This window comes from Mya arenaria, chromosome 7 (assembly GCF_026914265.1).
Source record: "Mya arenaria isolate MELC-2E11 chromosome 7, ASM2691426v1".
Taxonomy (NCBI): Eukaryota; Metazoa; Mollusca; class Bivalvia; order Myida; family Myidae; genus Mya; species Mya arenaria.
In genome coordinates, this window is record NC_069128.1 from 71,235,500 (window position 1) to 71,307,588 (window position 72,089).

At 34.9% G+C, this 72,089-nt stretch overlaps 1 protein-coding gene across 16 annotated transcripts; it reads left to right on the forward strand.

Annotated features, from left to right (window-relative positions):
- The first annotated feature begins 6,671 nt into the window (after positions 1 to 6,671).
- LOC128241902 (uncharacterized) lies at positions 6,672 to 57,639 on the forward strand. Of its 16 annotated transcripts, XM_052959033.1 has the most exons (24): positions 6,672 to 6,827; positions 33,980 to 34,122; positions 34,453 to 34,546; positions 34,943 to 35,047; positions 35,556 to 35,738; positions 35,822 to 36,040; positions 36,259 to 36,366; positions 37,049 to 37,192; positions 37,714 to 37,830; positions 38,243 to 38,341; positions 39,319 to 39,423; positions 39,804 to 39,917; positions 42,443 to 42,514; positions 45,409 to 45,525; positions 45,941 to 46,039; positions 47,292 to 47,396; positions 47,806 to 47,919; positions 48,734 to 48,805; positions 49,112 to 49,228; positions 49,645 to 49,743; positions 51,909 to 51,971; positions 52,873 to 54,923; positions 55,182 to 55,630; positions 56,086 to 57,639. In XM_052959033.1, the coding sequence occupies exons 2-24, from the start codon at positions 33,994 to 33,996 to the stop codon at positions 56,102 to 56,104; spliced, it is 4,794 nt and encodes a 1,597-aa protein (XP_052814993.1). In that variant the 5' UTR covers positions 6,672 to 6,827; positions 33,980 to 33,993; the 3' UTR covers positions 56,105 to 57,639. The 16 variants fall into 16 exon arrangements, 8 of the variants coding, with proteins under 8 accessions (XP_052814993.1, XP_052814985.1, XP_052814988.1 ...); XM_052959025.1 differs by having other exon boundaries at positions 33,980 to 34,546; XM_052959028.1 differs by having other exon boundaries at positions 33,980 to 34,546; positions 48,734 to 48,796.
- The last annotated feature ends 14,450 nt before the right edge of the window (positions 57,640 to 72,089 follow it).

A 72,089-nucleotide genomic window follows, 5' to 3' on the forward strand; every position in this document is an offset into this window, starting at 1 on the left:
AACAATATCTATTTTGGTTCACTGTATTATCTTTCTACTTTCACGGCATTACCATATCAGTTACGTAGTCATCTGGAAAGATCTTGTTCTTGCAAAAATACATTATCATTTACAACGTAATCACACAATGAGCTTACTCGTGAATTAATGTCTCTAACTATAAAAAAGAGCAGTTTTGTTCGCCATATTTCTCTTATATAGCGATGATATTATCTTGTATCAAATAAAATATATTGCTTTCAAAGTAAATGTTTCTACTAGATGCAGTGTGACTATCTATGAAAGACAGACATACATATAAATCACTAGTTTGCTTTATAAAGCTCTTTTCAATTCTAATCCATAAATGAGAATCATTATGGGACAAAATCAATATACATAAGTGACAAAGTTCTCTCTTATATAGATTTATCACTTTTCGTTATCAAGCCTTGAATGTTCAAAAGTGCAAATCTAAAGTTGTAAAAAATGCACATTCATATGATCACCCTTTTTATTGGTCAATCAAAACACTTCTGAGTTCTCGCTGCGGGCCTCGTGTTTATTGGTCGAATCTTCGTTGGTGTCATAGGCGCGCATGCACTTATAGAGCGAGGCTTCTTCTGGCTGGCTGAAGGCTTCGTCCTTGTTGTCGACCTACCCCGTGACTTAGGAATGTTTACAATATCATCTGATTGCGGGGAGGTAAATACACTATTGTCAATATCGCTATAATGTCGAACACTCGGGGTGCATGGTATCTAAACAGTACAAGGGTCTGGCTACGATAACGATTACAATACATGCTCGTTGCTGTATGAATAAATAAATTAGATCGTAGTAAGATATCTATGCGCGGTGATTCACCAGGGTCCGATCAAGGCGTTACTTTCTTGCGAAACCCCGCCTACAGAGGTCACGAAAGTTCGACCGGCTAATGCAAAATGAACCAAAATTTTATCGTACAGAAAGTCAAATGGGAATGTAAATCACGGTGGAGAACCCACGTGACTTATTCGGTAAAGTGCACGGCAACAAATGTCAACAAGACTCGATTCAGGTAAGGTTTTTAAAGATAACTTTCTTAATATTTGGAGAATTTTTGTGAAATAAAGACCATAAACCCCGCATTTAAGAGCTCGATCCACGGTAATAAAGAACTTTCTCTAATATCCTAAAGTTTTCTTGAAAATCTTGACCAACTGATTTCTCAGAGTTGAAATCTAAGGCAAAGTACACGGCTTTTGACAAATCTATCGCTTTACTTCATGTTAGCCGTAAATAATGCATACACAAATCTTATTTTAAGGAAATTTTATGTATTTTAAAGTTTTCAGCGTGTATTGTTGAACTTCTTATAGTTATTTCAAAGGCGAAAATGAACTAAAACCAAATTGATAAAGTACACGGACATTTTAGGTTTGATAAAGTACACGGTCATTTTAGGTTTGATAAAGTACACGGTCGTTTACAACCTTCAGTGTATATACTCATTATTTCACTGACTAGTGATAAAACGAATTATTATGAATTTATTTATTATTCCTATTCTTCAAATTCATTATTGAACATTGCTCCATGTTTGAAAAGACGCATTGTAATGGAGTTGCAATGGAAGAATGAACGCGTTTTAATTTTTACACCGACGGAGTCGCCTAAATGATGGGCTCATTTTCATGAATCATGGAAACATGTATTATCACACTAAAATTCAGTCCCGTATTTTAACAATATATTCGCAATTGACATATAAAGGGTTTGAAGTTTTTGTAAAGGCTGTTCCACTTCTTTTTCGTATCGTATATGTAAAACGTGTTTGAATTATGGTAAACAGTAACACATAACTGCTTAATAACTCTTCATTGTGTCAATTTTGAGAAAGAAAAGTGTTCTTGTACTTTTAATGTCTTCGATTGCTAGCTGATTTGATAGGCTTATGATTTTGTGACATTTGTTTCATTTCAGAATATGAAGACTCCGACTTTATGCAAAAAATGCGGAATGGCATTTCAAAATAAAAAAAAAACATCTAGTAGACCACGATAGAAGGCGTTCTGGTCAATTGCCATCGTTTTTGCGGGAAAGTGTTTTCACAGATACGGGTTAGTTTTTAGCTTTATTTTTTTTCGCAGAGAAATAAATATATACTAACAGTTGTACTTTTATTATGACTCCCCTCGTGTAGAGGTTAAGATTTGCCGTCGTCTGAATGTGTTTTCAACGTTTTTTAGGGGTTGCGTTTTTCACATAATAATGTGGTCCGTGTTTCAGCGGACAGGGTCGTTTAGTTTTATGATGCTGATTACACGATCAAACACTCATTGCGTGGCAGTAATATAGTGTTTTTTATAAATTATATTCAAGTACTGACATTGCCAGCATTTCTCGCTAACTTGTTACAGTACATGTCTTTTTTATAGGTGCAGCAATCATGGCGAGACAAATTGCACGTTTGCAAATATTGTGGCAAAACTGCTCTTGTTAGACTTGAAGATACACGAAAGACGCGAAAGCGGCCAATTAAAGCTAACCTCTGATGTGTGTGGGTTCAAATTGGGTGACACGACCAATCTCAGTGACAAGATTTCTACTAGACACAGGGAAATGACACGTCACAAATGTCTACAGTGTCGCTCAGCATTCAAGTTCAAATGTGGACTCAGCAGGCACGTAAAGGACACAATCAGGACACATTGAAAGATCACAATGGTCTAGTTAGAGGTGCATTCCAGTATGTTGCCGAGATAAAATAACATTTTGATGAGTTTAACATTTTATTAAGATAAATAGCAAAACGCACTGTTACCAAATGGTGCTCTTTCAAAATGTTCGTTTGTCTTACAGTACTGAAAGAATTGCTGTGTAAAATTAGTATGAAAACGGTTTGAGCATAAAACATTTTTACAAGGTTTAGAGATGCATTGTTGTCATTTTCCCATTGATGTCCTACAAACACTTAACTGCATGTATCTTATATAATTCAGAAAGCTTTGAAACACAATTATTTTGTAATCACATTTCAGCCTTCAGTCTAGAACATTCTAATGTTCCATGCTCAGCTCTTATCTAGATGTTCAAGTCTTAGTCCTAGCCTGTAAGTTGGCAATAAAGTGTGCTCTCATTCCTCCTTGCTGTTTCCCATCTAACTCCGAGCCCCCATCTTTACAATGAGTTCCTGTCTGTATTGTTCGAAGACCGCAGTTTTACTGATGTAGATCAGATAATATTTTTTCAGACTGAACCAAATAAAAGATTCAGCGTTACCTGAAAGGTATGAACAATATACTTTAAATGTGGAAATATATATATCAGCTAATTGTGATGTGCCTATTTTATTGTTTTATATCACATCGAAATAGGAACATTCGTGAAATTTATAATCACCACAAACGGGCCGCTAACTACAGAGATGTTTTATTCGCCGTCAGTCCAGATAATAATTTATAAGTAAAACTGTCTGATATTTGAAGAAGTGTATGTATGATTCTGTATTGATCTGCATATTTAAAAGTAATCGAACTTATAATGGCAGACTTTCTCTTTAATTATCCCATAGACTATCTTTCAACTCCTCATTAAATATGATTGCTAAATATTTAGTTATTTAGGTGTGCGTTATAATGCAAAATTTATTGATACAACTTAAATAAAAACTAAACACTATACATTCTGACGAATAGAAAATACTTATATAACTATTAGTTTGTAAACCGCACTCTACTTTCAAACATAAACTAAAATGACCGTGTACTTTATCATCCTAAAATGTCCGTGTACTTTATCAATTTGGTTTTAATTCATTTTTACCTTTGAAATAACTAGAATACACGCTGAAAACTTTAAAATACATAAAATTTCCTTTAAATAAGATTTGTGTATGAATTATTTACGGCTAACATGAAGTAAAGCGATAGATTTGTCAAAAGCCGTGTACTTTGCCTTAGATTTCAACTCTGAGAAATCAGTTGGTCAAGATTTTCAAGAAAACTTTAGGATATTAGAGAAAGTTCTTTATCACCGTGGATCGAGCTCTTAAATGCGGGGTTTATGGTCTTTATTTCACAAAATTTTTCCAAATATTAAGAAAGTTATCTTTAAAAACCTTACCTGAATCGAGACTTGTTGACATTTGTTGCCGTGCACTTTACCAAATAAGTCACGTGGGTTCTCCACCGTGTAAATTACAAAATAACAATAGCAGTAATTAGTTAACTTACTCGAATAATTTCATGGAATTATGACATTACCTGATCTCTTCGAGCCTCGTTCTGCGAATGGAATGTAAAGTATGCATACATAATGAGAAAGGCCTATGTGATGAAAAATGATTGCAAAATTGCTGATGTAACTAACTAGTATACATTTGTGATTTACCCCCCCCCCCCCCCCATTTATATAAATACCAAACTATATCCGCTTTTAGAAAGTCACTTAAAGTCCTAAAGGTAATAGACCAATGTGAGATAAAAAGAACAACGAATATCTATTTCGATCTTACAGAAAGACGTACATGGAGCTTTGTAGTTATTTGTGGCATACAGATAAGCGGTATTGGTTTCCCAATACGTACATGACTGTATTCTTAAATAATGACATCGTTACCTGTTTCTTTAAATATAAACCAATAATAATTGCATTACAATAGATCATGTCATGTTTTACATGGGCGTAGGTGCATAATTTATCGAGACTGCATTAAAACAACAACAAAGGACACTCGGGGTGCCTGATATCTGAACAGTACAAGGGGCTGGCTGCGATAACGATTACGTTACATGCTTGTTGCTATATGAATAAATAAAGTAGATCGTAGTTAGATCTCCATGCGCGGTGATTCACCAGGGTCCGATCAAGGCGTTGCTTTTTTGCGAAACCCCACCTACGGAGGTCACTAAAGTTCGACCGGCTATTGCAAAAAGAACCCAAATTGTATCGTACAGAAAGTCAATGGGAATGTAACTAACTAGCATTCATTTGTAATTTACCCCCACCCAATTTATTAGAATACCAAACTATATCTCCTAGTTAAACGTCACTCGAAAAACTAGAGTAATAGACCAATGTTAGATAAAAAAAATCAACAAATAGCTATTTCGATTCATCAGAAAGACGAACATGTAGTTTCGTAGTTGTTCGTTGGCATAAAGATAAGCGATTTTGGTTTCCCAATACTTACATGAATTCTTAAATTGTCACATTGTTAACTGTTTCTTTAAATATAAACCAATAATACGCGCATTACAATGGATCATGTCATGCTTTACATGGGCGTAGGTGCACAATTCATCGAGACTGATGGCATATGATTTGCTGCATTAAAACAACAACAATGGATACTCGGGCGTGCCTGCATGGTGTCTGAACAGTACAAGGGTCTGGCTGCGATAACGATTACAATACATCATCGTTGCTATATATATATGAATAAAGGAAGAAACTCGTAGTAAGTTCTCTATGCGCGGTGATTCACCAGGGTTCCGATTAAGGCGTTGCTTTCTTGCGAAGCCCCGCCTACAGAGGTCACGAAAGTTCGACCAATGACGTCATATAGACATTTAATCGATTTTTTTCAGAAGACGATTTAATTCTCGATATCTCACCCGGAAGGGCTCAGCATTTCTAGTCTCAAGGACATACCGTCGAAGGTTCGGCTTTCTTAAATTATCCAAATGTCGTAGATTGAATTCACTTTAAAAATCATAAAATAACTAAAATCAGTCAAATCGTTCATTGAAATGTTGTCAGTGACATAGCGTTTTATGGAATATAAACATACACAAAGTTCTAATTTTTGGTATACAAATTTTATTGCATTATCTGCACACGTATTCAATTTAATACGAGCTGTACACTAAATAAACAAAATAATACGTTAATAGGTCAATCTTTGTTATTACAAAGTATAAACTTAATGTATTTCTATCAGAATACGAAAAAAAACAGTAAAATATTGAATATTTTTTTTGTGTTTTTTTTTCTAAACAACCCAGTATGAAATTGATCTTTAAACATTTCGCCAGGTTTATCACGTTCTTTCATCTCTTTCATTCTTATACAGTATTGCGTTACAGCTATCATGTTTTGTTGATGTTTTCGAACCTTATACGCAATTGAATCATATCGTCAACATATTTATTTATGATGGCTTTAGTTAAAGCGGTGTCGTGTTTTAAATCCGCTCATTTTGATCTTTTTAATTAAGGGAACAATACAACTATAATATAACTGCCTTATATAATGAGCTGATGGCGGCAGTGTTTTTATGTGACCAGTCGACCCACACGTTCTAAATATTGCTCTAGATTTGAAATTAAATTGTTGCATTTTGGCGGAGGTAACGCCATCCTCATTAAATGCAACACTACCTGGTACATGGTTTGTTTGTTGCAATATCTTATCTTTGAAAATAGATATAAGAAACTATTCAGTAACAAAATGTTCAAATCTATCAATGTTCTCTAGCACTGGTTTCTACAAGCGGTATACGAACATGCTCTAGTGTCAAGTACTCCCGCTACATGCTACGCACATGCGTTCTATGCTCTGAAGTAATTTTAAGTACATAAAACACTTGGAAATTCCGTTCAGAATCCCACATTTTTACAAAAATAAAAGATTGTAATAGGAATCCAATGAACACGCCGATACTATTTTTACTGCTTGCATTAAAACTTGGTAAATTGCGCATTCGATGAAGAGCCGCGCGATGTGATGTTGCGTCTGTAAGGCGCGTTTTAGACAAGCGAGTGAGGCGCTTTACACCTCAACAATTTTATTTTAATGAGAAATACGGAACTAAATATTGTTGCAGTTGATCAGAAGGAAACGCTGGTTTGGGACCTCAAAAGGTACGTTTATGGTTATTTTCAAATAAAATGGGACAGGTGGGGGATGAGAAGTTGGTTTTAACTTTCCGTTAAAAGTTACATTTATTTCCATATACGGTTACACCTGGACAAGAATTGATGTCATTTTATGCACACTCATAGAAACAAACATAAATGTTATCTAGTGCTCGAGTTGTCTCATTGTGAGACTTCCCAAATATTGCATTAACTATTTTATGAATTCTGTTTTATTCTAGATGCATTTTCTCTACAAATTCGACATTAAGAGCTTTTTGAGGGTAGGGCTGCACCAAGTCCGTTAGTCGTTTGCGACTTAGATATGCTTAGGTGTATAGTATATCTTTGAGGCATCCCACTTACGATGACATCATGTTCAATCCATTTATAGAATGTTCAGTAAATCTGCACAGTAACACACTATATTGGCTATAGAAATATCGAAAAACTATATATTCGCATGAAATCCCAAACTCGAAATTGGCCTCTATGAGATATCCCAGAATTGCATGTGTGCATAATGAATCTTCTCCGCGAGGTAACCCGAAAATGCATATGAATCTCTGCATTGCATATGTACAGAAGACGAATTCCACATGTTCATGATTTGTCCGTTGTATGCAAATTTGCGAAATGAATATTTCAAACAGCTGGATTTTGTCTATTCCCACGCAAGCAATTTTCTGCAACATTATGTCAGAAGTGTCAAAAAATATTAGTGTACTGATTGCGAAATATATACACAACGCTTTTATAACAAGAACAACATTTCTTAAATATAATGAAAACTCGTTATAGTGTCATTCACCTGTGCCTTATTATTATATATGCATCTTATTCTTATACCGGATGTTTATGAATGCAACATTGATGTACAAGCATATTGTTTCTTTGCATTTTTAGACGTTTGTTTAAGCAAGAATATTGTTGATATCACATTGCTTTAACATATGTCTTGTTCATAACTGTATATCCATGTTGTTAAAAGTATATGCATGAATAACTGTATTATGGGCCGGAGGCCTTAGATTACAATACACTTTATATTATGTTATGTTATGTAGAAATCAAAAACTCATTCGCGAGCCATGCCGAAACTACATGTGTATAGAATTAAACGCATTTGCAAAGAAAACCAAAATAACGTATGTGCGGAAATAAACACTTTCACAGAAGACAGGTTTACAGAAATTACTTTCAAACAGAAATAAATGCATTTGCAAAGTTAACCGTAATTACAGATGCACAGAAGTAGACACATTCGCGAGGTATTCCAAAATTACATATGTACAGATGTATTGAAATAAACATACTACCCGCAGTGCATGTGTACAGGAATTAACGTCTCGGCGAGGTGTCCCTAAATTGCATGTGCACATAAATAAACGTATCAGCAAAGTTTCCATGAATTGCATGTTTACAGAAATTAACTGAACAATACTGTAAAACAATTTACTTTCAATGGATTTAGTTTCGCTCATTTTGATTTTTTCAATCAAAGCAACAATCAAATTTTAATATCACTAGTTCAATAAAAGACTGATTTTAACGTTCACGCGTAAACACTGCCTTATATAATGAACTGTTTCTTGGGAGGTAGAAACTAATTAAGAAAATGAGTGATGGTTGATATCGTGAGCTCCCATGGTAAACACTCCGTTTATTTTACAAAGACAGCACTATGAAACGTAGAGTGTAATCTAATAAATGGTGTATCGTTGCACAGGCTTAATCGGTATAACGACGCCTCCTAGCATCGGCGTAATCGGCATTACATCGCCTCATAGCATTGCTTAATCGGTATAACGTCGCCTTATAGCACCGGTTTAATCGGTATAACGTCGCCTTAAAGTACCGGTCAAATCGGTATAACGTCGCCTTATAGAACCGATTTAATCGGTATAACGTCGCCTTATAGTACCGGTTTAATCGGTATAATGTCGCCTTATAGCACCAGCTTAATCGTTATAACGTCGCCTTATAGCACCGGTTTAATCGGTATAACGTCGCCTTATTGTACCGGTTTAATCGGTATAAATTCACCTTATTGAACAGGTTTAATCGGTATAACGTCGCCTCATTGCACAAGCTTAATCGGTATAACGTCGCCTCCTAGCATCGTCTTAATCGGTATTACGTCGCCTCCTAGCATCGTCTTAATCGATATAACGACGCCTCCTAGCATCACCTTAATCGGTATAACGTCGCCTGATAGCACCGGTTTTATAAGTATGACGTTCCCTCTTAGCACAAGCTTAATCGATATTATTCGCCTCCTAGCACCGGCCTATATCCTGATGCTCTCCTTGTTTCTCCAGCCTCCATTCAATGCCGTCCGAACGAATCCTTACGAAAAGAGGACCCTATACTCAATAGACAATGCACCCGCATGTGTAAAATTGTACTATAACATGTATGTCAATGTGCGATTCGTCATCTAAATGATGATGTGCATAAGTGTATGCTTACAAAATTGACCCGAGCGGAATATTTTGATTCATGCCAAAAGGAGTAATTTTTGCGGCCTCAAGCTACGCACATGCATTTGTTTTACATTGTGGTATGCTTCGGTTTAAATACATGAATGGAAAATCCGTTTAGAATCCCATTTTGTTGAATAAATAAAGAGTTGTAATAATAGGAATCCCATGAACAAACCGATGCTATGTTTAACAAAAGGCATTATAACTAAGTAAACGAATCATGATGTGATGTTACATCTGTAAGGTGTTATTGTTTTAGACAAGCGGGTGAGGCGTCTAACACCTCACCAATTTTATTCTACCAAATAAGAAATATTAAAAAAATAAAGAAATGAAAATTATTGCAGTTGACCGGAATAAAACGCTGTTACTGGATCCGAAATATGCTTATGGTTATTTTCAATTAAGGTTGAAAGGTGGGGCAACATCGGATGAAGTTAGAGTTTGCGTTGAAAATTAAAAGAAAAAAAATATATCGGATAGAGGCATGACCAGAGGCGAAACCAGAATTTGGTGTCATTCAGTGGCGTAGCTACATATAGGCATTAAAGGCCTGGGCCTACAGCTTTTTTGAAAACTGATAAAATTTAAAGACCAAAAATGCAATAAAAACTAGTAACCACCCAAACAATTTGAACAAAAGTTAGTTTGTTTTAAACCGGGCAAGTTGGTCTTTAATAAAACTACGTGCAGAGTGTATTACTTGGTTTTATTTTAATTATTACAAGTTTAATTAAGTATGTGTAATATGCATATTAAAGCCCCAAAACTAACATAGAATCATCGGGCCTACACGTTTTAAGGCCCTAGCTACGCCCCTGTCATTTGATGCACACTCTAAGGAACAAAAAATTGCTATTTGGCGAGTTGTTACATTATTTACATGTTGAACTTAAATATTGCAAATACTGCTTTCAATTTCGGTAAATTCTGTTTTATACTTGTGATATATTTTTTCTTCTAATTCGGCGCATTATCTCATTATATGCAGAAATGAATGTCTACAGATGTACAGCAAAACATGTCTTCGCTTGGTATCCCAAACTTGAATTCGGTCTCTTTGACATATCCCAAAATTGCGTGTGTACAGAAATAAACATCTCAGCGAAGTATTCCGAAATTGCGTGTGCATAGGAATAAACATATGCGCATTGTATTTAGGAAATTGCATATATGTTACTGTAAAACCATTTACTTTCGATGTTGTAATGCGGAATCGGCATGTAAATTCGTTCAATTAAAGAGACAATTAAATTTTAATAGCCCGTGTTCAATAATAGACTGATTTAAACGTTCACCAATTAACACTAATTTATTTAATAAAATGTATCTGGGGAAGAAAGAGATTGTTTAGAGGTTGAGTGCTGGTAAACATCGTTAACATGGTGCACATTTCGTTAACACTACAGAGATAGCAAGAAGGAGCGCTTCTGCTTAATCTGTCTTACGTTGCCTCCTAGCATCGACTAAATAGGTAATCTTTCGCCTTATTGCACCGGCTTAATTGGTTTTACGTCTCTTCCTAGCACCGGCTAAATCGGCATTACGTGTCCTCCTACCACCGGCTTAATCAGTATTACGTCTCCCCCTACCATCGGCTTAATCGGTATTACGAAGCCTCCTACCACCGGCTTAATCAGTATTGTGTCTCCTCCTACCACCGGCTTAATCTGTGTTACGTCTCCTCCTACCACTGGCTTAATCGGTGTTACGTCTCCTCCTTCCACCAGCTTAATCGGTATAACGACGCATCATAGCACCGGATTTATCGGTATTGTGTATCCTCTTAGCACCGGCTTAATCAGTATTGTGTCTCCTCCTACCACCGGCTTAATCGGTATTACGTCTCCTCTAACCAAGGCTTATTCTGTATTTCGTCTCCTCCTAGCACCGTTAATGGGTATTACGTTTCCTCCTACCACCGGCTTAATCGGTATTGTTTCTCCTCCTACCACCGGCTTTAACGGTATGACGTCTCCTCCTACCATCAGCTTAATCGATGTTACGTCTCCTCCTACCACCACTGGGTTAATTCGGTATAACGTCGCCACCTAGCAACGGTTTTATAGGTATAATGGTGCATCCAAGCACTGACTTACTAGGTATTACGTCGCCACCTAGCATCGGTTTATCAATAATAACTTCGACCCTTTACATCTATTCAATATGCATTACGTCACCTTCTTGCATCGGTTTAATATATTTAACATCACCTCAAAGTATCGGCTTAAGATGTATTACATCGCCGGCTAGTATAGGCTTAATAGGTATTACATCGCATCCTAGCATTGGCTTAATAGGTATAACATCGCCTCCAAAGCATCGGGTTAATAGATAAAGGTCACCACCTTGCACCTTCGAAAAAGGTATTACGTATTTTCCTAGCACAGGCTTAATATATGTTACGTCACCTCCTATAATCGGCTTAGTAGATATAATGTCAATAATTAGCATGGTCTTAAAAGAAGAAATACCTTTTGATTTGGTGCTAGGAGGCAACGTATTTTTTTTAAAGATTTACGTTGCCGCCTAGCACCAAATCAAAAGGTATTTCTTCGCCACCTGGCACCGGCTTAGTAGGTATTACGTTGTCTCCTAGCACCAGCTCAATAGGGTTATGTCGCAATCAACCACTGACTTAATATCATTCGCTAAGTAGGTATAAAGTCAACAACTAGCATTGGCTTTTTAGATACTCCAAGCATAGGCATAATCGGTATAACGTTGACACCTTGCAAGTAGGGTAAAAAGGGGACTCTCGCGGCCATCTTTGGCGGTTTCCCGCGTTAGCGGCCATCTTTGGCGATTTCCCGCGTTAACGGCCAGGGGACTCTCGCGGCCATCTTTGACGATTTCCCGCGTTAACGGCCATGGGGACTCTCGCGGCCATATTTGACGGTTTCCCGCGTTAGCGGCCATATTTAACCATTGTTTGAAATCCAAGACAAAGGGTCATTGTTTAACTGGGTCTCCATTGATTAACAGTATTCATTTCAATAGAAGGGATATAAACAATAGCATTGTCACACTAACCACATCAGTGTATTGTATGTCAAAGGACAACTCATCCAACGTTTCTAACATAGGGTCATCGACCTAGGATCTATTTAATGGTATTGTTTTCCCTCATCAGACGATGGACTTATCATAACCTCCACCATCTTTATATGTGATCAAACGGATTCTTTTATATGTAAGATCACAGGTCATTGACAAACAAAAGTTCATCAGAACCCAGCCATCGCGTGATCGAAAGTGATTTCAAGAAATTGAATGACTAAAGCCTGACCGTTTAGTGTCAATTCGTACAACAACACCATATCTAATAGCCACCCAATTACTCTCCAACGTACCCATTGTAATGACTTAAAAGTGAAGACAGTTAAATGAGCTGCTGATGGCTCAAAAGACGAGATTGTCGTTATCATATATCTAGTTTATCATTCAGGGTGACTAAAGCTCTTCCACTGTGGTGAGCTATCACAATAAATCACTTATTAAACCATTGTCAAATGCCAGCGCTCGATTCACTGGACTCTGTTTATCATTATGGACACCTCCTTTGAACCTTACAATGACATGAAAGTTTTTCAAACTACTTACTAAATAATCTTTTATTTTGACCACCAAAAGTAGGTTTTGAAGATATAACAGTTTTGTCCTCTCTTAGCTTCTTTTGAGTTTCACTATTTTTATGAAATCGGTAAAGGATTCACACAATTTCTTTATCAAATAACCTCATACCTTAAAGGTATGATGTATCGTTTACATTTCATTAAATCAACCCTACAGAAATGTTAAGATGTGTTCGATCTTATTGTAATGAAAACGTGAATGTTTTTTATTATTTATTTTTGTGTATAACTATTTCATTCCATTAATACAATACTTTAAAATTTAACAAGACCAAATTGAGATTTATAAGTTGAGGACATGTCTGACGAGCTATTTTATACCATTCCGGTATGTTGTATCAAAAAATAAAATATCAGACAATATTTTAATATTTATTTTCTTATAAGTACAATACAATGCAAATACAAATAAAGTTGATTATAATTGAATTCAAACAATTTGTTTAACAAAGATCATACATTTTTATTTATTTTTTTATTTATTTTAGGTTACATTTCAACAGTAGAGCAGTAGATAACATCACATGAAATTACATGAAATTAGATGTTATTTGGTATAAAACATAGAAATTATATGTCTTGTATCTTATAATGTCCATAAGCATATGATTTAATTCCATCTTCTAATAAAAATCTTTTGTCATCAAAACTAGATAATCCTACTTTGCTGATTGTTTCCAGATAAATTTTATGGTTATGACTTCTTAATGAATGCATTGTTGAGTGCATTTGAGAATTATTAAATAATACATGTTTATAATCATTAAGAGTCAATGATTTTTAACAACCGCTTTTGATATCCCTTTTGCTCTTTTCTCGTCTATATCATCACACTTAAATGCATACATTTTCGATCGCAAACCGCAATATTCACTAATACATTTCTCATTTGTTTCACTTTTCATTTTTCCCATTACTTTTTTGTTGAAGTCACTATATAAAAAATGATCTTTAGGGAAATCTGAAGTGTCAAACAAATGTGAATAGGCCAACATATCTTGGAAAATGTCCGGTGTTGTACATGATACTAAAAATGAATCTGTGTCCGTTAATTCTAGCTCAACGTTGCTACCATACACATTTTTCAAATGATTATAATAAAAATCGTACATGGTATATTTTGACAAATCAAGGATACTCATTCCAACCAAAATTGGTTTATTCAATTTAATTTTTTTTGCGACTTAATTCAACACCAACAAGGTCTTCAGAAAAAATCCGGTGCATCTTATAAGTGGGTTTGGATGACACCTTCTGTAGTCGTTTTTCTGTATGAAGAAGTTCTACGGACCGATGCTTCCGAAGATTTTCCATGGTTTTTCCTGAAAGTAAACAAAATTTTTGGTAAGTAACTTTTCATCATGTTAATCTTTACTCTGAACTGCTCAATATATGTTTTTATGATGGTATCCGTCGTTATCTTAGATACCTGTGTTTTGGATGAGGGATATGAAAATGGGACCGAAAAATACACTTATTACTTGCCGGTAGTTAGTTTTCGTCAGTTTTACTTTAGGTTCCTAATTGTACATGAGCACTTGTAAGCGTCTGATTGAAGATGAATGAAATACCAAAAAAGTGAAACTACGCCTGACAATTATTGAACAGTTGTTTTTGTAGATAAGTATTAGTGGTATGGAAGTGACAATAAATTTATTGTATAAATTACATACGGGCAGATCATACAAAAATGATAACAATGCAATAATTAACACGAACCCCCCAAAAAAACAAAACAACAACAACAACCTTACCGAAGACCGAGTTGTTCATGAGTTTGAAGAAGTTCTTCTCGAAAGCAGTCTTGGCTTGTTGTCGCATTTTGGTGTTGAACTCAACGTAGGGTTTCATGAAAGCCTCTTGTTGGAACTCTAATACTTTATGTATTTTTTTTCAATTTTAGACCGAGTTGGAGATACAGTTGCAGGTTGCGATAGTGAAGTACATAATTCTGTTTGTTTTCTAAAGTGGTGAGTAATTTTTCAATCTTTGCTCTGGGTGGAAGTTCCTCACTGTTGTGTAAATGTTTCAACACATGTTGAGCATAAGGAGATAATTTTTCATTGGGTGTGAATTTACGTTCCGGAGCTAATGGGTAGTCGTTATGACTGTCATGTAAATGTTTTGGATATTCTAGATCTACTTCTAAAATATACCCCTTAGATCCATCCTCTGGTATTTTTTCAGGTTCAAAAGTATCAATTTCTTCCTTCTGTAAAAACTTAAAGAAGCCTGTTGGTAGTTGTTGTGACATACTGTAACCATAAAGATTATTGACATCATAATAAGCTAGAAATGAGGTTTCTTTTGTAGGATCATATTCATTCAAATACTCATTGTTTGCTTTTTTGTATCTATTTGATATTTGACTAATACCACCTCGAATACCTTTTTCGATAAATAAAATTTGATCAATGTCTGTCATGAGCTCTAGAGTGACTTCAGTCATTTTCAACATTGCCTGCCAGTAGCGTCAACCGCGCATGTGCAAAGCCAATTATTGCGCAATCGGTGTTTTCGCTAAAACCTGACCCGGAAATTTAGCATATTTTATACGCGTCAATGCGAAGAAAAGAAAGGTTAACCAAATGAAATATTAGCATAAATGGGTGGGATTAAGTCCAAATATGGCGTATATGACCTACATATTATATAAATGCTGATTTTTAGTAGGGAGAATAAGGTTTGAAAACTAAACAAATCGCGATTTTGTTGAAAACGGCCATATACGCGGATCTTTCTGTGGTTTTAATGAAGTTTGATCATCATTCTAAATAAAATGGGTAACATTTACACCGTATTTAACCGTAATATATGTGAATTTAGGTTATTTTCAATATTGGTGCGCGACCGCGAGGGGAGTTAAGAATGGATTAAATTACCTCCCCTGCCAATCGAGCACTTGCTAATGTGGACGTTTCCGGAACGATTGCAAACAAAAATTAAAGCGTATTACTTCGTAATTGCAACAGCGATTTGTATCTGGTAGATGACAATATTGCCGTTTGGTGCAGGTTGGTTATATTGAGTTATTGCATGTATGCATTTATTGAATCTTATTTGTTTGTCTGATAAATTGATGCATTTTTGTGATATCCATTTCGTACTCAAAATCGTCGTACTTTTCATACATTTTTTTTGCAATCGATGTTAAATATATAATCTAAAAAAGCAAAACTAATTTAAGGCAAGGCTTTCTTTTCATTTATCATGCACAAATATTGGTTCCAGTGTCAAACCTGAAAGTAATGTGTATAACTGAGTTAACAAATGGTTTTGTTTGAAAAATAAGTGCATTTGTATTTAATTCATTTTCAGAAGAAACTCACTGACTCCGTGACAGAGTGTGTCCGCCTCGGGCTGGTTCAACTTTGATGGCAAAGAATATAAAGGATTTGTTATATCAGTGGTTCCCAGCTTTGGAGAATGGTATAATGTTAAATATGACAATGATGATGCTATTTATGCATATAACTTATGTCAGGATTACAAACAAGGTGGTTTGCAGCTTGTGGTAGAATAGTTGTGCTATTTATAAAAGATCAGCTTAAGCAGTATTTAAAGTTCAATGAAGATTATTTGAGCTTTTCAGATATTGACATAGAAACTGGTGTTGGCATAATCCACATTATTTACATGTAAGACACATTTAACAGTGCACATGTTCCAGTTGAAATCCTCTGTGTCTGAGGGAGAGTGTTAACTTTCCATTAACATTTATTATTTTCAGGTGCCAGTTTAACACTCTCATCTCATCCCTCATCAATCATGTTTCATTGTTAAGTTAATACTATTAAAAGGCACTCATGTTTCATTGTTAAGTTAATACTAAAAGCATTCATGTTTCATTGTTAAGTTAATACTAAAAGCATGTAGCATGTTGTTAAGTTTAGATGCTTTATAATGTTAACAAATGTTGCTTGCCTAGAACAGTAGATTAGTTTCCGAGTTTTAGTTAAGAAAAGTTAATTATTTTTGAATAAAACATAAGGCAGTTTTTTACATACTAAATGACAAATATCACATTCCATTCTTTGGTTCTAAAGCTAATAATGCTTGCTATTTCGGTTTATTTTCTGTAGATAATGTAAAATAATAACACATGCTAACAACTCTTCAGTTTATGTTCAGAATTATATTAACAGTTGGTTTATGGGGTAACTTCATAGCTTCTAACCTGACATTATATCATTCTTGCAGTGCATTATCATTTCATAATTGAGAAACTAACCTGTTTAATATGTATTTTTATAAAACTAATGTAAAATATAATGTGATGAACATTTTTTCCCATATAAATGTCTTATATGAATGTTTTGCCTATTTTCAGGTATTTCTGTCTTGGCGCGGCGCACTTCGATTCATCTTAGCAGCATACTAAGAAGTTGCCTGGTCCAATACAAGATACGGGATAGGTCAGTTTAATATGTATTTATATAAAAGTAATGTAAAATATAATGTGATAAACATTTTTCCCCATATTAATGTCTTATATGTATGTTTTGCCTATTTTCAGGTATTTCTGTCTTGGCGCGGCGCACTTCGATTCATCTTAGCAGCATACTAAGAAGTTGCTTGGTCCAATACAAGATACAGGATAGGTCAGTGATGGTTATAGAAGCAGTCAGGAGTGAATTGTGCACTGGAAAAACATTCTAGAGTGGAATAAAAAACTTGGGTCAGCTTTTTGTGAAAAGTGAAAAAAGTGACTTTCCGAATGTTGATTTTTTGCATAATCTGGAGTTGTTAAATTCTATGTGCTTTGACATATCATAATAAAAGTATACATTTTTGTTATAAGTATGGTTATATCTATCTGAAACAGTAAGGTTTAAGCTGGATTTGATTTTTTTTAAAAATCACTGATTGTTGCTACTGCCAGCTCAATCCCGGGCTGGTGAAAAAGTGACAAGGGTCTAAACCATAACACTTCAGTGACATATCACGAAAATTTTCATAAACATCAGCTAATAACAATATGTCTGTTTTTAGATAGAGATCATGGTATTCTCCAAGACTTTTTAGTTTAAATGTTTGATATACTTGCTTTGCATGTTCATAGTCTTCTTTTGATATATTTTCCTCAGTCAATGAAGAGTAAAAATTCTCTATTGCTGGAAGATCAGCACCTTCAAATTTATCCCAGTCAGTCATGAACTCGTAAGGATAAACCCCCTTTCTTAGCAGGAGGTTTCCATGATTTTTGATTTCTGAATGAAAGTGATGGAAAGACTGTGGGCCATTTTGAGCTAAGTTATCTACAAGGGTCCCAAGAGATGAAGGGAGAAAACCCAAAGAGTCAATAAACCTAAGATTTCCAATACTAAAACTGATATACTTTTCAACTGACTGTGGGATGCAATTGATTTTATAATTTTTAAATGTACCAATGCTTTGACAAAGCAAGTGACCATCAAAATTTTTAAGATTGTGGAAGATGACTGGGATGAAACTGGGTTGTTTACATTGTAAATTGCAATTCATATGTGCAGCTCCTATGTATTTCCCACTTGTGTGATCATGATGTCTTGCTTTCTTTTCCTTGTTACCAAATACTTTTTGACATAAACAACATGTGTTTGCTTGTTCGAACTGTTTTTCTTCACTTTCCTTTAAAACTAGGGGTTTGATATTTTGCATATGTTGCTGTATTTCATGACTTTCTCGTAAAAGACATTCTAACAATATTTTGGGTGCATCTGGACCTCTGTAGATAACAGTATCTTTGGTTAATTTTGAATCAGTTGAAATAACTTTATATCCAAAGGAACAGGGTTCTAACAATTGATTTTTTGATGTTGAAGCTGTTTGGTTGTTAGTCTCTATTGGTTTATTTAATGTTTCAAAATCAGCCACAATAACATAAGGGACACGCAGTGTTTTTTCATAATCTTTAAATTCAAGAAAGCAGTCTGCTCCTGATGGAAGTTCAATTTTATGAGCATCATGGACTTGACAGTATGAAAGGTGATCATCTAATAAACTTTGTTTACTAAATCCATGGAGGCAATATCGACAATAGTAATATGCACGATGTCCTTTCTTACCATGACTAAGAAACCTGTTTATGTTTTTTATAAGCACATAATGTGAACTGTTTTCTGATTGCAAAAGCAATAAGTCAATATGATGGAGTCTGTTTTGGCAATTTGTAATGCGTAGTGGAAGAACATCATTGTCTTCAAAAGTAAACACATTTACAGACAAAAATGGGTTTTGCTTCTCAAATTGATTTATTTGATTCAATGACATTGGAAACAGCAGACCTTTTGTGTTTAATTCATTTTCAAATTGTTCATAATCACTCACCAGAGGGGAATCCAAGGGATGAAGGGATGCTAAACAACACCATAGAAAGCACTTTTGATCAAGATTTCTTATGTTTAGTAAACTTTGATAGTTAATAAGAGGCTTTGGTAGCTCTACAAAACTAGATCCGGACACTGGAGAATATTTCACAGTGTGCACAGTTATACTTAATACTTGTTTGAGAACCCACCCAGACCTTTCTCTTATGTACTTTTCAAAACTTTCAAACATTTTTTGAAATGCTTCATTTAAGTTGTTTTCATCAAATGTTATCAAATTTAAACTTCTATAACTCTTAGATCTAAAATGTGGAGTTGATGTATTGTCTCCATCTTTTGTGTGTTTCACTAGCTCAACCTGCACTGATAAATACCATTTAATAGGATACAATTGAAGTCTTTTTTCTAAAATATTTTGAATGTTTTTATTGGCATTGGCAAAAAATGCCAGCAGATCATATTGTTCATGTTGATTTGGTTGTATGGTGAAATCTTGAATGTTTTCATTAATAGCATGTTCATAACTGTGGTTCATTGTTGTAGATGATGGTGTTCTTGCAGTGGAAGTTGGTGTTGATGATGGTGTTGATGATGGTGTTCTTGCAGTCGAAGATGGTGTAGATAATTGACTGTAGTTGTGTTCATTTTGAAGGTGTGGACTTGGAGAGAGCGGTGTTCTTGCAGTAGAAGATGGTGTAGATAGCTGACTGTAGCTGTGCTCGTTCTGAAGTTGTGAAGTGGTTAGAAGTCCTGTTGTATGATCTACATTGCTTGTTGAAGAGGAGCTTTGGGTGTCGCTGCTTGGAGGTATTTGATTATATGGAGTTATTTTTCCACCAGTTTGTTGATGTTTTCTAGACAAGTGTTTTTTAATATAATCTTTTCTTTTAAATTTGTCTCCACAAACTTCACAATTGTAAAAACTTTTGTGTGTGAGCGCATGAGATATCAAAGAAGTCTTGTTCTTAAAGTGTTTTCCACAAGTATCACACTCGAATATTTTTGAATCCAATTTTATCCTTTTTTGTCTCTGATATTCCTCATATTCATGCGCATATTTTGAAGTAAGGTAATCACTAAAACTTTGATCATCCATGTTTGAAGGTTAATGTTAAACTGATCCCACTTCAAGTCAGAAATGCTTTAAATATTCTACCTTTTCCCGCTTATACATTGTAAACGATCCACTTTTCTTGGGTTGGTTTTTTCCTAACAATAGCTTTTGTCTTTTTAAGCTCAATTTTCATTTTTTTCTTTGGTGATTGTTCTGTCTTTGTAGTTGTTCTTTTACGACCTTTTGTTTCGTATAAATCTTTTGTAGTAGGCCATGCTTTTTCAAAAACAATATTTGATCGTTTTACAAACTTTTTTTTCTTTGGATTTAAAAGTTGTCCTCCTTTTTGATGTGAAGTATCCTTAATATCTCTTGTATCATTGTTCAATTTATTATGTATTGATGATTGTTCCAATTTTTTATGATGAAACTGGTTATTGTTATCACTTTTTGTAAATTCCTTCCTCATATGTTCATATTTTGATTTTGAAATCAATACTAGTTCTTGAGCCATGACTCACAAGGTTGTATTAATAAAATAAATTGCTTAAATTTTTTTAGGAGGAGAGCTCTTCTCTTTTTTTGTGATAGCCCTTTTACCACAAACTTACGAATGACATTCCTATATCTTTTCAATGACTTTTTGATATTGTCGGAAATTTTTAGATTTCCAATGAGAATATTGTAAACCACTTCCACAATCACACTCATTTGTGATTTTGTTAATGCTTTTATCAGCATTTTTTGTTGATTTTCACTTGTGTTTAAGAGAAATTTTAAAAAATACTTTTCCTTTTCCATTTTTTCACTCATATTTTTCTTTTTCAGGTCGAAAGACAATCAAGGTCTGAGAGGGAAATATGTTGGTGCGCAGTTTATACAACTTGTTTGAATGTGGGCTTACATCAACGAGTAAGTAAGAGTATTTGTTTTGTGTTGCTTTTTTATAGGCATCCATAAAATATTTTAAATCACCTGGAAACATTTGACGAGCAAGTGTTTGAATCTGAAGTTGGTCTCTCTGGTTATTAAACAATACAAAGTAATGACTATTCAGACTAATAGTTCGGAAATACTTTCCTCCAGAAAACAGATTTTGTACCACAAAAAACACTGAAAATTTTTTGTGGTGACTATAAATCGTAAATAAGTTCACAATGTCAATACTTTCTGAAGCCTTTTGCACTAAATCATCAATGACTAAAATCTTAAATCCAGAGTCGTATGCCCAAAGATCCATATCTTCTTTAGATGGTAAACCTTCAAAGAATTCTATGTTTTGCACATGTGTTTTCATGCTGTCATATAATGGTTGATAAGTTGAATAACAGTATATAATTTTTCTTGGAGCATCATTAAACATGGAATTTGCACTCTTAAAAAGTTCAAAAAGAAAGGTAGATTTTCCACTTCCACTCGCTCCAGCTATAATGCAAGTAGCTGGACTTTCAAATTTCACAACAGTGTTTGTCATGATGTTAATACGAAGACTTCAGCAATATAAATGATTTTAAGATTGAAAAACAACAACACTTTTAATGTAGTTATACATTTTTTATTAATGCTCTACATGATTGGTTAAAAACACATTGATTTTGTACACAGTCATTAAACATGCTACTGACATAATTGTATACACATAAATCATTACTATGAACATCATTGGAAAACATATTTACAATATCATAAAACAATACACCATTCAATCTATGAATCAAGAAAAATAAACAGTACATTCCACACACATCACTATACAAACTTTGTAATTGCTTTGAATTTGTTATAAGTGATGAAAAATTTGATGTGTATTGAGGGAAATAGTCATTAAAGTAGTTGACAGGCATTCCATAACTATCAAAATATTCTATGGTGGTAGAGTTTGGAAAGTAAAAGGCACACCAATGCCTCCCTGTCTTTGTATGATCATCTGTATTTGCTATAAATCCACATGGAATATTCATTTCTGTAGGAAGTTCATTTGCTGCATAAACACCAAGTACAGACTTTCTTAGCAAAGGGAAACAATCTAAACAACACTGAATTTGGGATGTATTCATTCTGTAATTATGTCTCTTTGTGAATTGATTTGAAAAAAAGCAGGAGAGCTACTATGTACAATACAACTTGTTGTATCTGTCAATGATGTCTTAAACTGAACCTCTAAACGCACATGACCTGTTTTAACAAGAGAAAGAAATGTGTTGTCATCCAAAAAGTTTGGTTCTAACTGAAACGAAAAAAGTGTTGATGATTTGGCAAAGTCCTCTCTATTTATATCCAGTCCTGAGTTTTTGCCCCACTGTCCATTTGTTAGAAACATGTTTGTGTAGGCTCTCATAAAAGATTGCCCTTCAGATGCATCAAAATTTAATTTTAATGGGCTACCCCACACTGGAGCACCATCCACATATAAACATATGCTTTGAATGTTACAGTTATAATCACCAGATAAAGCCTTTGATTTTACAAATGCCACAACTACTTTGTTTGGTTTTTGTCCTTGAAACAAATTATCCCATGTAAACATTGTACTTCCAGCAGCAAGACTTTGCGATCGACACTCTACTCTGTCAAATGGATATTTAGCTGTGCTGTTTTTCAACAACTCTGCATGGGCTACAATAAGAGCTGGATTGACTCTTACCTTCTTTGCTAGTAAGTAAATGTCTATAATCTTTATTTTATAGTTGGGAGATGCATCCCCTGCTGATAAACAAAATGCTGGAGAGCTTCGGTATAATTTTAATTTGACATCAACTTGATTTAGTAAATAGCGTTTAATAGTAAATAAACTGTGATATATTGGTCCTTGAAGCTCCAGAATTTTGGAGCCTGTAATGTATCCTGATCTTAAAAAGAGACCATTATTACCAGCGTTGGCATCCGTAATAACTGCTCCAGTACTGTCATTATCATCTTTAATATATAATTGAGATAATAATTGCGAATGGCTAGCATCATGACCGCTGTGTAACAAAGTCTGAATCATTGCATTATATGGATTGTAATTTGAAGAAATTACAGCTTTGTTTTGTAATGAGACTTCAGTGGCTGAAAATAATGCTTGTAAGAATAAATTTACAGGTCCCACTTTAACACTTGTAATATCACTACCATCTGGATTTGTAACTTTTAATTTCACACATAATTGTGTTCCTCGAAGATCGAGATAGTCCATTGAATTTTGTCCACTTATTTGGAATTCGATAGGAGTATCATCTGACACTTGTGATAAAGGTCGAATTTCTTGGTAATGCACAGTCTGCGAAATAACCCATGTGCCCGATGCCCGGGGCAAGTAAAAATCCTGCCGGGCAAGTAAAAAATCGTATTTGCTTGCCCGATCGGGCAAGTAAAAAAAGAGAACGAAATCGTTTATCCGAAAATCAACAAACAAAGTAAATACTCTAAATTTGATGACGTATTACTCGACTTTGTAAAAGTCGCTAAATTTGATGACGTTTTACGCGGTCTGTATCGACTGGTACACTTACTCCGCAGTCTGAATCAATAGACGCTTATAACTATGCGTATAAAATTGAAAGCCGATTGGACGCTTGATTTAAACCAGTCCGATGCAAGCGTTTCAAAGACAACTCTGATGTGATCTTTGCTTATATTTTATTTGAAATTTATTCGGGCAAGTGAAAATTGGTCCGGGCAAGTTAAAATTGCCAGGGAGATGCCCGAAAGGGCAAGTTCATCTGAAAAGTTATTTCGCAGACTGAATGCACATCACTGACAGCAACTTGTGTAGGTGGTAAATCAAATAATAATAGTTCATTTGGAACACCCTCAGAAAATCCATCTTGTAAAAAGTATGACATTTTTAATAAGTGAATATGTCCTGGGTTGGTCTTGAAGTTTTTCTGTTCACTTTTGTAGCACCTTTTTTAAAGTTTTTTTCTGTAGTTTTTGATGTCTTTTTCACGGATTTTGGTGCCTTTTTCAAGTTTTTTAATCCTTTTTTAACGTTTATTTTGGTGGTATTTTGATCTATTTTCGCTGTCTTTCTGTGTTGTTTTACCTTTTTGATTGAACCCTTAACGTTTGTCTGATTGGATGATGTATGCGAAAAAGATGATACTTCAGGTGTTTTTATACCTTCTCGTTAGCTCCACTGGCCGAAGGCCATGGAGCTTATGTCGTCACAGATTGTCCGTCGTGAGTGCGTGCGTGCGTGCGTGCGTAAACTTTAAACGACATCTCCTCTGAAACTGATAAGCGGATTTTGACAAAACTTCACAGGAATGTTCCTTTGGTGGTCCTTTACCAAAATTGCTCAAATGGTTCCGGTCCATTGCAAAATATGGCCGCCAGAGCTAAAAATAGCAAAATCTTTAAACGACATCTCCTCTGAAACGATTCGGCAGATTTTGATGAAACTTGACAGTAATGTTCCTTGGGTGGGCCTTTATTAAAATTGCTCAAATGGTTCTGGTCCATTGCAACATATGGCCGCCACAGCTAAAAATAGCAAAATCTTTAAACGACATCTCCTCTGAAACGGATAGGCAGATTTTGACAAAACTTCACAGGAATGTTCCTTTGGTGGTCCTTTACCAAAATTGCTCAAATGGTTCCGGTCCATTGCACAATATGGCCGCCAGAGCTAAAAATAGCAAAATCTTTAAACGACATCTCCTCTGAAACGGTTCGGCAGATTTTGATGAAACTTGACAGTAATGTTCCTTGGGTGGTCCTTTATTAAAATTGCTCAAATGGTTCTGGTCCATTGCACAATATGGCTGCCACAGCTAAAAATAGCAAAATCTTTTAACGACATCTCCTCTGAAACGGATAGGCAGATTTTGATGAAACTTGACAGAATTGTTCCTTGGGTGGTCCTTAACCAAAATTGCTCAAATGGTTCCGGTCCGCTGCACAACATGGCTGCCAGGGCAAAAAAATAGAAAAACCTTTAAAGAACATCTCAGAAACCGATGATCAGATTTTGATGAAACTTAATAGAAATGTTCCTTGGATGGTCCTTTATCAAATTTGCTTCAATGGTTTCGGTCCACTGCACAAGATGGGCCCCAGAGGTAAAAATAGAAAAACCTTTAAACGACTTCTCCTCAGAAACCGATGATCGTATTGCAATGAAACTTGACAGAAATGTTACTTGGGTAGTCCTTAACCAAAATAGCCCAAACAGTTCTGGTCTGCTGCACAACATGGGCACCAGAGCTAAGAATAGAAAAAAACGTTAAACTACATCTTCTCAGAAACCGATTATCAGATTTTGATGAAACTTTACATAAATGTTCATCGGGATGCCCTTTAACCAAAATTGCCCAAATGGTTCCGGTCCGCTGCACAACATGGCTGCGAGAGTTAAAAATAGAAAAACCTTTAAGGACTTCTCGTCCGCAGTCTTCACGAAAAACATTTTAACCTACTAGCCAGTTGGACTAGCATAATGGCATATTTTTTAGTCCGAATGACAATCTAGTAGTCCGACTATTTTGCCACATTATAAAACTGTATGCTTGAGGTAAATACCTATTTCAATTGAGCAGCTTGCAGTTTGAGTAAACATTTCTTTATTATGATGCTCATGCAGTGATAGGGAGTGACATCCTTCTGTTGGGAATAGTGCTCCTTGTTTTTCAGAACCTATGGGTACTATGTAAAAACAAAAGGCATCTTGCTTGAATAGACTGTAATAATATCAACATGGTTAGAAAAGAAATGCCATGCTTTAATAGCTTTGATTACATTTTACTACTGAATTACCTCCCTTTAATAGAAAAAAAAATAATGTCTTAATTTTTCACGTATAGCATCTTTAAATAATTTTTAAACAATAATTATTTATGAGTAAACATATAAGCATAAAGTTCTCACAAAAAGATCAATTTTAAAACCTTACATTTATACATAGGAAAGTATATATAGACTGAACATTAATTTTCGTTTAAGTGACATTCTGAAAGTTTATGAAACAGCTATTTTTAGTAACTTAAATGGCCGAAAAGTGTAAGTGAAACACCAAGTCGATTCTATCTCGTCAGTTCTTGTTCAGGTTAGATATTTGCTTCATAATCTATTCAGATTAAATGTTAACCGATGATCAGATTTTGATGAAACTTGACAGAAATGTTCCTTGGGTGGTCATTAACCAAAATTTGTTAAATGGTTCCAGTCCACTGCACACCATGGCTGCCAGAGCTAAAAAAACAAAAAAACTATACGACTTGTCGTCGAAACCGATGACCTTTTTTCGATAAAACTTGACAGAAATGTTTGTTTGGTGCTACTTTACTCAAATTGCCCAAATCATTTCGGTCCACTGCACAACATGGCAGCCAGAGCTATTAAAGTAATTTTTTTTTTAAATAACTTCTCCTCAAAAATTGATGTTTGTATTTCTATGAAACTTGACGAAAATGTTCGTTAGGTGGTCTTTGCTTGAACCTTTTGGCCAGTGGAGCACAGGCACTGATGTGCCTCTTGTTTCAGTTCGCTTTTCGCTTGATTTACAATTTGCTGTGTGGGGGAAGTCACGTTCAATGTCAAGTCACTGCTCTCTGCGGAAGCCTTATGAGGTATGGCAAAGCCTTTCCCAACCTGTGATTTATTTTGTTTAAAGTAATTAATCCATTTTTCTGGGTTTGGTACATACAACTTAGAGCGATTCATAATTAGGGTAAAATGAGTAACGTTTGCAGGGTTCGAATTTAGACTCGCATACTCGCAAAATGCGAGCGACATTTGGAAATTGCGAGTGACTTTTATTCAAACTCGCAAAATTCTGCGAGTGGCTTTTTCTAGACCACAAAATGTTAAAAGGAAAGTAGAATAAACATGAACTTAATTCCACTATGTAGTCGAGTGTAAACAGCCTATAAGTGGCATGTTTACACTGCCGGTATAAAGAAGACAGTACGGAGTCACGCTCTAGTAGGTTTTCAAAAATAGAACAAATACAGAAAAGGCCGAGTTTTATCTCGAATCTTTCCGGGATGCTCCGAGGCGTGCATAATACAAAGTAAATACGAATGATGTAATCACCTAGCTCGATCATTGGCTAAATTTAGCGCTTTTGCGCACTATATGTAAACCCCATCATCCTTTGAATATATTTCCGCCCAACTGTCAAAATGAATAGACTTCGTTGATCGATATATTTCATGGTCCAAAGTATCCACGCTACATTTACTGTTGCTTTTTTATTTTAAATTTATTATTTTATTGTTTTTAATACTTAGAGACTTAATAAAATCTGTAGCGTGCTTGTCGAATGGGTATTAAATTACCCGATGGCGTGGGTAAATATACAAAGTGAACAATGTCAAATTATTGGACAGCTTTGTTATCAAAAAGCTGCCAGCATCAGACGAGTCTTTCCATACCCCCCAAATAGAATAAGCCATCAACAAGTTCTAGTAGTCGAGTCACTCAAGATTGATACTTTTTAATATTCATAATATGTCTTAGGTGTTAATTTCTACTTTAATTAGACAATATTATAAGGGAATAAAGCAAATAATAAAATTGCAAGTTGATTTGTCATTTTGCGAGTTGCCTCAAAATGCACTCGCAAAATTTTGCGAGTGCTCCTCAAAGTTAAATTCGAACCCTGGTTTGAAGTGAAGTGTGAGGTAGACCGGTGAATCAACAAATGTTGCAAAATTGTTGTCTACTGTCTTTATATCAAATTCCATTTCCTGAAACTCTGTTTTATTTAATTGTAAATAAAATGGGGTATCAAACACATAACTCCATTTTTTATCGTAATTGTTTTCTACTCTTCTCAGTAATGCATGTTCACTGCCATTTACAATGGTTTCTTTAGATATATTCGAATAAATAAATATGGTGTCAGTTAAATCCTTCTTTTTAACTTTATAGTCTGTTTGTAAACAGATTTCTTTTAAAGCTACTTTTCAATATCCATCAAAATGAAGTGGTAACTTCAACTGCACTTTAAAGCTATACGGTTTATTATCAATAAAAATATCATTGCTCTCATTGTCTCTCACAAACACATAATGTTCCATTATTATTGTTCTTGAACTTGATCTGCATCAATCCAGCTATCAAATGATTTTGGAAATCCTTCCCATCGAACAAAATACTCTAATTTCCCTTTGACTTTTCTCTTTTTTAAAACTTTATCAACATACCAAAGACTGTCTGCATCTTTATCAACAGGAATTATTTCATTTTGATTCACATAACCTGATATTGGTTCTTTATTCAAGTCTATGATCTTATACAATGGAAAACCTTGTTTGAAAATCTTGCTCTTTATTTTAAAAACTTCTGTAGTATATTGTTGTTGATAAGCTCTTCTAAAGGGGTGTTTCGTGTAACTTAATCTAACCAAATCACTAATTTTATATTTAAAGCGAGGAGGCGTTTTGGGGATTTTTTTAGGTTTTAGATACATTTTACTCCAAAGTTGTGTCTCGTTTTTCTTTGTAACATCACTTGGTGCTAATCCATCCAAACTCCGATGAGGGGAATTATTGTAACTATTTACAATATCTTGAAGGTGATCTATATATCTATAATTTCGCTGATATCTTAACATTCTAAATATCATACCGCGAAGGGTACGAATGACTCGCTCTGCATAGTTTGCTTTAGCGGTGCTTTGTGTATTAAACAAATAAACTCTCTTCTTTTGCATAAACGCTTTTAATTCACGATTGAAAAATTCAGAACCTCGGTCCGTTCTTAACTTTTTAAACTTATGAACACTAAGAATATCCTTGATTGCTGACAATACCGTGTTAGATTTTTTATTAACTAAGGGTCGAACGGATAGAAAACGTGAAAATATATCTATAACAATGAGTAGGTATTTAACTCCATCATTGTATTTAGCAATGTTATCAACTGCCATTAAATCCATATCACCCTGATCGTTCATACCCGCCACTTCAACACGTGGTCTTTTATATGTATGTCTCGCCTGACGTTGAATGGCATACGAATCTTGACTGTTGAGCCATTTCTGTATGAAATAAGAAGTAAATACTCTTGGATAGTTTTGGTTTAATATCCTGTGTAACGTTTTTGCACCCAAAAAGCTGCCTGCGTTTTTAGAATCGAAATAATATTGTGATAGGATATGTTCCTTCTGCGTTTTATCCATGATTAAACATGATCATCGTTGTAAGTAGTTTATATTATGGGGCACATGGGTTGTTAATTAAACTAAAGCAAGGAAATGAAAACATGTATAGATATAAATACATTTATTTGAAACTAAACATGTATAAAATAAGTCAGTATATGATCATACAAGCATATACATACAATGACATACATGTACATAAAGTGAATTAAATATTTATGTGAAACATGCAAAAAGGAAATTCGTGAAGTAATAAATATAACAAATCATTTTACGCCACACAATGTCAGAGTTTTTAATTTCTCATGAATTCTGCTTTTGAAGAAAAAAATGCAGTAAAACACATACAACATTGCATAATATGTCCATTTTGTTGTGTTGTGAATATTCTTTTGCTCAACGTGATGGACGAAACAGTCGATCTTCAATGCGATTGATTGTCAACACCATTCTTTTCATTTTTTCACACCACCGCTCGGTTTTCATTATCTGCAGATAGTCATTGCTCTCTAGCAAATGTTTGTGTAAATCAATCATTTCAGAGGAAATCTTTGAAATGCGCACAATTTCTTCCCAACTTTGTAGTATATTTTTTTCATTAACTGCGTTTAGCATGTCACTAAAGTAACGTTCTATTTTATGCTCATCATCATCAGGGTCTGTATCCATGATACAATCGTGATCTTTTTGAGATGGGAGATCCATCTGGCAACCATAGCAAAGTTGTCTAGTCACCATACCCATAACCTCACACAGTGCCTTCGCATATACAAAGTCAAAGTACGAATTCATTAGCGTGACACTTGTAGAAACTGGAGTATAAATCTCTGTAGTGTCCATAACATTCGTTTTGGAGTCACAATGTTCATTTTCATAAATATCTTGAGATACTGTGAAATCATTAATGTTCGTGGGGCATTAATGTTCGTTGTTTTCGTGGGTTGGGTGATCCACGAATTCAAGATCCCACGAAATATAAACCCTTTATTCACTTTTCAATTGCCTTGTTACGTACATACTCTAGTATATTCTTTACAGAGGTCCCAGTATACAGTGTTAAAACCTGTCTCACTGTATAACTTATGATCATTATTCTGTTAATATATTATAACTGCCTTTAACAAATAATCAACCAAATCAATTAAATGTGTTTTATGCAGCAAATGACAGTTATAAGCACGTGGTTAAACGTGTGCTGTTAATGAAAATCTCCAAGTTTACAAGATATGAGTGATGAGTGTCCATACTCGATTTTTTTATTTAATGAAATAATTAATCGATTACTAGTACATTGAAGGTTACTAAGCACCGAACGTGAAAATATACGCACCTTTTCGGTGTTTTCACAGTTAGCAAAATTCTTAATTGGCATTCAATGGCTTCCCATATCTGTATTTATGATCAGGGTACATCTTCTTTTATTACTTTATTCCCAATTAAATCGATAAGTGGCATGGGTATATGCACTAATTGGCATGTCGTACCACATTAGCAAGTGTCATAAACCGAGTGACGTAGAAGACGGAAATCACGGGCCAGCGTGTGGATATTATGCAGTCGATCTAGGACGATCGCATCTTCGATTTTTTTTTCAAAAATGAAAATCCACGAATTTAAGTACCCACGAAATTGTTTTTTTATTCGGCAAACTACGAAATTTCATGCCCACGAACATTAATGATTTCACAGTAGTTCACTGCAATCCATGTTAAGTTTTTCTGCTGCGATATGATCACATCAAATGTCGATGAAACACTGAATGTTTGTTCTGTGTTGTATGTCTTTTATAGTTACATATGGTAACGGAAAAATTCAAATTTGAATTTTCAGATCATCCGGGGATATCGCCATATTGAAAACCCGCCAGAGGTTCGGTCCACGTCCATGGTGCTCGGGATGAGTCATTGGAGGACGAAGATCGGGTGACCTTATGCTGCCATGAAATGTCGTTTTTATGATGTCCAATTATGTTCAAAAATAAACAACTTGGAGAATGTGTTCTATGTTCTAACAACGACTCGTCTCCTTTCTGTCACTGATGTAATCGCAAACCGCAAGAAAAACACTCTACTGTGTCATTTCTGCCAGTATAATAAAATCCTGCTGAAGATAATTGGAACTTGTTTGGTTCTATTTGAGGTGGCCACATGTCAAACGTCTGTCTTGAAAGAATAGCATGCTTGGAGAACTATATTCAAACTCTAATAGTTTTGAAGTTGTCATTTCGATTGTCCGTGTAAGAATGAAGCCAACAACTGAACACTTTCCTTCATATCACAGAGAGTTTCAAAAATATCAAATGGTAATTGAAAATTTTGGTGACCCTTTTTAAATATTATTTTAATGCGTCGCTGTCTCTCTTTCACAAATATGACAAATTTATCACCAAGTGTGCATGTAATTTCCCTTCTTATTGGTGACCAGGAGACATTTTCAAAACCAAAACCTCTCAAATATGTCTGCAACTCGTTAGAAAAACGTATCTGAGCTTGAGCCATTTTTTGTATTTTTTAAACACTTTAGACAACTGTTAAAGCACAGACTTACAATATCCAATTTGTTCGGTTTGTTCTATACCACTATTGACAATCCAAAAAAAAATGTCTTGGACGTTGATTATTCTCGTACTATGGGCTCGTCTTTAAGTCCTGTATATACGGTTAAAAAGGGAATGAATTTACATCTATCCGGATATTCTTCTCTCTTGATGGCTATTGTACTGATCAACTATGGTTTGAAAATTGGTACTTCTTAATAAATCTGTCATATGTCTATGACTATCTCGCAACCATTCGTATATGGAAATTGCTTCAAAATCGGTGATCCAAGGTAGCATAGTTCCATTCTCATTCCAAAAGGAATCAAACATTCTCCTGTTTGAGTCATATGGTGTCAAATTATAACTCATATTAGCCGGTAAAACAATGGCTGCCAACTTCAATCGCAAAAAGATTAATACTGATAATCAATGGAGACCCAGTTAAACAATGACCCTTTGTCTTGGATTTCAAACAATGGTAAAACATAACCGCTAAAAGCGGGAAATCGCCAAATATGACCGCTAACGCGCGAAATCGCTAAATATGGCCGCTAACGCGGGAAACCGTCAAAGATGGCCGCGAGAGTCCCCATGTCTGTTAACGCGGGAAATCGCCAAAGATGGCCGCTAACGCGGGAAACCGCCAAAGATGGCCGCGAGAGTCCCCTTTTTACCCTACTCTTGCATCAGCTTAATAGGTAATATGAACAAAGACGCTGCCTATGTAAGTTAGTAGAATTATTGACGTGATTGTTAAAGTTTACTGTATAACTAAGTGGAACATACTAGGAATGAAAAGCAAACTTTTGTCATAAACGTTAGTGCAACTTGGAAGTGTTTCATCTCCTTTTAAATGTAGGCATGAGAGTGGTTAATTCCTCCCAAAGAATAGGAATATTTTTTTCTGCCGGGGAACAAGGTGGCATCATGTCCCCTTGTGGCTCCAGGGCAAAGCCCTGGTAGGGTGTCCTAGGGGCAAGCTCGTTGGTTTTAAGGGATTTCAGTTTCCTTAGACAGTCTTAAAATGATAGGCTATAACACTAAAACTCTGTTATCTAATATCATTTTTTCAACTGATTTGTCGAATCAATACTGATACTAGTATTACCTTTGTTGGTAAAGAACAAGCTTAATGTTTACACTCAGCTTCCAGTTGTGAATGATTAAATTTGATACTGTGAATGCCTTAAAGCTTCTTAAAACTTTTTGTTGGCCTTGAATGAGCCAATTTTTGCATTTATGTCTGGAAACCAGTGATATAAGACTAGTATATGTAACAAACATATTTTTTATCACATATTCATAACAATAATGTTTGCACAGAAGAATATTACAAACAAGAGTAGCTGTATTCTTTACTAGGATTGGATGGACAAAAAACTGTTTTAATAAATATTATGGTCAATCATGGCCCAAAATTTGCTAATTGACTAATAATAATGAGCAAATGGATCCCTAACCCTAAATAAAGCGTTGAAAGCCTTTCGGCCTGCTACATTTTGTGAGTATATTCATGTACTTTTAAAACAAATTAACATAAACATCTAAAGCTAGTATAAGCTTGCTCATGAATTCCTATGCAAATACTTCAAGATTGTTATGCTGATGCTCAATTAAATCAAAACCATGTAGTCCAAGTCACTTGAAATACTCATTTAATATGTGGAATACCCAAATTATTACTAAGGTATAGAGTATTACTCAATTGCATATGAAACCTTACCGCTTTAGTTTCATAAACAATGCACTGCAACGGATAGTGTATTTAGCCATTTTTTAAAGTAAAATCTATTATACACTTCAAACATGATTGAGTCACCTGTATCAATATACCGCTATCATACTAAAAGGCTTGCTTCCCTAGTTTGCTTTGTTTAATTATTTCAAAGGAAGGCTACGGGTAAAATATAAGAAATTTACGGTATGCAGCGGAGGATGGGAGCGTGACGGGCTGGTTGGGGTTACACCTCACACATTTAGTTTGAATTATCGTTTGTGAAACCCGTAAAATATAATATTATAATAATATTGTTTTATTATTGCAGGTTTATCATTCAAAATGGCATGTAGTGAGGAAGACGAGGCGCAATGTTACGCAAAACTTATGCAGCTTCAGAAACCTGCTGGAAATACGTTGAAAGCATTGCTTGAATACGAGATAAAAAAAAAAAGACTATCGATTGACCAGGTATTGTTGAGTCATAAGAAAAAAATATTACGAAAGGTTGAACATTCTGCAAAAGATTTACTCTTCCCAAAAGGGAAACAGCAAACAAATGTAGATAAATGGGATATATCATTGTTCTGTTATATCTTACGGACTTGCTGCATGCTGCAACCAACCCAAGATAACGATGTAAATGATGTGCGTACTACACGAAACTACATTGCTCATTCACCAAAGCCTTGTGTTAGCAATGCCGATTATGCAATGCATGCAAATGTTTTCAAGACCTTTATTACAAACACGTTGAATCACATTAATGATCAAGACTTAAAGGCAGAAATAAACGAGCAGGTACAAGAAGCAGAACGCCCCGTAGGCAAACAAGTTATTGAAGCGTACACCATCTGTCACAAAAGCAATAGTTCCGTAGTAGACGACGTGAAAGGTATGCATTAAACGCTTTGCAAATCGGTTATTTCTTTGATAAATAATATGTTAATTGTTAAGCACTCATTGCGGATAAATGATCATTGTTACTAAAATCAATGACTTTTTTTAAGATCTCTTGTTTGTATAAATCTGATTCAATAAAGTCATTTGGGTACAGACCTCACTTTTAGTTAAAACACACTTTATTATGTTATCCCTAAAATACCCAAATTTTGTAAGAAAACATGCTGTAAACTCAATACCAAAGACCATAGTAGTTCTGATGTTATGAACGACACGTTTAAGAACTCTTACCGTCCACAAGCAAAATTCTTAGTATTATGAAAAGGGGCCCCTGTTGTTTGTATTACTTAACATAAAACGCTCACATGAATATGTACGTTATTTACAGAGCACTTAGATAAACACCATGCAGTTGTGCTAGATAAATTTGAAGACCTGGAGAAATTGATCAACACATTGCCAAAAGAGTCGCAGGCGAAGCTTGAACCACCAAGTATGCCATTTTGTATATACGTATCTGCAAGCTTGTATGTGTTTTGTAGTCCTTAAAGACATACAAGCGCTTGTCTGTTGTTCAAATCACAAACGGAATATGCATATTGGCGTTATGACACGGGTTTTGTACGAGGTTGAAGACGTCGCCGACAACGCTGATAACATCTTATGTCTCTATCTTTACTTATTTTAAATAACATATTCGTGCTAAATTAAAGAGATGTTTATTGATATCAATCAAGTTTAGAGTTTGTGTCTATGCCAGACACTAATACGTGCTTCAAATGCCCCTCAATCTAACACATATTTCATGTGAGAGTCGGAAACCTATACAATATATAAACTTAGAATCTCAGTTTAAATACCTAATTTCTGCATTTGTATTGGTGGCGAATGGGCATTAAGTTATGTTATGGTGATGGACTTTGAATAACGATTGCTTTTCTAAGGACAACTTTCACAGGTTAATCTGCACCAGATTAACCCAAGTTCCTTTACGTTTGCAGATCTAGCCAGCTTTAAACTACTGATTAAGAATTGTAGTCCGGATGAAGAAGAGAAAATATCGCAAGTCTTAGTTCGAATATTTGGAGAACATTTAGGAAAGAAATTCAGCACCTTGCCGGAAGAAACATGTGAAGGGCTTAAACATATTGTGGGACAAATATGCAAGGAGCTTCAAAAGATGGGTAAAGTGGTAATTTCATCTACTGCAAAGGTGTTATATGTGATTGGAAATGTTAAAATATAATATGTGTTTTTTCTATTCCAGTTGACCTGACAGAAGCCAAGTATGGGTGTGTATGTATCACCATCCGGTTTTACGACTTTGTATCCTACATGGATTTTTTGGACAAATCGGTTAATGGAAAACTTACAGAAATTGCACTTCCGCTTCAAAATGCTTTAAGATGCTGCTTTGAAATAGAAGACTTACAAGTAGAGTTTGTCATGAACGATGAGCAGTTATTAGATTGCTTCGACCACACACGTAATGCGCGTCATTGATTACTACACGTTTTCTATAATTAACTATGCCACAAACATATCAACCATTTTGTATATTTCCGTAACCATCCTAAGATATATAAAGACATATATTAGAATTAAACAAGATTCTGAACATTGCATAACCTGGAACAGCAGTAAACTATGTTGTGAGTTTGTAGAAATATAAGAAAAAGGTATTTAATCTTATTTTAATTTCAGTGGAGTGCTTGAAGAATGTGTACTCCTCATTGATGAAAACGACACACGTAAACGAACAAGATGGCAATACGCATCCAAACAATAATGAACAGAGCACATTATATTCAGGTGATTAAATAAACCAATATAATGCAATTTTAAAAAAAGTACTAGCAGTAGCAATAGCAGTAGCAAAAGCAGAAGCAGTAGAAAAAGCAGCTGTTTTTATAAGTAGTAGTAGTTGAAGTAGTGGAAGTAGTTGTAGTAGTAGTAGTAGTAGTAGTAGTAGTAGTAGTAGTAGTAGTAGTAGTAGTAGTAGTAGTAGTTGAAGCAGTAGTAGTAGAAGTTGAAGGAGTAATGGTAGTGGTGGTAGTAGATAAAGTAGAAGTGGTAGTGGAAGTAGTAGTTGAAGTAGTAGTTGTAGTTGTAGAATTATTATTTTTATTATTATTATTATTATTATTATTATTATTATTAATTATTGTTTTTATTATAATTGTTTGTATTATTATTATTAGTAATTGTAGTAGTAGTAGTAGTAGTAGTAGTAGTAGTAGTAGTAGTAGTAGTGGTAGTGGTAGCGGTAGCGGTAGCGGTTGTAGTAGTAGTAGTAGTAGTCTACATAGCATTGAAGAGCATCATAGCAACAGTTTGTGACCAACTTTCAAATAATCCATTTTGCTGCAACATGTTACTCCCAGATGTAAGTGATCAACATATTCAGATATATTTTCCGACCCATATTCTAGTTTTGCCCGCATAGGGTCACGGTTATTGTCGTTTACAAATAAATCTCATTGTTGTTTTCCAGCTGCACCGGTTACCGAAGTGCCAGACATTTTAATGTCAACCTTTTGCACCGTGCTGGACAAACAAAGCGATTTAAGTATATCAAAGAATGATGCAGAAAAATATGGACAGGTTTTGAAAGATGCTATAGAAATATTTACAGCTGGTAAATGAATATAACTTCATTCCTTCAAAACATAATTAAGCTGGAGCCTTTGACACTTGTTTATATGCTCTCTTTAAACGTTGATCATTCCGTTATTATTATAATTGTTTTTATGCAATTTATTACATAATGTGATGTTTTAAGTCGGCAAACGTACAATTATATATATTCATGAAAATATCATTATTCGTATCTATTAATTATGCAACCAATATTTAATCAGGAACGGATCAGTATCTGCCGCTACCGGTGTTGCTAGTATGCCTGGTATTGTATTTGACATAATATATATAGGTATATTATTAGATATATTAGATTTATAACATTTGATAGCTAACTTACCTAGCAACTGACTCCAATGCCGGAGATGCAGAAACTTTACCATTAGGGGACATACAAACCATTTTGATAATTGGTCAATAGTGTTATTGAGCTGCAAAAGGTCACTGAGCAATTTATATGACGATTCATTTTGGGAATCAAAGATTGAATAGGGAAATGTTTCATTTCGTTTTATTTAGGTTCCATGATTCAATCGGAAAAGGAGCAGGATCAGTCGCCTCCAGGAGAGGCAGAAGTGAACATTCGTTCTACAAAACAGTCCGCCGAAAGTGAAAAAGAAGCCCTATTGCTAAAAGGTTTGTCATTGTATGAGAGATTTTCAGAGTGTCTTTATTTATCAATTGTGTTTGTATTCGTAAAATGCTGGCTAATGAAAGCAAAACTGAAATTTAAATGTTGAAAATTGAATGAATTTAATAATTAAATGACGCACTGTTATTGTCCTGTTTCTTGTCATGAATAGTCTCCAAACCACAATATTCTCAGCTTAGATTAGAAGTGAAAAGGTACGTGTACATAACTAAGAATTCACCTACAAATAATTACTTTAGTTAACCGTTTACATAAACATACAATAACTCGAGAAAGAAAGATGCAGGTTTGATTTCAAATTCTTTATTATACCTGTTTTTCAAATGCCAACACTAACATAATAATCAATATTACATTGTACGAACCTTTGATTTTGACCCCGTCCTCTTCAACCAGGAAAGGGTCAGGAACAATTCCGTGCAGCTGGGGCAGAAAGAGAGTTAAATTTAAAGAGACAGTCCGCCAAAACCAATGAAGAATCCATTTCGACGACAGGTATTTACGATATTTTTATTATATATTTTATAAATTAAGTGTTCATGTTTATTAAGTCATTTCTTTGTAAAATTGGCAGGCATTTTTTTTATCTCCGTCAATCCACATAGAGGTAATCGAATGAACATACCTTTTTATCAACAAAATATGAATAAGTTGCTACCTGTATTGGCATTTGTTTGTTTATTTAATTATCAATTGCAATTTGCTACGTAAATCTGTTCTTTTTATTCGTTAAAGGATACTTTAAGTTACAATATAATATATAATATCTCAAACTATTAGGTACTTGATTGAGGTTTTCTGTCGCTTAACAATAAAGCTCTCTTAATATGTTTAAGGTTTAAGTACATGGTTTTTTAACCGATCAAAGTAACTGAACATGTCCTTTGTAGTTAAGAGTATCCTCTTCTTCGACAATTCGTATACAATTACTCACCCCATCCATTCCGTTCGTTTTCGATACATACTGATCATCATTGTCAATATTTTGTCTTTCTGATCCAAACGTATGCCCTGTATCAGCTAAAACAACATTTACACTTTCGCCGCCTTTGTATCCCGACTAAAACTTATTGCAACATTACCCTTCCATGATATCCATATTACACAGCCCTAAAAGCAGAGGAAATGATTCCCTATTACCTATATTCAACTGTCCATCTTCAATAAAATCCTACACTAACACGGATACAGACAGAGCAAAGACGTTATTATCCCTATTGGTTTAAACAATATTTGCCCATATGCCAATCAGCATATAACAAGTGCATATACATAATAAATAATTGAAGATAAAACTTAGCGCTAATATAAAAAAACTTCACACATTATCTATATTCGGCTGTGGTGTGTCGTTTCTCTCTCCTCCAATGTGCTCATCATTCTCTATCTTGAAATTCCGGGCGTAACTGCAGTCAACTTAAGATCAATCCTTTTCGCTGCTTCATTTTATTTTATTCCTTCTATTTAATTAGGAACGGGTCATTTTCAATCTCCCGCGTTGGAAAAAGGGGGAGCAGCAGAAGGGCATTTTAAACAAGAGTCGACCGAAAATGTAGATGAAGATTTGTTGTCAAAAGGTAATTCAATGATGTTTCGTAGTTAGATCAGCCGTGGAGATGCATGCCTCAACGAAACATACCCCCTGATGGGAGACGAATCTCTCCCGCGACTTACTTTATTCCTTGTTTAGCTTGGAAGGATATAATCTGAATCTAAATAAATGCAAACTCAAGCAATCGCTAACTATGTCTCTGTATAGTTTTAACATCGCAAAACACACAGGAGCGAAAATGCTATAAAAAACGGCTATTGAAAACATATGTATTATGATTGACTAACAAAGTTGTTTTAAACGAACTACAAACGCCACGTACGTATAGATTTCACCAGCCGACGTTCTGTATTGTAATGTTGGTTAAGTTGGTTGTAGATAAAATCAGAACTTAATTACATTTAGATTTCAAGAATCTACCAGTTATAGACCTGGATCCGTCGTCTCTGGGAAAGGCAAAATACATTCGTGTAACCAACCAGTACGAAGAAAGTGAAACCCTATTGCAAAAAAGTAATGGTATGGAATTGTTTGGGTTCAATACTTAGTGTTATATTAGTATAAGTAAAGCAACATGATCTTTTTAATAATCATAAAAGCATATCTGAGGATCGGACATATTAATAGTTCATAATAGAATGACATGAACATTTTAAAATGTTATTTTACACACACCGATATTTTCTGTACATAGTTATTTTGGTATATTCTATTATGAAACGTCATTATGTCTCCCCCTCTCTGGGGGAGACATATTGTTTTTGCCCTGTCCGTCAGTCCGGTAGTCCGTCAGTCCGTCAGTCCGTCAGTCCGTCCGTACGTCACACTTCGTTTCCGATCGATAACTGGAAAACCGTATGACCTAGGATCACCAAACTTGGTAGGGAGGTTGGTCATGAGGTGTAGAAGATCCCTATTGTTTTTGGGGTCACTAGGTCAAAGGTCAAGGTCGCGGCGACCTCCAATGTAAAAAACATTTCCGCTCAATATCTTGACAATGGTTTGACCTAGGTTCACCAAACTTGGTAGGGAGGTTGGTCATGAGGTGTAGAAGATCCCTATTGTTTTTGGGGTCACTAGGTCAAAGGTCAAGGTCGCGGCGACCCCCAATGTAAAAAACATTTCCGCTCAATATCTTGAGAATGGTTTGACCTAGGTTCACCAAACTTGGTAGGGAGGTTGGTCGTGAGGTGTAGAGGATCCCTATTGTTTTTGGGGTCACTAGGTCAAAGGTCAAGGTCGCGGCGACCCCCAATGTAAAAAACATTTCCGCTCAATATCTTGAGAATGGTTTGACCTAGGTTCACCAAACTTGGTAGGGAGGTTGGTCGTGAGGTGTAGAGGATCCCTATTGTTTTTGGGGTCACTAGGTCAAAGGTCAAGGTCGCGGCGACCCCAATGTAAAAAACATTTCCGCTCAATATCTTGACAATGGTTTGACCTAGGTTCACCAAACTTGGTAGGGAGGTTGGTCATGAGGTGTAGAAGATCCCTATTGTTTTTGGGGTCACTAGGTCAAAGGTCAAGGTCGCGGCGACCCCCAATGTAAAAAACATTTCCGCTCAATATCTTGAGAATGGTTTGACCTAGGTTCACCAAACTTGGTAGGGAGGTTGGTCGTGAGGTGTAGAGGATCCCTATTGTTTTTGGGGTCACTAGGTCAAAGGTCAAGGTCGCGGCGACCCTCAATGTAAAAAACATTTCCGCTCAATATCTTGAGAATGGTTTGACCTAGGTTCACCAAACTTGGTAGGGAGGTTGGTCGTGAGGTGTAGAGGATCCCTATTGTTTTTGGGGTCACTAGGTCAAAGGTCAAGGTCGCGGCGACCCCCAATATAAAAAACATTTCTGCTCAAAATCTTGAGAACGGTTTGACCTAGGTTCACCAAACTTGGTAGGGAGGTTGGTCGTGAGGTGTAGAAGATCCCTATTGTTATTGGGGTCACTAGGTCAAAGGTCAAGGTCGCGGCGACCCCCAATGTAAAAAACATTTCCGCTCAATATCTTGAGAATGGTTTGACCTAGGTTCACCAAACTTGGTAGGGAGGTTGATCATGAGGTTTAGAAAACTCCTATATTTTGGGGGGTTACAAGGTCAAAGGTCAACGTCGCTGTGACCTCTAATGTAAAAAAATATTTCCGTGCAATATCAGGAGAATGCTTTGATCTAGGTTCACCAAACTTTGAAGTGAGGTTGGTCATGATGTCTAGTTGATTTTGCAATCAGTTGGTCAAAGGTCAAGGTCACTGACCTTGAGGTGAAGAACCGGTTTCTGCTCAATAATTCAAGAACGTTTACACCCAGGAACTTCATACTTGGTATGCCAGTTAGTCATGACTAGTTGATGGCCCCTATTGATTTTGGGATCCATCATTGATTATTTCTCACCTACGACCACACAATGGGGGAGACATGCGCTTTTTCAAAAAAGCAATCTCTAGTTCTATCTTTATGCTATATTCCTATATTAAATGTAAATTTGTCAAATATGAGTAGGACTTAAAAATGTAGCCATCCATACATTCGTAGCTAACTACACAAGCATTGCCAAGTATGCATCACACACGGTGATGGTATATCAGCTTCTATTCTTTTTTTCAGCTAACTTTGTTTTTCTTAAAATGATAAGCAATATATTTAAAAACAACTTGTATTTGTATCTTTTTTAAACTTTCTAGCTGAAAAAATCGTGACACAAAAAATGTTCAAAAACTTTAACTGACGCTTGTCTTTCGCATGCATCTAATTTTCAGTATACTATATGTAGTGTATCGAACCTCGGCCATTGTGTTTTCTTCTACAGTTAAGACAAAATAACTCTTTCTTTGAGCTCAGCGACAACTGACTCGCTTGCCCTGTTTGTTATACTTTGAAACTTGTGTATATGATCTCTTTGAACGTTATTCATTCCGTTATTATTATAATTGTTTTTATGCAATTCATTACATCATGTGATGTTTTAAGTCGGCAAACGTACAATTATATATATTTATAAAAAAATCTTTATTCGTTTTTTTAAATTTTGAAACCAATATTTAATCAGGAACGGATCAGTACCTGCCGCTACCGGTGGAGGCAGAGAAAGACAAACACTATCATGTTGCTAGTATGCCTGGTATTGTATTTGACATAATATACACTATAACAAGTATCAGTTAAGGTATTAGCCGCGTAATACACACTTTTTTAAAAGCTTTAACCGACAACATGGTTATAATCACGGTACACTATAGGACTTTTATCCAAATTTTGAAGATTTTTTACCGTGAATTAAAAAAGTTATTTATGTTTCATTACACCCACCCCCAAACTCCAAGGGCTACAAAGAGCGACAAGAAAATATTTTGTCTATATTTGAATTTTTTTCGCATTATCAGAGATTATGAAATTAAACACAACAGTTTCTGGTAAAATAAACTTCAGTTAACAGACAACTAAAGTTCAAACGAACACGTTATTTATACACATGGAAAAAAATCATTTTGATTGATCTTATGATTCTTCAGAAAAGAGCAGTTTTTCGATGTTTGAAAATATATTGCAGTTTTATAAAATTTATAAAAAATAGTTAACTATAAGGAAAGCTGCTGAAATCATTTTAGATATTATCTATGATGTCTATTGAACAATTTAAAAGACAATTTATGATAGATTGTTTACCGTCCAGTTTTGAAGAAAATATACATAATGTCATGTTACCATACATTTTATAGCTAATAAAATGCTTAAAAACCAACCTTTTTCTTGTAAACAATTATAAAGCTTAATTGGACTTATTCATAAAATGCACTCTTTTAAATAAATGAAATTTACTTATGATACTAACTCAGAATACAGAGTTTAAAACAAATGAGTGTATTTTTAAACTAAAATATGTTAAGAAACAAGAACACTAAGTGGGCTCGCCCCTCCAAAAATATCAGAGTGAAAGTTCTCAACTAATGTTTTTTTTTAATATTATAACATGTAAACAATCTCTGTGAGTAATTTGATGTCTATCTGTTTTATTTTGTCATTGGTATTCTAATATTTAGTTTTTTTTCACAATTATTCTTCACTCTTCAACATTTGAAGTTTGGTCTGTTCCAATGCTTTGTAGTGTGTGCACAGATGATAACTACTCAATGCTGAGTCAATGCTGATTTGGTTTTCATGCACCTTCAGATACTTTACCCATCAAGAATGTTTAGTGCTGTAAAGGAAAAAAGTTGTACTTTAAAGCCTTTCTAACTAATAAGTATAAATAATTATACTGCCATACATATAAAAATAAAATATAAACAGTTTAATATTTCACGACATTATTTTGAAAAAACAACAAAAAGCTGATACATACATGTATATATATAAAGAAAATTATTAAATTTATCAATAAAATTCATCATCATCATCATCATCATCATCATCATCATCATCATCATCATCACCACCACCACCACCACCACCACCACCACCACCACCACAACCACCACTTGACCACCATCACCACCACCACTTGATTATTGAATACAGTGTGTTTATAAAAACAAAAACCAAGTCAAATATGTTTTATATGAAATACTCACATCATCTCGATCAGATGCGACTGCCTTGTGGATGGACATGGCTGTCAAATCCGCTCTCAAGGATCAAACATAGTATTTAATGCAGGCTGGAATTCTGCATAACCCAGTGCTGTTGACTAAGTAATATTCAGTCATTTTCCTGCCTGAAAGAAATTAGACTTCTGATTATCAACCAGCAGAAACTACCACCGTAAAATACAAATGCACAAGTATTATACATTCTGCACTAATATCTGTTTTAGCCAAGAGTAAGGGTTGGTAGGCACAAATGTGTAGTTGTTGTGCATATGGTTGATAATGATTCACAACAGTATGGGGTTTTAACGAGACCTACACCAAGCCAATGAATGTCAATAGTGTCCTAGCAAACGCGGCTTCAATCCCCAAACCACATACAACTTTTTTCACAGGTTAGTTTTGAAAATATGCATTTTGTAAACAAATAACCTGTATGTACATGTATTATGGTATGTTAGAAATAGGTCACGTACCAATACACATCATTTTTAAACAAAATTTTAAGTCTAATATTTTTCTAGGATAAAACAATCAATTTAAAGATTACATACTCATATCATATCTTAAACATAAGTTATGTACATAAGTACATATAAAAATATGTAATATGTACATAAGTGCATGTAAAATATGAACATGATGTCTAAACATTAAGCTAATAAATATGATATAAGAATATTCCAAATATTAATTAAAAAAACAAACGTTTTTGAACACATCAACGTACAAAACTGCTCAAGGATACTTACATTCAGAGCCCTTTGCTACGAATATCTGAATATCCCAGTTCCATGCCGATTGTTGACAGTTCGTTTTTTCGAGAGAAAATCTTCTCTTACGCGTATATATTTCACTTAAAATCCATGTTTTACTGTAATGACTCATATTGTTAGATGTATCGTAATCTACTGTCAGCGTGTACTTTTAGTGTTTATTTATTTTAAACGTATATTCATGAGAAAAACATCACAATGTTTCCAAATGTAGAAATTCCATTATTGACCTATGAATAGGCGGGAAATACCTTCTGTTTCTAAAAATAGCAACATCCGGTACAGGCCGAATACGCCCGATGTTCGTCGCGATCTGTTACGGCGAGTGGCGATATATGTTTATGTTACCCGATGTTTCCCGAGTTGTATTACATGGCTAATACCTTAATTACCTTTACATTGAAATAATCATATAAATATATATAGGTATATTATTAGATATATTAGATTTATAACATTTAATAGCTAACTCACCTAGCAACTGACTCCAATGCCGGAGAAGCAGAAAATTTACAATTAGGGGACATACAAACCCTTTTGATAATTGGTCAATAATGTTATTGAGCTGCAAAAGGTCACTGTGCAATTTAAATGAAGATTCATTTTGGGAATCAAAGATTGAATAGGGAAATGTTTCATTTCGTTTTATTTAGGTTCCATGATTCAATCGGAAAAGGAGCAGGATCAGTCGCCTCCAGGAGAGGCAGAAGTGAACATTCGTTCTACAAAACAGTCCACCGAAAGTGAAAAAGAAGCCCTATTGCTAAAAGGTTTGTCATTGTATGAGATATTTTCAGAGTGTCTTTATTTATCAATTGTGTTTGTATTCGTAAAATGCTGGCTAATGAAAGCAAAACTGAAATTTAAATGTTGAAAATTGAATGAATTTAATAATTAAATGACGCACTGTTATTGTCCTGTTTCTTGTCATGAATAGTCTCCAAACCACAATATTCTCAGCTTAGATTAGAAGTGAAAAGGTACGTGTACATAACTAAGAATTCACCTACAAATGATTACTTTAGTTAACCGTTTACATAAACATACAATAACTCGAGAAAGAAAGATGCAGGTTTGATTTCAAATTCTTTATTATACCTGTTTTTCAAATGCCAACACTAACATAATAATCAATATTACATTGTATGTACGAACCTTTGATTTTGACCCGTCCTCTTCAACCAGGAAAGGGTCAGGAACAATTCCGTGCAGCTGGGGCAGAAAGAGTGTTAAATTTAAAGAGACAGTCCGCCAAAACCAATGAAGAATCCATTTCGACGACAGGTATTTACGATATTGATATTAGATATATGTTTTGTCTAAACAATAACAAATAGTGTGAATAATAAAGAACATTTTGTTTGTCTGATGTCTTAAAATGATCTTCAATGTAACAATTCATTTATTACATAAATCCAACATAAACCGTAACAAACACTGCATCAATTTTAGTTCATAAAAACGTTTAATTTGTTTTCTAAGCAATTTAGTAAGGGCTGAGTTACAATGTTAGCCCGTTCTTATAATCAGTGTTTAAAGGAGAGAGAAAACTATATCGATATTAATGTTTACAGCTTAGGATTATAAATTAAGTGTTCATGTTTATTAAGTCATTTCTTTGTAAAATTGGCAGGCATTTTTTACCTCCTTTCAATCCACATAGAGGTAATCGAATGAACACACCTTTTCATCAACAAAATATGAATAAGTTGCTACCTGTATTGGCATTTGTTTGTTTATTTAATTATCAATTGCAATTTGCTACGTAAATCTGTTCTTTTTATTCGTTAAAGGATACTTTAAGTTACAATATAATATTATCTCAAACTATTAGGTACTTGATTGAGGTTTTCTGTCGCTTAACAATAAAGCTCTCTTAATATGTTTAAGGTTTAAGTACATGGTTTTTTAACCGATCAAAGTAACTGAACATGTCCTTTGTAGCTAAGAGTATCCACTTCTTCGACTTCTCGTATACAATTATTATAATTACTCACCCCATCAATTCCGTTCGTTTTCGATACATACTGATCATCATTGTCAATATTTTGTCTTTCTGATCCAAACGTATGCCCTGTATCAGCTAAAACAACATTTACACTTTCGCCTCCTTTGTATCCCGACTAAAACTTATTGCAACATTACCCTTCCATGATATCCATATTACACAGCCCTAAAAGCAGAGGAAATGATTCCCTATTACCTATATTCAACTGTCCATCTTCAATAAAATCCTACACTAACACGGATACAGACAGAGCAAAGACGTTATTATCCCTATTGGTTTAAACAATATTTGCCCATATGCCAATCAGCATATAACAAGTGCATATATACATAATAAATAATTGAAGATAAAACTTAGCGCTTATATAAAAAACTTCACACATTATCTATATTCGGCTGTGGTGTGTCGTTTCTCTCTCCTCCAATGTGCTCATCATTCTCTATCTTGAAATTCCGGGCTTAACTGCAGTCAACTTAAGATCAATCCTTTTCGCTGCTTCATTATATTTTATTCCTTCTATTTAATTAGGAACGGGTCATTTTCAATCTCCCGCGTTGGAAAAAGGGGGAGCAGCAGAAGGGCATTTTAAACAAGAGTCGACCGAAAATGAAGATGAAGATTTGTTGTCAAAAGGTAATTCAATGATGTTTCGTAGTTAGATCAGCCGTGGAGATGCATGCCTCAACGAAACATACCCCCTGATGGGAGACGAATCTCTCCCGCGACTTACTTTATTCCTTGTTTAGCTTGGAAGGATATAATCTGAATCTAAATAAATGCAAACTCAAGCAATCGCTAACTATGTCTCTGTATAGTTTTAACATCGCAAAACACACAGGAGCGAAAAAGCTATAAAAAACGGCTATTGAAAACATATGTATTATGATTGACTAACAAAGCTGTTTTAAACGAACTACAAACGCCACGTACGTATAGATTTCACCAGCCGACGTTCTGTATTGTAATGTTGGTTAAGTTGGTTGTAGATAAAATCAGAACTTGATGATCACGAAGGTTGACAAGTTGTTGTCATTACATTTAGATTTCAAGAATCTACCAGTTATAGACCTGGATCCGTCGTCTCTGGGAAAGGCAAAATACATTCGTGTAACCAACCAGTACGAAGAAAGTGAAACCCTATTGCAAAAAAGTAATGGTATGGAATTGTTTGGGTTCAATACTTAGTGTTATATTAGTATAAGTAAAGCAACATGATCTTTTTAATAATCATAAAAGCATATCTGAGGATCGGACATATTAATAGTTCATAATAGAATGACATGAACATTTTAAAATGTTATTTTACACACACCGATATTTTCTGTACATAGTTATTTTGGTATATTCTATTATGAAACGTCATTCTATCTTTATGCTATATTCCTATATTAAATGTAAATTTGTCAAATATGAGTAGGACTTAAAAATGTAGCCATCCATACATTCGTAGCTAACTACACAAGCATTGTCAAGTATGCATCACACACGATGATGGTATATCAGCTTCTATTCTTTTTTCAACTAACTTTGTTTTTCTTAAAATGATAAGCAATATATTTAAAAACAACTTGTATTTGTATCTTTTTTAAACTTTCTAGCTGAAGAAATCGTGACACAAAAAATGTTCAAAAACTTTAACTGACGCTTGTCTTTCGCATGCATCTAATTTTCAGTATACTATATGTAGTGTATCGAACCTCGGCCATTGTGTTTTCTTCTACATTTAAGACAAAATAACTCTTTCTTTGAGCTCAGCGACAACTGACTCGCTTGCCCTGTTTGTTATACATGTACTTTGAAACTTGTGTATATGATCTCTTTGAACGTTATTCATTCCGTTATTATTATAATTGTTTTTATGCAATTCATTACATCATGTGATGTTTTAAGTCGGCAAACGTACAATTATATATATTTATAAAAAAATCTTTATTCGTTTTTTTTAAATTTTGAAACCAATATTTAATCAGGAACGGATCAGTACCTGCCGCTACCGGTGGAGGCAGAGAAAGACAAACACTATCATGTTGCTAGTATGCCTGGTATTGTATTTGACATAATATACACTATAACAAGTATCAGTTAATAACCTTTACATTGAAATAATCATATAAATATATATAGGTATATTATTAGATATATTAGATTTATAACATTTAGCTAACTTACCTAGCAACTGACTCCAATGCCGGAGATGCAGAAAATTTACAATTAGGGGACATACAAACCCTTTTGATAATTGGTCTATAATGTTATTGAGCTGCAAAAGGTCACTGTGCAATTTAAATGACGATTCATTTTGGGAATCAAAGATTGAATAGGGAAATGTTTCATTTCGTTTTATTTAGGTTCCATGATTCAATCGGAAAAGGAGCAGGATCAGTCGCCTCCAGGAGAGGTAGAAGTAGACATTCGTTCAACAAAACAGTCAGTCGAAAGTGAAAAAGGAGCCCTATTGCTAAAAGGTTTGTCATTGTATGAGAGTTTTTATTTCAGAGTGTCTTTATTTATCAATTGTGTTTGTATTCGTAAAATGCTGGCTAATGAAAGCAAAACTGAACTTTAAATGTTGAAAATTGAATGAATTTAATAATTAAATGACGCACTGTTATTGTCCTGTTTCTTGTCATGAATAGTCTCCAAATCACAATATTCTAAGCTAAGATTAGAAGTGGAAAGGCAGATGTACATGCATAACTAAGAATTTAACTCCAAATAATTACTTTAGTAAACAGTTTACATAAACATAAAAATAACTCTAGAAAGACAAATATAGACTTGAGTTCAAATTCTTTATTATACATGTAAATGTCAACCGTAACCTAATAATCAATATAACATTGTACGTACCTTTGAATTTGACCCCCTCCTCTTCAACCAGGAAAGGGTCAGGGACAATTTCGTGCAGTTGGAGCAGAAAGAGAGATAAATTTAAACAGACAGACCACCAAAAGCAATGAAGAATCCATTTCGACGACAGGTAATTACGAGTTTGATATTTAATATATTTTCTGTTAAAACAATAACGAATGACTAAAAGATGGTCTTCATTGTAACAAAGGCCAAAAACATTTCTTACACCAATCTCAACGATACAGTGAACGCTACAGAGTTTTCATTCTATGAATCTTTTAATACAATTTCTAGGCATTTTAGCAAGGACTGTGTTACAATGAAAGCCCGATTTGATAATCAGTATTTGAAGGTGGAAGAAAAGATATCGAAACTAAATGAAATATATATTGTGAGCAAATAAATTTTGATGGGGGACGGGGGGGGGGGGGGGGGGGGGCGCGGTTATCGACTCCGATTTTCGACACCATTGGCATATCAACCTGCTTATTGAATAAAATACTTCAGAAAGAAGCTCAGGAGCCAAATGTTTAAAAATAAACCTCGTTTAACGGCACAGGATAATCGCTAAAGACATATAACACAAAAAAACACAAACAAGAAACATCGAACAACAGCACAGGTCAATAATTTGCTTGTGCCTTCAATGCGTAAATGTATGCTTCTACAAATTTACTATGTACCAATGTCATAGGTTTATTTATTTGGACCCATTATTCAATCAGGAAATGGTCAGGAGCAAGCGCATCCGTGTGATGCAGAGGCCATTCGTTTATCAAAACGTTACAACAAAAGTGTAGACGGAGTCCTGTTGGCAAAAGATATTACTGAGATTATTTGAGTAAAGAACAAACATTTTGTGTAGATATTATCTATTGTGTTTTTCATACGTAAGTCTGCTTTTTCATTGGTTACTTCATACTTGTACGATCAATGTAATTTTAACTCAAACTATTATTACTTGAGCTATCTTAAAATCTCAAAGGCTTCCAAGCATGTACTCAAAACCGATACAAAAATACTGATGTTTGCACCAAGATTTATCACTCGTCCGAAGGGTTGTTACCAAAGGTTTATTCTTTGAGTTTTGTTTCAGATGAATATCTAAACAAATTAAACTTTATTATATTATAAACTGTATCAGGTGTATACGCATTATACCATACTTGTGACTTGTGGTTTATTTTTTTAAAACAATATCTTAGAGCTCGGGGTATCTGTTTCATTATAAAAGCCATATGCCCACATGATGGCGGTGATTGTGGTGTTGATGGAGGTGATGTTTTTCGGCGGGGTGATGAAAATCCAAGAATTGACCGACATTAATATGGTTAAAGATGTAACCTATGTTCAGTCAAAATTAGTTTATTGGTGCATTTTAGTAATTTCTGTCTCCGATAAAATACAAAGAAATTACCTTAGACAGCTATTACTTACTTGACGGCCAACTGGGGGGATGGTGGCGGACACAGATTATTTGTTGCCCTCCCCACCACCAGTAAACCTGCAACTGAGCTATAGTAGAAGTATTCAAATCAAATACAGGGGTAGTTGAGAATGTGAATAAATTGAAGTTTGAAAGGCGAGTATTAAAGGCAAAAGATTTAGGGAGCCGCGAATAGTTGCTACTTTAATTTGGAAATAATGAATCGCAGCTTCGCCTACTAACGCAGTCAATGTGACAGTGTATCAATTACAACCACAACCACAACATCATTTTCATCAACAAGAGCGCCAAAAATGTTGTAACGAGTCTAAGAAAGTTTTTTTTGTTCATACCTCTGTAAGAATAAAATAGTTTTCAATGTTTATAAATACCCTATTTTTGAGCATAATTATGAAGTATGTTGTTTTTCACATGGGCAGAATATGATTCCTTTGTACATCAAAAAACCGGCTTCTATCACAAAGGTCACAGGACCTGTGACATATATGTTCGAAATGTGTTGCTAATGAGATCCTATTTTTCCATATGTGTGTAATACGATAATATTGATGGCACCTTTGAACATTGTGATATGGAAAATCATGCTCCTACTGTGGTGAATAGTTGACATTAACAAATATGTGAACCTCTAAAAGAACGAATTTAGAAAAAAACACAGCCAGTTGGAAACATAATTTATATCGGAATAATTTTTGACAATTCGTCAAACATAGATCTAATCTTTATTCATGTTTTGTCAATGAGTCAGTGCTACGATCTAACAAGAAACATTCGATATACAGAAAATAAGAGTGATGTAGTGTAATATATCCTATTTCTAAAATGCATGTACGCATAATTTTCAGAGTATTTCCAAATTGAAGACAGTCCGGCACGAGACGAGAGTCGTCTTTATGCAAAAAAAAGAGGTAAGGTACAAGAACTGAAAAATTATCAAGTGAAAGTTTAAATGATTATTTTTTGATATTAAAAAAATCAGCTCAATTGTTTAACGACGTCTCAGTGATAATGTCAAGCGTAAATGTCAAGTGGACTTATCCTCAAATTAAACATAATCTCGTAAATCTAAACGGAGCTTAAGTATGCACACGTCCACATGTTCACTTAATTCGGGAGAATATAAACAAAAGCGAGTAGAGAAAAACACTATTTTTCTGTAAAAAAGAACCGCTGAACTGAATTTAGAACTATGTCCTGAATATATATATTATATATATATATATATATATATATATATATATATATATATATATATATATATATATATATATATTAATGTAAATCCATGAAACTCGCATTATTTGCATCTAAAACGCTCCTTGGTACCGTAATGGCAGTGGTCAATCAAACTATAAAATACATGTTATTGCACTCACTGGTAGCGTAACGGCTTTAATACGATTTTATTTTACGGTAAATCTTGTACATGCAGTACTAGGTCATGTTGGTCTTTCTACATATATTTATTCATTTAATTTAAATTGCATTTGAAAAAGCATGCATTCTAACCATATATACAATGTTTTAAAGTTTCTAGTATAAATAATTTCTAACTGAATTATACACTAAATTTTGCTGACATTTTTACGAAATATTAATTTATTTTATTACATTTAACAGCACCAAGCTAATTATAAACCCAACAAACTCACTGATTTATATTGCTAACTAGATTCATAAATGCGCAGATTTGTGTCAAGTGTTATCGTTTTTAAAACGTTGCACTTGATATCCACGCATTTTATATGAAATATGTGTATATCAGTCATTTTCCTTGATTGAATACGATTAGCTAGTGTTTTATTCCAGAATTAAAGGCACAGCTAATCAAGTACTATAAACAATCTGCAAACAGGATTGCCGTTAGGCTCGACATTGAGGAAGCCGTTGAAAAGCTATACGAAACCCCTAAACTTACCTTAAAGAAAATCGAAAATGGCGTGATAATAGAGGAAGATATTCCTGAAGTAAGCCAACTGTTTTCGACAAATGATGGCAAAATGAATGAAAAGATCATTATCGAGGGTGAGCCTGGAACAGGCAAGACCTCTTTGTGTAAAATGATCGTGGCTGACTGGCTAAGGGGAAATACGAAAGTTGAGCAGAAGCCAATCACACCAAATTTAAGTAAGTTTGAATTCGTCTTCTTCATCACACTTCGCGCTGTTAAAACTGAGAGTAGAATTAAAGCAATGATAGTCAAAAATATACTAAAGAGTATTGATCCAGTCTATGAACACGAGGACTCACTGCTGGGAGAAATTCTAACATTAGACAATTGTCTTCTCCTGCTTGATGGCTTGGATGAATGGCGAGAAGAAATGCCTCATGTTCAAACAAGTTGGCGAAACTGTACAACAGTAATCACAACACGCCCGTACAAATTGGCTGAACTGAAGATTGTTCCAACGCAGATCGGTAAACATGTGAAATTGGATGGAGTTCAGAATCCGAATAATCTCGTTTTGAAAGTCATTCGGATGTTAGAAGAGATCAACAAAACAAGCAAAAACCCAGAGTCTTGCATTAATGACTTAAAGGAACAACAGCTCTGGCATTTCAGTGAACATCCAGGCCTACTTCTTCATATTGTTTGGCTCTGGCAAAAGAACAACTTAAGAGACAAGTTGATTTCCACGCTTTACCAGCAAATGATTGAAGAAAGATGGTTTGACATGTGTGACAAAAAAAATCAGGCAAAAGATCCACGAGAGCTGTATGACGTACTGAGCGAAATAGCATTTCACAAAATGATTTCTGAAAACCAGGACGAATCATTCGTGTTTAACATCAAGGGGATACAGCTAGAAAAATTTATGCAGTATAAGAATGCATCGCTTGAATCTGGTATCTTAACGACCAGCTATGTACCTGGAAAACGCTTTCCTCAGTACAGATTTCTCCACAAAACATTTCAAGAATTCTTTGCAGCTCTTTATGTGTCAAAACGAGGTTCGGCATTGTCCACATCATGCAAGCTTGTGAAAAACATATACTCGAATCACAGGAACGAAAGTGTATTTGCTTTGAAGCAGGTGTTCCTTTTTCTGTGCGGTTTGAATCCATATGCAGCAAAAGTGTTTTCAAAAACACTTAACGAGCTGTTTACTGAGAAATATGAAAACATGCGTTCGGCTCATTCATTCCAGGAAATGATTCTAAGAGGCTACGAGGAGGCAGAAAGAAATGGATGCATCGGGGAGGAGTTCTGCTTGCAGCATATTGTTCTTAATCAATGGCTTACATGGAATCAAAAGTCAATTTTGAAAGTGGTATTGGATAAAAGAAAATCCAATCTCGAATCATTACATATTGATGGAGAAAGCGACTTAACCTCTTCCCTGCAGTACATTGGCGATCCAACTATTTTAAACCTACAGTCTTGCCAGCATTTAAAATATGTTGTGATTCAAAACATTCCGTATGATGATATCAACGAGCTGAATTTGAATGGAGTATTAGAATGTACAATACGATTCAGAGGCTACAAACCAGCTATTAAACTGATATCGTCATTGCAGTCCTCAGATTTACGAAGTTTGAAAATACTTAAACTGGTAAATGTTGGTTTGGAACGTAAAGCCATGGACATATTTTCAAGACTAAAATATGTCAGATTGCTAAGCCTCCAATGGAGCAAGGCGAGTCCACCAAATGATTCAAATTTGGACCTTGATCACCTTAGACATCTCGATTACCTCGAAACACTCTCACTTAAAGGCCTACATTTCTCTGACGTTGTAAATCTACACATGCAAAATCTGCAGAAGTTAGATGTTGGGTTTAGAACACAACAACGAGCACCACAATTGATGGCATCATTACTACAAGAAGGTGACGGTTCAATTACAACATTTCCTGTAAGTGATACTTTGCAACAGTTTACCAAATGGAAAATCAAGCGAAACATTTTTGTATACGCCAACTATATTGAGGAACGCATGCTTTTTATCGCGTCATGATTTGTGCTATTTTATTAATGTGAGTGTTAAAACATTACTAGCTCGAACTTAGAATTGGTTTATATGGGTAAACGAATAAAACCGTCTCTTAATGACTTAAAATTAGTTTTTTCCCATTTGTTATTTTTTCATACTTTAATGAAAATGAAATTTCAGGATGGGACACACTTTGTCATTAGAGACCTTAGACTTCACAACATCCTATTTTCCGCAATAGTGTTCAGGCGTCTCGTAAGTTTGGTGTTACAGTCGCGACATTCTGTATGCGTTAAGCTTGAGACATGTACAATCGAAGAGGACATAAAGCAGCTGCCGGAGGAGATGGAGAACCAGCCCGCCTTCCACATGGTGGTTCCACATCCTGCATCACCTGGCTATGAAACAAACATTAAGATATTGGAAGTGACATTGTCAGCAAAGATGTTCAGGTTTCTCGTAAATGGGATAATGCAGTCTGGAAAAATTGTGGACTGTGAGTTAATGAATTGTATATTGAAGCCTAACGAGGAGTTGAGGCGACTGATGATGGAGATAGAGAACCAGCCCAAAATCCATGTGAATAAGTTCAGCAGGGGCGAACAAGGCCGGTGCATTAAATTTTCAAGGTATATTGAAACAAAACATTACATGTGTAATTTACCGAATAAATCAATATTTGAATATAAGGCTAATTGATAATACTTAAACATTATGCTACATGATTTTACAGAAAACATATATCACTATTTGAATATGAGTAAACATGATTTTAAAGGATAAATATATCCTTATTTGAATATTAAGTAACATGACTTTGACTTTACATGATAACTAGATTATTTATTCATTTGAATAGAAGGTTGCATGATTTTACAACATGATTTTATAAAATGTCTTTATCAATTATATGAATATGTGTTTAAAAGTTTGAAACATGATACTTTGCTTAATTTAATATATTAAGAGTAAAATTCTAAATACTAACATATATACGTTTATGTAAGAATAACATTTGTCTGATAACAAACATTGGTAACCGTTTGTTAAAATAATAAATAAATGTGACTTTTGTCTATTTAAGGTCATCAGTCAAGGCTTAGAAGTGGCGTTTGAATACGAATATATTCATCTCATTTGGAGGATCTAACAATGTTCAGTTCTTCTAACATTTGCTAACTGGTATCATCGAACATTAGATGTTTGTGTTAGTGACGTTAAATTCCAAGTAAAGTTGATATCGAAAACATCCGAAACAAACGTTATTTTACAAATATTAAAAAAACAAGATACCAAACAAAGACAAAAGTCGGGAATGCCTGTGAAAACAATTCATATTTGTATAACATTGAAAAGAACTTGTATATGTTTGGTATTAGGACACGATGTTTAGAAGTTTTGTTTCTGTAGTTTTATACTACTTGGCATGTGTAGCTTCTTCTTCATTAAACTATACCTTTCAATTGTCATACTAATATTTTGTATTCGGCGTTTTTTGTTTGTTTGCGTTAATTTCAAAATATAAAGTGTTTATAAATGTTTAAAGATTGTTTGTACATAAAAGAAATCATAAGAACAATTCAAAACACAGTTTTATATAGGTTGTTGTTGTTTATTTGTATTAATTAACGATCCTTATATAGTTCGTTACAATTTCTCGTTTGGTTGTTGTTTATTTATCGATTAGATGATCTTCATATATTTCGTTTTATTATGGTGTATTATCTATGTTCTGAATGACACGCATGCTGTTCTTTCGGCCGGTGGATAATCGTGTATGTTACGAAGTTAATCTATGTTGTGAATTTCGCGCATGTTGTATTTTTATTGTATACAATTGAATATTGCACTTCCTCTGCTTGTTTACAAATTGCAAATTGTTGTTAACTGTTTGTTCGCATGTGTTATGTTTGGTGTTGCACGGTTTACATTTGTTGTTAATGGCATGCATGTCGAGAGTCTTTTGTAGTATTGTGGATGTTATGATATTTATCTATATTTCAAATGACTAACACGTAGGAACATAAAGTGGATACAAACTGAGCTGATAACCGTTAATGACAGAGATTCTTTTTTCATAACATTAAAAGAAAACATATATATTGTCTACAGGCTAACCCTGTGTTATATTATTGTTTCATTGAAGTGGTATGATCCCTCATTATGGTATTGTTAAAAGTAATATGTATCTTAGATTGTGCAAAGTGTATCTATTTTGTGAATATCACAAATGAAGTGTAAAGATAAATATGTTTCAGTGTGATGTTCGACGCTCAAATTATAGTTGACTCAAACTGTTAAAAGTAAAGGTATTTCATGGCTTAAAGTTTGTTACTTTAAAATTCATTTATGATTGTGTTCGTGTTTATTTTATGTACCAGTATTAAACTATGTGAGTTTATGTTGAGAACATTTTTTGTATTAGAATATGATTGTTAAGTTTATGTCTTGTTTAAAATACATGTACTCATATTTGGTCATTAAATTGGCTAACTGAACATGCATTTACATTGATTTTGCATGAATTTACCTTGACCATGCATGTATTAACCTTGATAATGCATCTACTTTCTTTATTGATAAGGAATGTCTTCCTGTTTGTGTTCTATTTTACTTTTAATAAAAGATATTTGCTACATATCGTGTTTTTCATCCTTTGAAAGTTAGCTGATTTAGTCTATAAGCTTTAAGTTTTTAAGCTGCATTCTCACAGATTGAACGTTTTGACAACTTTTTTAAATTTTTGTCTTGGAACGAGCCAATGTTTGTGAAAATGCATCGATACCAGTTATATAACTGATGACAAAAAATTAAAATCGCAGTTTTTTATATTTAATTTCAAAAATTGATGTTTTATGCATTTTTCTTAAACCGTTGGTAACGGTTCAAGCCACAAAACATTAATTTTCGAACGAAAATATAAATATCTGCAATCTGATCTTTTGTCAGCAGTCTTTTATCACTGGTTTGCAGATATTTACGCAAAAACTTGCTCATTCCAACACAAAAAATTGAAAAGTTGTAAAAACGGTAAATATGTGAGAGTGCAGCTTTAAATGTTGTTGTCTGGTAACCCCAAGTGCAATTATTTCCGCTTAAACGGGTTTTGCGGGTTAATTTAGAAAATGCAATGTAAGTTTGTTTAAAAAAACATGGTTGTAATGTCATATGTCTTTATTATAATACTCTCTATATGTAATATTTAAAATAATGATAGTTTGGCACGGTGCCAATGATAAATGAAACACCTTAAGGTATTCGATGTACACATATATTTTTCTTCCTATCATATTACGATATTGATAATTGTTAACGTCTGGTGTACCTTATCAATGTTTTCAAGTAATTGTGAGTCATATATCCGGAGATACTTTTAAGAAGGTAGAGTAAGATATATACAACAGTTATGTGTGTTATATATATGGGATCTGTCACGAGTTGTCATATAATACACAGTTTTATTCAACGAGTTAAGGAGATATGTTGGTAGCGAGCCTGTATTACCTAAAATAATAAAAAAAATGTTGTATAATATGATAACGAGTGTCAAATTATTTTTATCACACGCATTAAAATAAACAAATTGTACAATGGCCTACCTGTTTCACGTTAGTGATGAGCTGAATACAGTACCACAAAGCGATTCCATTCCCCACGCTACTGTACATGCATTGCAGAAATGTAGTACCCGGAATTATTTAAAACCATAGAAACATCCGATCGTTGTTATTTTGTTTATAAGTAGAATGCATACTCCTATGATATCCAATAAGAATAACAACTAAACAATATTTTAACACAATTTGCGTTCTTTTAAATTGTGACGTCAAATTCGATAAGATGACGTCATATGTGTGATATGTTCATGACGTCATTCAATACATTAAATACTTCTCGTCTTTATAAATGTTGTTCACGAAATTAAGACGATATACTACGCTTTACTCTTAAGATTTAGACGGAAATGTACTACTGGGTTCAAATAAATTTTCATCATCAATGTAAAATGAGAAATAAACGTATGATTTGCTAGAATATTGCCTATTTGTAATTATTTTTGCCAATTTAATTATTAGCAAACATGTTATGTAATATATTTTCTGACCAATAGAAATAGAGCAACGTTTTATAACACATATGTGTAAAACAAAAAAAATACGTGTTGGTTATATCAAACCAGAAATAATGTAAAGCATGTGATACATGGATTTATATTTGTTTATAGAATAGCCGTCATTGAGGGCATGCAAGTAATTATTGAAAAGTAATTAAAGCTTATATGGAATGTATCATGTATGGAATAAATATATGATTGAGAGTTTGGTTTATAGTCTATACAATTAGTCGTAAATGCAGTTATTTATATTCCGGTTCTAAATGTTTGAAAATGACTTTTGAAAAAAGAATAAAGCTTCAGGCCGTTACTAGGGGTTAGTTGCCAGTGTTGCGCGTTTTACATTCGGAACTCCTCAGCCATTTATGTCGAAAACAACCTCGGATGTATTTGGACGGTTTACATACTCAAAAAGTGGTACGTTTAAGTCCGCTGCAAGTAGCTCGCGTAGTAATTTTATTTAGCAGTTAAACTTTATGACTTAACTATTAATTATGTTTGCAATAATACACTTCACTGGCAATCAATTTAAACTTAGATCAATAAATATAACTCTAAAACACTGCATTTAATTAATAATATAATTAAAAAAAATGAACTACTTCAATTGATGTACCGGCATAAATCCGCGTTTTTTTCGATAAAAATGGCCGAGGAGTTCCGAATGGCACGTTTTATTGCTCTCAATGAAGAAATCGAAACTTAATGGCACGAAAGTGAATTGTCCCGATAAAAATAATATAAGAAGAACACTCTAATGATAATATTGTTTTTTTATTACATGATGCGTCCGTTTGGTAAAATTAAACAGATAAGTAAGTTTATATTCGTTTCAATTTCAAAGTTAAAATTCCTTCTTAAATATATAGCGTATCGACAAAAATATCAGGCTAAAATGTACTTCTTGTAGGACAAGAAAGGGCTACCATTCTGTAACGAAATGAATATGATATACTTTTTCACTTTAAAACCCAGGTAGGTTGGTGGTGTGGTTGACATTTATTATACGAAGCCACCAGGAAATTCATCCATCGGCGTCGTACCTTATTGTAGTATAAATCTTGTTGATATGTTGAAGGTTATACTGCACAGACAGTATGTGACCCTGGTTAGAATAACGTCACTTTTTAATGTGTAGCAGTTTGTAGCACTGTTTATCGGGCTCACCTACGTGTGATAACATTTTAAGTAAGAACTTGAAACACAATAAAAAGTGTGTCATTTCACAGATTTTCAGGCAACTAACCAAGTGAACAAGATGACGACCAAAACTCATTTTGAACTATAGAAATAATTCGTTTTTCTAACTAATAAAACGGTCGATGACATTTTGAAACTATTAGAAGTTTGCTCGTATGCGCTTAATTTTAATAGTTTCAAAATGTCATCAACTTAGTTGTGAGTCGCATATTGAATACTACTCCAAAGTAGTTTTACCTCACCGGTCACTGGTTGTTTTGACCACTGCGTTTTATGTTCCAAGGTTATTTTCTTTAATTCGCTAGATACTAGTAAACCACTCTTTTATATTTTTACCATTTTGAGATGCCAAAAACTAGTACTTTCAATATCAGACAATTTTATTAAAAAACTGCAAACTTTTGACAAAAACCTGCATTACTTATTCAAGGTTTTAAAACAATTTTCTGTGATGAATAAAAATCATAAATAATGTAATGACAGATATAAACATATGATATTTAATACATCTACTTTAATAAGTAACAACCTAGAAAGAGTAATAAACTATCTGGAAATGTAAGAACAACCTTTAAAGTGTTTTTTGTTGTTGTACTACGCAAGATACTACAATTCAGAGGAAACTTTAAAACCACTTACATCTATTTTTAATAGTAAAAATAAAGGACATTATTGTGTAAAATTAAGATTAAATGCAGCATTAACAAATACATTTCTTTCATGCTTTTCTATGAAATATGAAGTTGTATCAGCGAAATAACAATACTGTCAGTGAAACTATCAACATTTAGAACTACTTTTAAAATCCTGTGTTGTTACTTCCGCTTGATCAAAACAATTCACTTTGATCGAGAAAATGTTGCCGAAAAATGAAATTTAAAAAGAAAAGTTACATAAGATTAATTAAGATATATTTGGAAATAAACAAGTTACCGTTTATTCGAAAAATCGTAATTCCGTTTTTCAACCATTTGTTGAACTTTGTGGTTGAATGTTGGAACAGTTGCTTTCATAGCAAACATATTAAAGACGAACACATCTACTCGAGCATAAATATAATTTAACATCATCGTGAACTTCCCGGAAAAAATCACGACAATTAACAGATTTACTGTTTTTTTTTTACCCCACCCATGCCTCAAAATGTGTGAATAACCTAGTGTGGTATTTACCCTTTTCCTGGAAATCGACCTGTCTTTAAGCGAATCAGACTGGTCTCTTACACAGTGTGATGGCTGATAATCTTGTACCATGAAACACCCTCTAAAACGAAGAATTCTGTTTTTAATCCAATGAATTTCCGCAATTGTTTTGCTAACACGTTCGATCTTTCAAATGATCATTCAATAAATAGCGGCTTTGTAAATTGTTTATATATTCATGCCCTTCTTAACAAAAACGTGTTTTCGTAACTTTTTGAAACATAGATATATTTATGATACATAATTAATAAATTAATGTTTATAATATGTTTGCACTAAAAACGAACGAATAATAAACTATAAAAAAGAATATCAGAGAACTTTTTCTCAACACACCTGAAATAGAAAATAGAAATAGAAAATTGACAGCTACGTCATCAGACTCGTGATCAGCTTCGCCACTCGTGAAAATATGTTTTTCTATGACACTCGTGAAACAAAATGCGATCTTACACTGAATAAAACAAATATTCTCTATTTATTAAACAAAATGAAGAACAAAAACAAGTTGGCTACTTTCAATCAAAGGCTAAAACTCTTACTAATGCGATCGATATAGTTGAAACATTGGATGATATAACTTACAAACTTTTAATCAGAATAACTTGGATTTCAAAAAGGATCTGGTTGAGGAATTAAAAGTGTTGATGAACATAACATAACCATTGTTAGAAACCTTGTCACCAACTTACGCGCGTGCACTCGGGTCGGATTTTTCTATCCGTACCGGGCACACATGATAGATACTTATAGTTATATGGAAAAATTAACAGCACCTACCCGTTTGTTTTCGAAATAGTTTTTAGTAAGGTTAAGGTAGTTCGCGTAGAGTTTTGTTTCCGCAAGTAGTATGCATAACCAGCATAATGTTCAATGAATGATAAACATAGCAACTGTAGTATTCATTCCAAAAGCGTTAACTTTTTATATTACTTCAAGCGCAAAACATACTCGATAGCGCCACCACTAGGGCAACAACGCCACCACTTTGATAAATATGTGCATTTTTCCTGTTTTTCAAGAAGTGCTTATCAGTTTTGTTGTGTTCCGGCATAGGTACTATACATAACAGTTATGTTTGCATGCGTGAGAATGTTCTTACGGGTTGTCGAAGCACCGAAATGTACTTGCTATGCAATCAGATCTCAAAATATGCACAAGTCCGATTCGGGAGAAACGCTCCTGACACCACAGTTTGCACAATATTGAAACGAAATAGTAACCAGTCTACAGAAGAAGTGTTCTTACACGGTACCACATTTTCCGATTTTCGAAATATGTCCGTTAAATGAAATTATCAAATAAAATATAAATCATACTCACGTTTGTTCATGTGAACATAGGGCACAGCTCCACCACGGAAGTGTCGACAGCTCTTTTTCTTTGCACCACCGTAAAGTGGTGGAGCTTGCGTTTAGAGGCAGTGGCATATGAAAACGCCCACACACCCTTTACACGCATTGCGCAACCCAGTTCAACTTTCCCACCATACTCTGAATATACTTCTTTGAAGTATTTTTTTCCGATATATATAGTGGTTGGAAAGATGACCACAATTCTTCAAACATTTAATTTGAAATTTCATAGTTGTGCAGTTTAAATTTACACCATTAGTTGTAGTTTTTCTGAAAAACTTTCTTGTATGTCCATCTTAGCCATCATTATTGATTGAGCAATTGCAAGTAAATCGTCTAGGAAACAGGTAAATAATTTGTGGCCTTTTCGGGCCATCATTATCCTGACAGATTGTGTAATACGATTGAAGATTTAAAGTCTATCGTATATCTAATCTTCATGACCACTAAATCTCCAATTAAGACCCGTTGCTTTGAAATTTGATTGATATATTTTACACTGTGATAGGGGTTTGCTAAGCGAAACATTGCCATGTAACAATCAGGTGTTATTAAATCCAAATCATCATGCACCGTCTGCTTTTTAAAGTGATTAGTCGTTGCGAAATCATTAACTAACAGCAGCACCCGATGGTCTGGTACAATCAGGAATAAGTCTGACCGTTGATGACCCTTTCCTTGGAATTGCACTTAGCGCAGATACAATAAGTGGTTTCTCATGCATTTTGTATTGTTCGTTTAACAGCTCCGCTTGAATTTGATCACAACGCGCGCATTTAGGTTGTTTTGTTTTGAATAACATGCGCAGACTAACTTTTGTTGCGTTGATCACCAATATCAAAAATGTCATTTATTCCTAACAGCAAATATTCAAGGTCAAAGGGGTCCTTGGGGAGTTGTGTTTCCCATGCCTCATAGATTAAACGTGTAGACGGCTCCATGATGGGTTATTCCCTTGTTCTGTTTATAGGAGGTGGCTGCGTGTGTCGGTATTTACAACTTGGCAGGTTCCTTTTGTTTTGATGATGCGACCGTCCTCAGGATTTGATTTAAACACAACAGTATCTTAAGTTGGTCTTTTATGACAGCGATTTTATTGTTAGAATTGCAATATATATATTGGGGTCAATCAAGTGTCCGTTTTCATATGGAGGACAGGTACCAGTAAAACTTAAATCATCAGCTATAAGAAGGGCGTCAAGCATATAATCTGCCCCTGTCAGAATGTCTCTGGAACTAACAAAGTCGGCAGCATCTGTGGTCACTGCCACATTTGGGCTAGTATTGTACTTTCCTCCTTTTGACGACCTGCATGCTAATCTTAACTGCTCTGAATGAAGTACCAATTTGTTTTAGATCACCTTCAGCAAATAGTATCGAAGCATCCTTTGTCACCAACTCTTCCTGCCTAAACACTTGCGTTACATTTGTAGCCAGTTTTTGGGGCTGAGCCCTAGTTCATATTATGAGTAACAAAATAAATACTGTTTAAAGCAAGTGATACAAACCATTTTTAATATTCAAAAAGAAGTTTGACACCATGAATAAGTTTCTAGCAAGTTTTCCTTCGTTTCGTTTAATTTGTCAAATATTACTGTAAAATGAAATTCCACCTTGGGCAAATACATGTTTGCAAGTATATGAAATAGAATACCCTTGGGGGAAACTGTACCCGAACCTACAAGCTTATTGCAAATTTACACCCGAGGGTAACTTTAACACAGTTAGTATTTGTGATTATATGCTGATATTTTCCACTGGGGGAAACTTGCCCCCGTGGAAGAATCTCGCCATTTAGACAGCCTATAAGTGGAGTTTACGTGAACACTGCAGTTCGTATTACACATAAAATATTCTCTAATAATATTTTTCCTGGATGTTCTTTAAAATTTATTGATGATTATGTTACATAAATTAGGTTCAATGACAGATCCTGGAGGTGTCATCACCGACCATATTTGATATATTTGAAAGACGTTTTGCATCACAAAAGACAGATTTGACAATAATTTATTAAAACTAAATTGTCCTTAAAAATTTATGACAAATGAAACTTTTGGCGTTTGAATATACTGAATCAGAGGAAAATTAATTTCCAGTGGATATTTATTCGCCAATAGCTGGTGTATCAATATTATAATAATATAATAGTAATAATAATATTATTAATTAATTGAACAATTGTAGTAAATTGGAGAAATAGCTAAAATAGCTAAAAAAAGAATACAGCTAATTTAAACAGGAGGCTCATTGAAATGTTTTAATAATGGCAGAAGTCAAACGTTTTAAAGGGAAAAATATTTGTACTATAAGGGTAAACCGATCGTTCCAATGCGGTACCTAACAATCCTTGATAAACAAACCTAGTTTTTTATATAATATATATGCACTGTGTTGTTTGTGGAGTTTTGTGTTGTTGTTCCATGTTTCTTGTTTGTGAATTATTTTGTGTTCTATGTCTTTGGCGTTTAACCTGTCCCATTAAACGGTGTTAACGTTTAAACATGTGGCTACTGAGCTTGTTTCTGTAGTTTTTCACATAAGTATCTAAACGGCAAAATAGCATTTCAAATTTTACATCGAGATTTATGGCAGTGAAATCAGGGATTGTATGCCGCAGTGAACGAGAGACTGTCTAATGCTTCAGAAGTTTTTGATAAGCTGCACGTTCGCAACAAGGATATTAGAATAGCGGACAACTCCGACAGTGGATTGGAAGCAGTACCAGAGAAATCATCCAATAAGTGTGATTCAGATGGCGAATCTCGTGATATATGCGGATTCAGGAAGAAGAAGTCGGCACAGAAGTAATAGGCAAAGCCAAAATCTGCTGCTGTTTGTGGCTATTCGGATAGTATTGCTGCTGGGCGTGCTTGTGGTGGCCCGCAACCTTCTACAGGAGTGTTCCCGTTCAAGCAGTATTCGTTTCGCCGGTGGTGACTTCAACTGCTGGTACAGGTGAAATGGGGTTAGAGACACGACCCCTCTGTTCATTTTAGACACTACACTATATGGTTATAAAATTCCATTGTATTCTTTGCCACAAAAATGTTCATTAAAGAATAACGCAATTGCATTGAAAGAAAAATAATTTATAACATAACCTATTCAAGATTTGTTAGATCGGAGACTAATTGATAAAAACTTGGATATTCCTACTGTTGTCAATTTATTGTCGGTGTTGATTTTGGATTTAGGAAAAGTGTATATGCATATTTGGAAACAACCAATCAAATATGAAGATTTCACGTGACCTCTCAAGTATTTAGAAACAGGTGGATTCCGCTTATCATCTAGTATATATTTTTACCAGCACATGGACGTTTTGGGGTTATAATTTCCAGATGCAAAATGGGCTGTAGTCTACTATAAATGTTTAGTTTATCCTTTTTGGCTTGGCGTGTCTCCTTTCCTTTACAGTAAATTTACACGGCTTCTTATTGTTAAATGGAGAGGTGAAAGCAAAAAAGTTATTAACTTTCTTGACGATGGTTTTGATACAGATGCCTTTTTAGTACACAGAAAATGTTCAACCCAATCAAAACTGATTTACTCAATGAGGGTCTAATACCTCAAGCTAACAAGTCATTGTGCTAACAAGTAATTGTGGGTACATGTTCATGTGGCTCGGGGATATTTTGAACATATTAGAGTATTCTATTCGTATAACACAGAGCAGAATAGACAATACCGTCGCCTGTTCGACTGATATAAAGAAAACTTATTTGGCTCATGTCCGGAAAGTTGCTAGTTTTGTTGGTCAAATAGCGTATATGAGTATTGTCATTGGACAAGTGTCTCAGATTATGACACGTTGTATGAGTATTGACATTTTATAGGCTCATACGTGGATTTTGTTTACATAAATCTGTCTTCTGATCTTAATCTAGCTCTGTTTTTGAAAAAATAGGCTTATGTTACTCAATGTTAAATATTTGAGTACCTCAGGCGCTTGTTCTAGGATTGTTTATAGTGACGCGTTTTGGTACGAGATGGGTAAAATAAATGGCATATCCCATGGTAGATGGTCAGTAGATGAAGCAATTAAGTCCTTTACTTGGAGAGAGGGATGTGTTGTATACAGAGTGCTCATGTCGCTAGAAACCAAAGAGTAAAATAGTTTACAGACAATAAGTGCGTTTGCAGCTTAGATCAAAAGGGTTCTATGAAGCATGAGTTACATGATATTGCTATGCGTATTTTTTCATTTCACGGCTGTGTTTTGTATTAATTCAGAAATTGAATGGGTTCCACTTAATCAAAATTGTGGGGTGGAGTATTTGTCTTATTGAGGTAGACAACTGGGCTATTGGTCAAGTAATATGTGACAGGATAAAGGATTAGTGGGGTAAATAGCAAATTGATTATTTTGCCTCTGAGGATTATACAAAATTGCCCGTATTTTATTAGTTTTGGTGTGAACGCATTTCGGGGTGAACGCATTTACGTATGGTTGAGTGGTTATTTTGGGCTATATGTTCCTCCAATCGTTCTTGTGACGAGGGTTTTAAAGAAGCTTCAACATGCTAGAGCACGCGGTGTCTTGGTTTGTCCGGAATGGAAACTGCAAAATTCCGGCTATTTTTATGTTGTGAAAATGGAACGTGTAAAGGTTTTGTGCAGAAATGTGCATCATCAAAAGCAACATCATTGGCACCAGCAGCAGCAGCAACAGCAACATCACCACTACTACAACCGCAACCACAATCATCATCACCAACAGCAGCAACAGCAGCAGCAGCAGAAGCAGAAGCAGCACAAATAGGAAGTTATCGGAGGGGAACAATGGTTGATTTATAAATTTGCTTGTCTCAAAATTGTGCTGACTTCTGCACTTTACGTGAAAACATACTTGATCATATCAGGCATCATTTTAAGGTACACATTATTACTGATATAATGGTTTCATAATTTAAAGTTGTGGGCATTATTGCAATTTACTGATATAAACATAGTTTATTAAACATATGCAAACACTATACACAGAATATGCACACACTCAAGTTTTCTTTAATATTGAAATGAAAATAGAAATTCGGTACATACCATATTTGGGATGCAATGTATTACATCTCTTAAGAAGAATACTATGGATATGTCACTGTTTAACATATGTCGCCTCTTTAAGGCATATTAATTTTGTTCTCTTTAATTATGGGCTTAGAGTGGAACAAGCCTAACACTTTCAAAACTTTGACCAGTTAGGAACTGTTGGCCTGTCAGACCAAACGTTTATACTTATATGATCTGGTTAATGGGTGTAAAGCATTGTCCAAATACTGTTCAGTAATGAAATGTCGGCGTGTTAGACCATAGGCCTACCCATTTATGACATGAATAACGTCGTATACATATACTTCAGGTTTGCATGGTTCAAACATTGCCCACGAGTTTGTTGTCGGCGTGTCAGACCTAAAGTCAATTCTATTATTTGTATTAAATGGTAAAGTTCGCATGGTACAAACATAAAACAGGAGGTCTTAGTCGGAGTGTCACATTAAAGGTCAATCCGTGTATGCTCTGTATGGATAGGTCTAACGAAGGCCATGTTAAGCATGGTTAAAACACTGTCGAATCAGTTTTGTATTAGTGTAAGAACACTATGATTTGATTATTTAAGATTTAAAATGTCACAGTCGTGCATGGTTCACACATTGCCTTATATGGTATTTTGGGCGTAATTTAAATCCGTATCCTCTTTAATTATATACGATTTCTTTTGCTTTTGCTTGTATGATCCAAACATCGACAACACAATGGTGTTTTATTCAGCGTGTCAATCCTTATTTACTTTAAGAAGGTCCAGGTTAGCATGGTCCAAACTTTTAACTGTTAGGTATTTTCGTTGTGTCATTCCAAAGATAAATACTTTTATGGTCTGTATTATTGATTATATTATTGATTATAAATTATAGAAGAATAGCCAGAACAATGACCATTAAAGTGTTTATGGTGTGTCAGACGAACGGTCAATCCTTCTTCGCCATGTCTAACTTGGTTTAAAGCTAGCTAAGCTAGCATTGTAAACATTGACAAGTAAGTTGTACATTGACCAGTAAATACATTATAGATTAATTACATCTAAAGTATGAATGATAGAACCTTACAATGTATCGGTCGATATCAATCAGGATATCTGTGCCGCGAACTGATTATAATTAAACTAGTAAGTTTTACGTTTTTTGTATAATTTATATGTGTTTATATGGAGTATTATGTTTAACAATTATTTAAGTACACATTAAACTGGTCTTTGTTAGCACAACTAAATTAGGTTACCTTCATTCAATGTACAATTCTGATTTTCCATCGTTCATATTTTATTTTTCCATCGTCAGTTAATAAGGCTTGACGTATATTTGCTTAGGAAAGCTACATCTGGGTAAAGCCAGAGACATATATCATAAAATCACAAACAAGAAACATGGAAAAACAGCACAAAACTGTTGCGTTTTCCTCATCGTACTGTCGCGTTTTCACAATCGTACTGTCGCGTGTTCACAATCGTACTATCGCGTTTTCCTCATCGGACTGTCGTTTTTTATCATCGTACTATCACCTTCCTGTACGCAAGCGCATAGAATAATTTCTCCTCCATGAGGCAAAATGTCGGATGCAGGGATGTGTTTCAGAGAGAATTTATGATCTGCCATTCTCGTAAATGGACGGTCATAATCGCGACCAACTAAATAACAATCATAAAGGCGTTTCGGAAACGTCTCGTAAACTCTCCAGATGTTTGGAAATCACAAACGACAGCGCAGCGTTATAGCAAATGGAATAGTCTTATGTAAAATGATTACATAAAATGTCCCGCCTTGCGGGCATTAACTGCTGGTTAAATCCCAGCCAAACGCAATCGCACCCCGGGGACATCCTAGGTAAGACCTTTTATATTGCACATATTTAACGCATACGTTTCGATCTTGTTAAACTCCGGGAATAGCCTGGCTAAAACGCGGACAAATCCCGTTAAAAAACGGATTTCTTGGCACAGAGCCACGGCCTTTTCCCCGCTATTATGGCGCGAAAACAAAACCGCCGCATTCACTCGACACTACGGGGCCACCTGGAAGGAATACACACAGCCCATTTCCCCCCCGCTATCTACGGTTTACCCCCGGACCAGGTGGGGGCGTGATTACAAATGACTGGTGCATAAGTCATGCATTATTGGTAATCAATGTGTAATTTAATTAATCTTAAGTTATACATTTTTTTTTTGTATTTGATATGCAGCATTAGTCAATCTTAAGGTCATTCATGTTTGACTTCATTCACAGTATCGGTCTATTATTTTGTTCACGCATTGTGATAAGCTACATAATTCTTAATTTCAAGTAAGACCAAAATTGGACCCTAACCATGGTTTGATGCAAAAGAGTATTGTCCTTTCTACTGAAGTGAAGACAATGAGTTAAATGATTATTATTACAGTGTAAGATTGCATTAGATATCACACATACTGCAATTAACATGTGTTCATAACGCATGTATTTATTTTGTATTTACGCTTATTTTTAACTTATTTACTGGTGTTACACGCACACACACGCACGCATGCGCGCGCGCGCACACACACTCACACACACACACACACCACTGGAATGTGCAATCTACTTCACAGATTTAAGATATGATCCAATCAACACTTTCTGGTGGAGGTCTTTCTCAAAGCGAGATTTTTGAACTGGTATTTTGTTTTTAAAGGCTCCTGCATCTGCACACACACACACGCACGCACGCACGCACGCACGCACGCACGCACGCACGCACGCACGCGTTCACGCACACGCACGCACGCATACTTGCAAGCACCGCCAACTGAGGACACGCAACATTTCACATCCAAATGAGGACACCATTTTCCAGGCTGTAATTTTGAAAAATAATTTCGTCAATGTGTTAAACGGACTTAAAGCTATCAGGGTAGAGGTTTAAATACGTAAACATTTTTAAACAAAACACCTCCAACCAGGGACATTGACACACCCAAAAAATGCGAACGAAACACCTCCAACCAAGGACATTCTGCCTCCGACCTCCAAATGAGGACAATTTATTACCAGGCAAATTTGAAGAAAAAATCAAAGCGGTTGTTCGGGAAACGTTATACGTCAACCTGTTCGTTGTGTGATTTGACTGTAAACCCTCATTTAAGAAAAAAATATACTCGGACAACGAAGACAACAACGGGGGTCACACCGACCTCATTGGTTCATTTGTTTAACATTCTGCATGGCGTTTTTTAACAGATTCCGTCTGTCATTCTTACATGTTTGCTTCCTTGATCCACATATATCCCTCGATATTCTTTGTTTACGACAAATAACAACTTCTAAATCCCAGAATCTGTTCAGGATGCACATTATCAAGTATGTTCATTCTAGATGGGCCTTCGATTTCGATTTCATTATTCTGTCAAAGTCGACATTGTTTCGCCGTTGGAGCGCTAGATTGCAGAGTTGGTGTCATGGACGTTGAAACACAGGCTCGCGGGCTTGGAGTCATGGTAGTTCCGGCGCTGGGTCGCGTGACGAGATACGTAGTCGTTTGAGCGCTAGGTTGCGGTGTTAGAGTCAGAGTCGTTACAGCGCTGGGTTGTTTGATGAGAGACGTGGTCATTAGAGCGCTAGGTCGCGGGATAGGAGTCAATGTCGTTGAAACCATCGGCTTGTGATGAGACACGTGTTCGTTAGAGCGCTAGGTCGCGGGAATGAAGTCATGGTTGTTGAAACGCTGAGTCGTGTGATGATAGACGTGGTCGTTAGAGCGCTAGGTCGCGGGAATGGAGTCATGGTCGTTGAAATGCTGGGTCGTGCATTGAGAGACGTGGTCGTTAGAGCGCTAGGTCGCGGGAATGGAGTCATAGTTGTTGAAACGCTGAGTCGTGTGATGAGAGACGTGGTCGTTAGAGCGCTAGGTCGCGGGAATGGAGTCATAGTTGTTGAAACGCCGGGTCGTGTGATTGGAGACGTGGTCGTTAGAGCGCTAGGTCGCGGGAATGGAGTCATGGTCGTTGAAACGCTGGGTCGTGCATTGAGAGACGTGGTCGTTAGAGCGCTAGGTTGCGGGATTGGAGTCATAGTTGTTGAAACGCTGAGTCGTGTGATGAGAGACGTGGTCGTTAGAGCGCTAGGTCGCGAGAATGGAGTCATAGTTGTTGAAACGCTGAGTCGTGTGATGAGAGACGTGGTCGTTAGAGCGCTAGGTTGCG

Bases quoted from the DNA above. Each gene is read 5' to 3' on its own strand.
- LOC128241902 (XM_052959025.1), top strand. From the start codon at position 33,994: ATGGCATGTAGTGAGGAAGACGAGGCGCAATGTTACGCAAAACTTATG. The intron at 45,526-45,940 runs GTTTGTCATTGT...CTCTTCAACCAG, and splicing joins AGAAGCCCTATTGCTAAAAG to GAAAGGGTCAGGAACAATTC. The intron at 49,229-49,644 runs GTTTGTCATTGT...CTCTTCAACCAG, and splicing joins AGGAGCCCTATTGCTAAAAG to GAAAGGGTCAGGGACAATTT.